The sequence below is a fragment of the Saccoglossus kowalevskii genome, chromosome 7, assembly GCF_978046115.1.
Source record: "Saccoglossus kowalevskii chromosome 7, keSacKowa6.1, whole genome shotgun sequence".
In the NCBI taxonomy this organism is placed as follows: domain Eukaryota; kingdom Metazoa; phylum Hemichordata; class Enteropneusta; family Harrimaniidae; genus Saccoglossus; species Saccoglossus kowalevskii.
The window spans coordinates 23,498,039-23,561,228 of NC_140647.1; the positions used below are offsets into that span (position 1 = coordinate 23,498,039).

Genomic DNA, 63,190 nt, shown 5'->3' on the forward strand with positions numbered 1-63,190 from the left:
ACTACTCCATGAATCGGATATTAAAAAGGATAAAGTTCAAAGGTTATTTCACATTATTTTCTTGATATATTAAATATAAAAAGGCCGCGTGGGAAAACAGTGCATCTATCGGTGGCGCAGATAAAATGTTGGCGCACCGTGACTGAATCGCTTATATCATTCTAGCACAGTTAAAGCATGGTCGCTAAAGGGCAAATGGTCCTTGATGCATCCCGTAAAGAAGCCGAATCATTATCCCGTACTATAGGAAGAAACCGATATGGATGAAATGAAAATTCGTTGGACGAAATCTATTCAAAGAAACTAGTACAATCAATGAAAAGCGTAAAAAAAAAATACCATTCAACTGTGCGAGGACTCGGAGAGAGCACATCTCAGACAGTGTAAGTCTAGCCATTCGTTGTCATGGCAACAGTGAAGGTAATTCTCGTGGGTTCGTTGGTTACACAACGCTATGACAATTACCGCTTGCAGCGCACGACGACGCTAAGAAATTAGAGCGTATTTATCGCACCTCGGTAGCAAAATCAATACGACGGCAGTTAACGTGGTGTTTGAACGCGCTCATCAATCATCGACAGTCACGTGACGCAATTGATCTTCGCTGACAGGTATACGCTGTGGAAAACATTCATTGTTCCGTATGATAACTTGAATATTTAGGGGAATAATAAATTATGTCCGTTGATATTTACAGAAATACATTACACACGTAATATACTGTAAATACATGGATCGTGTCTCAGGGACGGTGTCGTTTGACTGGTTGCAGCCGTACCACCGCGTTTAAAATAACGAATACTTAAACCGTTGTACTACTATTCAGAACTGGCCGCAAATATCTCTTGCTTTGCTTGACTAACTCATTCAATCTAGCAAGCAATTATATCGAGAACAGTTCTTGAGGCCTAAATCCTAAATTGCAAACTAGCAAATGTGTCTCTGACTCGTACAAATTCTCCATTCTTTATGGACTTTACTATTATTATAATACATATACATATATTATAAATAAAATATATTCCGCTTTGACGGACTGCCACTGCCATGAGTATGACGTATGTTGCTACATATTGTGTGTATCAATGAACTTGTCATATGTCATTTTGTCCCAAATAATTCTAAAATAAATGTACAACATCATAAACATTTTCAAACCGACTAAAATGAAGCTATTGCCGTTCTAGTGAGAACGTATCGTTTGAAAAAAAACAAACAGGTAACTACTCGTATATATGATATATATTGTCATCGCCACACAGTGGAGCGAATGGTGAAGGATCTCGTCAATGCTGGAGAATATACTAAAATATTCATAGGAAAGTGAATATTTAGTTCTCCAAATATGGCGTCGCTCGACTCAGTGAAACCGTGCATTCAATTACGGTTCCTATATAATGTTATCTCGGTTTTACTGGTTAGGGGGGAGAGGAATGAAACTAACAATAGATGGTAAAGGAAGCGTGCGTGCGTAAGAGTTACCATATAATAAATTTTAAAGATGGAAGACCATTATAATAGCGGCTTTGCATCATCCGGGAAATAGAAATAAACCCGTATAAAAATAGTACATGCATATCATTTTGATGACGCAATTCGTAGTTTACAGTTACAGCAAAAATTATCGGGCAAAAGCGTAACAGTATATTTTTGAGAGAACATTTTACATATACAAAGTATGCAATCGATGTACAGGATATATTTTGTTCAATCAAACTACAATCGGTTGATGTTCGCCCAGACATGTCATGCATTATACTCAATATGTTGTACATTATACAACAGTCTGCTATTTTTTTCCCGAACAATTACCGCTATTGGGGGGTTGCTTTACTCTAAGCCGATACGAACTGTTCGTTGTGTACAGTGATTGCCGGAACTCGACTTAATTGTAGAATGTTTTAGAACTCTGTGGACATACCCAGAACATGACGTAATTACGAGTCATTTTGTAAATTGCACTTATAGCCGACCGGCATTCATGGCTTTTGATAACACTACTTTGGAATGCAGAACGCGTGCCATTACAAGTATAGCTGTATGTTTTATTATTGGCAGGGAATAGGCTATTTTGGAAGTCTATTGTTCAAATCTCATTTGGGGGGATTGCTCCTACTCCATCACTGTCGACCGCTGGCACTCTGGGCGTAAATAACAAGTCAAACAAGAATGGCTACGGCTTTGTGAAAGTCTGCGCAGAGAAACCAGTTCCGGCTCCATCTATCGAGTAATTAACATTAGACTGATGGCATGCACAGTCACACGTAAATATCACGCACATCAAATGTCACGTCTGCAATATGGATGCACAAACATTGTGATATTCCCCGATCGTTGTGAACAAGGAGTCGCTTAATTGGTCCATTTGGGTGGGTGTTGAGTAAAGGATCCAATCAAACGAGTCGACGTTGAACGAATGAATCGACATCGCTGGGTAAGCTCCAGAAAAGACGACACCCGACAGCTTTCTTTGTTAATGGTGTCATACTACAATAAATATGGAATCGGAATATCCCGTGCAGGCACCCACGACATGATACAGTGAATAATATTTATTGCCGGCGACTTTCTTTAGAATGTCACAGACAACATCTATATAGCTACGGTTCCAGCGTTTATCGATTTCAATGTAATTCCGGTTCCTTCATCAAATGACAGATTTGAAAGATAATTAAATTCTGTATCAATTTCGCTAGGTTTATTTCGTTTAATCAAGGAATTATTCTCAGTTTTAGTAGTCTCTGTTGTGTGGATTATTTTTTCTAATTAGGATACTCGTACAAGACGGCCACCGATGTTGATTCCTTTGAAATTCATCTAATAATTTTGAGGCAAGCATTTTGTCATATATTTGGGATATTTACACAGATATAAACTAAACCGACCATATAACCACGTAAAAACGGTCAAGAACGATTAACGTGCCGGAAAACCGTACTTGTCAGCGTATATTTGACTGAGAACGCGGCACCGCGGAAAAGCCAAAGGTGATAGACCTCTACTAAGAAGAATGATTAATTTTAAAATACGAGGTACGTTATGTGCACCAAAGAAGAAAAAAACGATTCGATTAAAACAGACAACAAGAGATGGACGAGCTGTCTTAGAACGAGGCGATATAATCAATGCCATGCTCAATGCTTTAAACGCTGAGGACACGTACGTGTATAAAAGCCCAGTAGGAATTTAGTCACGTGACCTGTTAATATATTACAGCGTTCGGTGCCGACTGTATAGCTGTAGTCTGTCGGGCTTCATTAGATATCCAATCTAGGGTACATTTGAAAAAGGCATTGTAACGCGTTTATCCTGCCAGCACGGCGACTCAAGTCAGGTAAATATCACTGTCCTAACAGTCTTCTTTTCAATGTCGTTTTTTCTTTGTTTTTCCCGTGCTGCAAAGGAGTAAATCGAGTTGCCGATTTAGGGGCTCTTCGTGCTTGACTGCCGCGTATTCGCATTCAATCCAAGATGGCTTCCACGGCCTGCTCGCACTGCGACTCTAACTGATAGGCACTTAAAATCGATCAAATTAGGGCATTGTTTTACGTAGCGCAGCCATTGTTTTTATTGTTTTTGTAGCGTGTGATCTGTAGTTCCCATTTGTGACGTGTTTTTGGAGTGGTATCCGCCATGTAGGGAGAAATTTGACAGAAAGTACGGCATACGTAGCAAGTAAAAGGTCATCGAAATGGAGTTGTCGTTTTCATTGTGCACACGGAGGCGCCCTGACAGCTCATAAACGGTTCAGACTGTCAACGTTTCTAGCTCCGTTTCAAGTGGGAATACGAGATAGTGATTTACCAAGCGTACCAAGAAAAAGCGCAGACTCTACACTATCCTTCCATCATAACGTTTCCAGTCGTTTAATTCAAGTTTTTTAACATTAAAATAAAACGTTCATGTAAGTTAGGTGAGAAGCCCGTTATTCGAAAAGTGAATGCTTTATACCGAAATGTTGTCGTTTATTTAGAGCAAACATTTTTATAATGTCGTGAATTTTATTTATCAGCTGTGGAGCGAATATATCATTGTATCATTTTGCGCCAATTTCGGAGTATTTAGGGATACGGTTATTTTTTTATGTACTTGAAATGGAAACCGACTTTTATGTCTTGATTGATTTCAGACTTCATTTGACTCCGTCAGTTCTGGTCTGATTCTCCTACCACGTCGACACACGTAACACGCGCTGCTTATGTATTGTACATAAGAGTACATAGTTCGAATTATGGATTTGTATTAGATAAATATATATATAAATATATAATACATTTCTTAAAGAAAACCATTTTTTCCCGGGCGCTAGTCGGGTGAAGTGCATCTAAATCAATGAGGCGGGTATTTGGCCGGCGATGTACGTAAGTACGGACTATCGAAAACACGGCTAATGAAACCCATATGTGAACGAAATTCGTTCATTTTAGTGTTTTTCACTCAAACATAAGCATTTCATCACTACGTTGTATTATCGACTATCTCGCGTGTTGCGAAAACGTGTGGGTTGTCGACAACTCAGCGACCAAAGAAACCATGAATACTGGTTCGCTATAAATAACTGCTTACGTCTAACTTATATGCTTGCCATACGTGCTTTCCTGGTGTTCGAAGCAGCCTAGCTAGGCAGATGCTGAAATAGCGCCCGGGGTTACTCGCTAACTTCGTTGTTTGAAATCTGAAACAAATTTAAACGGAGTCCGTGTATCGACGACTATTAGTGCCAACGTCTCATCGTTAAACGTCTCAATTGCGAATGTGCCGTATATATCGGACGACCATGACACAAATGTTGGCTGTTTTTCAGGTCTTAGAATCCGGGTGTAGCCATACCGTTTTTAAAGCTGGATAGTAGTACCACACAGCGTGTAACCGCGTGATTTCCGCGTTGCCATCGCTCTTGGATAGTATTCAACGGCTTATCACACCGGAGTTCACGTGTATGTAATTCATGATTTGCCAAGTGCCTCTAAGCGGCTACATCCTGGAACGAATTCGATGTGATTTGTAGACTTGTGGTGATTGAGTTTTGTTGTAAATGGTAACTCCGGTAACATAGTAACCCGCCAAGACCACCCATCTCCAGCGAGCACGACGCTTTATATATAATTACTGGTCTGTTCACATTCGTCGACGTTGAACAACACCAACAATATGTTTTAGGGACTAAAATAGTCGTGCGATGGCCGATGTTTTGAGTAATTACGCTGCAAGTTAAAATAACCCGGTGAGTTGACAATTCACGACGATTGTGCGGCCTGGACGATTTATTGTCAAGGTAATGCCACGTTGGGTACCTCGTCTCTGTTTCCTTCCAGTTCGTTTTGCAATGACAATGTGCTTCCTGTTAACCGCCTCCGTTGGTTAGTTAATAGGGGAAAGTTTTCAGTCACCGCAGCGGTTCGGGTCTGACGACACAGAATGGAACTTATATAAGAACTGAAATAATACTAAAGTTCGCGCACACATGTTAATGCGTATCTGGTAAACCTTTCCACGGTTTAAACGGTGTTTATAGTTTTTTGTCAGCGAAACCGTGACGTAAATCAATATTCGCGTACGTGATATATGTTTCGTTGGTAAGCCGATAGTCGTACTTGCATCATTCCAGGAGCGAGTTATAAATATTAAAGGGCGGTGGTCAGCGCGCAGCGCTTGTTCAAATTTCAAATAAATAAATAAACAATGTATTTTACACGCGTTGTATACGTCGCTATGAGTCCCACATCGAACATGACGTGACTGACGACTGTCTTCTTTTAAGTTCCGCAAACAACGCCTTAATTTTCAAACGGAATCTAGAACCGCATCAACTCGGGGCAGTGATGATATCCGTAACCACTGTACATAGGTACCTTTATTTGTACATTTGAAATGACCCGTCACTACATTCACTAATACAAGAACCTGTCTTTATAACTGTGTGTTATCCTTGCTTGAAATCGACTCGCCAATCGATTTTGTCAGTGCCGCCTATATGTTTCACTTCTCTAAAGCGCCCATACACTATTTTTTCAGAGAATTATATTTCACACCACAGGCACAAGTAACGACTTATATAAAATCTAACTGTAATGCACACTCGCCCTCGTTCTATGTAGCGAAGTATTGTATATTACATGTATACTAATGACAGAAATATTAGTCGCAATTCGTCTCAGATGAGATCCGACTCGCATATGGTTCAAGCCGTGGACGACTCGGACAACAGGTTAGAAATACACTAATATTGGCGGGATCTATAAGTACCCGATTCGAGTATATTTTAAATATACACAAGTCAACGGGTCGTATTGTTTGATATATCTGGCTATGAAAACATTTTTTTATTTAGTAGTTAGCGTGTTTATCTAAATCTGATTAAAATAATAGACTATACTAAACGTAGGCACAATACGCTGTCAACAGCTGTAGTAGTTATTCACGCGTATTTACTAAACAGCTCGTTATGTGACACAACTACATCGCCATTATGACAGCAAGAAGACGGAATAGAGCGTCCAGTAAAAATGTAGTATATTAATTTAATTGGTATTTAGACGCAGTCATTCGTTTTGATAGCATAACGGTGTACGGTGGAATTCACATAAAACGATATTTGGGTCTTGTTTCTTGGGTTATTGTACTCACTGTGACCGCTAGGTGAACTCTCAGGCAATTATATTTAGCTCCGAGGTGAACTTGAAATTCTCCAGTCTGTTGGAAGTTTTCAGTCAAGGTAGTCGAGCTATTCAAAAGCATTATCTGGCGTGACATCGGTAGCGATGACACGGCTTGCTGTGCCCTTCCGTATGAGCGTGATATAATCGGGGAGGGGGACTGTATGTACGGCACACATATTCGACCGGACCTGGTAGGCGTCCCGACAGCAACATTAACACTCGGGAGTTGATGCCTGGAATAAACAAACCGTAAAATGTCGGTGCCAATTTAGCTCACAGACTGAAAAACACAAAATCGGAACTCTTCTTCAATGCCTACTTGTATTTATTATTCTAGATTGAATATAATCATATTGAAAGAATGCAGTACTAAACATTTGTATTTATTTTAATGATTTTCGGCACGATCGAACATTTCAACTATGTTTCATCGCCATGTACTAGTATTCATTTGTTTTATTGTGTTGTCTTATTGATTGGTTGATTAAGAATTTCGCTCACGTGGTCAATTAGCAATGTTTGTCTGAGCAGGAACTGTGGTCTGAATCACATTTTCAATTCGCTTGCCAATTATCCGTATCCCGTAGTGTTAAATTCAAATGACTACACATGGGACCATTAGAACCCACGGGGAACGCCAGTGCATTTGAATAAAAGCACAACTTAAAACACTTAGTGGTGAATGATGAAACGAGCTTGATATCAGTTAGCCATCGCATCTGATATATGTCGATTTATTTGAGTTCGCAATAGTTGCGCGGGCGGTGACTGACTAAAGGCTGTTCGTCTAGTACCAGGAATCGGTTTTCTAATTTGCAAAGTGATTTTACCACACCTGGTATCTGACACGAATAGTAATGATGAAATTTAATTCATACAAACCACATGATGAATAATTAAACTTGCAAATATGTTTCTTTTTACAAAACTCATAGTCTCGTTTTTTTTGTGTTACTATCTCCGTTGCAGAATGAATCGAACCACGAAGCTGAAAATGACGGAATTGAATCCGCACTTGATGTGTGTGTTATGCGGTGGTTATTTTATTGATGCTACGACAATTATAGAATGTCTTCACTCGTGTAAGTCTACCATAAATCTACTTTCATTTGCCGAGATATATTAATAATAAAACCCTTAGCCCCAAAATTCCTTTATTCAGTTTGAATCCGACAGCGGCTTGTTTGATCGTCATGCATTATGCTAAATCAGCAATATATCATGAAACTACTCAATAACACATATTGTCGATATTATGGTTTATAGTTGTACTATGAACGTGTTGCAACACAGAGTACTTTAACGAATTACAAGACATTGCCCACAAACAGATATAATTCAAATACAAGCGCATTGTAAAGTAATACTGTATATGATGTAATATCAAAAAATGATTTAGTATCATGCTCCCGCTACCCGCTCTAATAATTGTTATTTGTTATCCATTAGTTTGCCGTACTTGTATTATACGTTACCTTGAAAGCAGTAAATATTGTCCCGTTTGCGATACGCAAGTACACAAGACTAGACCATTACAATACATAAGGTATGTGCACGAATTTGCTTTTATGCGTGATTTAAAATACATGTTCAATTGTGATAAAACTACCGTATGTATGTTATTTCAGCATCGGCCCATGCTTTCCACATTGATCAATTTATTCTTATTCCCATATCACGTAATACAACAATGGTAGAATGATTTAACGATATTGCCATGGTAATTTTCGTTTGATTATAGGGTTTATATGATGTACGTGAAATGAAACCAGTGATTTGAATATTTTAAACATTTAAACCAATTTCCCGATCGCTATATACGTGGTCTGAAAGTTGCTTGCGCATAATTTTTTCGAACGCCGATAGTCATCAAATCAGTGACTATCTATTTACATCGGACGTAATAATTTGAGGTTATTGCGCGTTATATTTGGAATTCGCATTTCCTTATATGGTAGGATGAAAATACCCCGTAAAATACCGCAAAATTACGGCACGCTGTAACTTACGGGGCGTTACGGGGACAGATGTATAATAACAAGTATTATTTATAATCCTTTAACATTCAGTCTAGTACATTATACGATAGTACCACGCACTACTAGTATATTGTCACGTACTGAAATATACCGTATTAATCGGCCTTACAACCTTACTGATCTGGTGATCTTCTTATGTTTAATATAGGCCAGACAGAACGCTCCAAAACATTGTTTATAAATTGGTGCCAGGTTTATTTCGAGGTAAGTGGCTACTACACTACACTACATTACGCTACGCTAAACTACGCTACGCTACGCCACGCCACGCCACGCCACGCCACGCCACGCCACGCCACACCACACCACACTGCAATGCACTGCGCTGCGCTACGCTACGCTACGCTACGCTACGCTACGCTACGCTACACTACACTACACTACACATATTTTTCTTTGCTCTGTGTTTTAGATTAGTCCGTTCAAATGTCAACACATTGCAACTGAATGTTACTCTATGAATTTCACGATACAACTTTCACAATCTTGCCGAGAAAAAAAAAATCGTCAAGTGGTGCCGAGTGTATACTGGTGAGTGTATCCCCGGGGTTATCCCAATTATTGAAGTCAGCTTGTTGCCCGCGTTTCCCATGATATTATACCAATTCATTTTTTCAGTTTACCGTTTTTGAGGCATAGTCTCGTGTTTATTGATTGTATGACCTTCAGACATTCTGCTAATATATGTTGATTGCATAATAGTGGCGAGATGCGGCGGATATCGAGATTCGAGTTTATGCAGCTGAAGCCTTCCATTTGCTGCACTTTCCGACATCGTTTAGGTCTATGTGATCATCATTGATACCAATTCAGCATTAATCAATTTAGAAGCAGTAATTAATTTAGATTTTTTTTTACAAAAATATTGCTTTATGATGACCCCCCCATCCTCCCACAAAAAAACCCACAAACATTTCGCTCGCCGTTTATTAATTGTTTCTTGAAAAATTGCAATTCACAATTTACGGATGTAGAGGCGGGTGAAAAAGCTGTTCTCTAAAAACAGGAGCCGTAATCCGCCGAAGGGAAAAAAACGAAACAATATTGTAATACCATTTATTTTCACTATTTTGATTCTTTTACTGGGTTTTAAAGGAAATATATTTTTTTCGCATTAATTTTGTTTTGCGGATTTTACGTATCAGAAAAAAAATATCCGATTAAAAAAACAGCGAATAATGAATGCGTCAAGGAATAAGTAATGTTGATTCTGTAAAGTCAATTTTGAATCGTCGATCGAAATATACCGCGCGCGCTTGAGTGACTTGATGACGCCCTAGGGTGCTGAAAACTCACGATTAAACGAATTCGTGCTCATGCTCGGTAATTGTCAGGTAGTGTCAAGAATTCATAGACCCTGATGCTTTTTCGGGCTACATTTCAACAAAATGGCTAAGAGTTAAACGGCGATCCCGCAATCCGCGAGATTTTACCAAAGTGCGTAGCGGGGGAAATTGTTTACTACGGTACAAACGTTCCCGGATGTGTGTGATATCATCTTACGTGTACCAGTCTACCTTCAAAGCGCTAACAGTTTTGATTAACATTTTGATTTGAATAAACATTTAATTGACAAGCATCTTGAAGACTCACTGATGTTTAAAACATGCTTTCTCGTCAACTTTTAGACGAGAATTACGCCTAAAACTTGTCTAACTAGTAAACTAACTTCGAAATCGTATTCTGTAATTATTCATGATTGTATGTAACCTAACAATGCAATACCCCGTCTACATGTATTCCGATTATCGGAAGGAACGATTTCACGTAACACACAGAACACTACAATAATATGAATAGTGCGAGTTTCATATGAAATCTGGTGCCATCTTACCCTTTATACACCAGTTCTGGAGCCGCAGTTTGTATATTCAAACTGTAAATTACAATTTGAATAACGCAAACCGCCTTGTAGAAATGAAAAAAAAAACATATTTGCATCATATACACGAAATAAAGACTGCCAATTTTATTATTTTTTGAAGCGTCCCAGTTATGGGACACCACATTCGAATGTTACACAAGTTGTATACGTCGCGTGGGACTCACATCGTACACGACGCGGCACGTCGACTGTGACGTTTTAAAACACGCCTCTTGGCATTGTGCTATTCAGTGTAAACTATTTTATTTTATAAAACGGCAATACATATAACATATTCTCTATTCTTGCAGATGAAATGAAGCGAAGACGCGAATACTACGCCGCGAACCCATCAGCAAAAAGTAAGTAGCTTGCTATTGACTGATTAGCCACGATACTTGTTTTTGCAAAAGAGAATTTAATAATTTTTGGAGGGCAAAAAACATTCTCCTTCTCAGAGATGCGTTCGGCCAGATCACCGATAGTATCTCTGCCACCACACACCGCCATTCTGTAGTGAAACGCCATAAGACTTACGCGTGTTCTTATTTTTGTTATTACTAGAGGGATCTCGTGTTGATTTATTTCTACTGGTAAACAAGTTTTAGAATATGTTATCGATAGCTGATAATGCCAGTCGAAGAAATATATTTATTGACATTTATTGATATATTTATTCGTGATATTGGCAACTAACTAACCATATTAAGTAAAAAATAAAGAGCTTCTCACTTTGAAAACGTCGGGTTCGAAAATCAAACACCTGCATGGCAATATTTTGGTAGGTGTCTTTGAAAGTACCGTAGTATAACTGTGGTGCGTCGACCAATCAATGACAAGCATAAGATCGCGTGATGGCAGAGATATATTCGTAGAAATACAACTCTACCTGGGAGATTGGGCAAAAACAAGTATCATGGATTTCTCGCCCCCAACGAGATCTCGTCGGCCATTTGTTTTTAATGTTTATTATGATATGATAATTCCGCCATGATTACCACTTGCGTTACGAATTATGTTGTAATTTCTTTCAGGCAAGCCCACTCACAGATTCTCCCGACAGAACGCAGAAGAACGAGGCGAAGTGAACGAAATGTTTATGTACAAAGACGATGAAAAAATGAGTCTATCTTTACAGTATTATCTTTCCGAAGACAATGGACGTTCAAAGTCCTCAAGTTCCGTAACCAATAGCAACACTGATCATCAAAGTGACAGTGACGGCAAAGACGAGGTAAAATCCTTGATAATTATAAATACTAATAACCCAGGATTAAAATCAGTACCTAATCCTCAGACTTATAAAGGTTGTGTACGGTATAAGCCGACTACTGGCTTCGGGCAGTAACTGGCGGTGGTCATACGATATAAGTGGGTGGTACGGCTATGGTGATTTATGGTGTGTGTAATATTAGTAAAGATGTAGGTGATATAATACTGTATGACGTAATCAATCAGCGTATGAACAACTCTTGTATATACTACATGGACCCGGCGGCGGATAAAGTAGTCCAGCCTGAGAACTGCCCCCATGTCGAACGCCCATGGTATAATTAAGTATACATTATAATGTATCTCCCTTCTGTTGACAAAGTATACTGTTATAATAAAAATGATATAGCCATGTTGGTAAGTCGTTTCTCCATTAACTTTGTCATTTAAAGGTTGATTTTTTTTATTAGCATAATCTTTGGAATATATGAATATTTCACTGACGCCACATTAGTTTGTGTATGCTATTTTGAAAAAAAACACGTATGGTGTTCTCGTTATCAATAAAATAAATATGGGTGTCACTGGATAACTATCGTTGCCGGTCACGATCTACTAGTGCCGTCTAACTGACCCGAGCTAACAATCCGTATTTATAAAAATATATTGTTGTCTACCAAGCTGTACAAACGAAACTTGTGATAATATACCGACTTGTCTAATACTGTATTTAGTAACCCATATATACGCATTTTATTTTGATCAAATATGGACATATAGCTGCGTGCGCGTGACTCTCAGGGTACGTCAACAAAATGCTCACGTAACAACATGCGTAGATTATACTCCTGTCAACAATGATTTTTCGTGCTGGGGCGAGGTTTTGTTACTGTAATTCCAACTGTTTTTCTAATCGTTTATTTTTTATTTGCGTCTTGGATTAGGGTGATATTCGCTATCTTAGATGCCCTGCTGCAGTAACAGTACATCACATCAAGAAATTCATTCGAAATAAGTTCGAACTTCCGGTTTCGTACGAGGTAGGTGTTTATAGACTGGGCGCACACATCCGGGGACCCGTCATGACATCATGGTTTTGTCATTGAATGATCATCCAATCAGATCATGATTCAGATCGGCACATTTGTAATACCAAACACTTTTATTTCGGAGTTGTCATAATTATAGAACAGGTCTCTAACGGTCCTTAACAAACCCACTTACATTTTGCCGCCGCCAGGCGTATTGCTATTCTTCTACGGCTGGTTTCAAATCATGTTTGAGTTATTTACATAATTGGATCTTGATTTACCGCAGTTTGCGATGTGAATATACATGTTCAAAATATGCCAAATTTGTAAACCAATCATAGCCATGATAATATGCTGTAGAGTGTAATGACCTTGAACCTAGTAGAGCGCAACATTGGCTTTGTCAGAAAGGAAATATTACTATTATGTTATTGTTCTCAAATAGCGAACTACTTGTTTTCTTTATTTACGCTTCAACTTCATTGTTCTCAAACCCTCAGATCGATATTATGTATCGTTATCGGAAAAGTATTGACTCATTGATCGATCATTATACGTTGATGGACATCGCCTATCTTTACGACTGGAGGAGAGTAAGTACTAACATACAACCCAAATTAATCATACAATGTATATTTCGTCTACATTACAACCCCAGTGTAGAATACATCTTGTAAATTCAATTCTCGCCTACTCATTTGGTATGCAAGGGCAGCTGTCCAGCTCCACTGTAGCATCAGTCGTCGTTCCGCCTCCGGTTCGAAATAGATCCCGTGTATACAACACGTATACTACACAGTCATCTATAGAGGGACTGTGACGTATACAATATTATGAAATTCGACCGCGTATGACGACTATGTCGCTTTGAAAGTTGAATACTACTTCATATTTTATTCCAGAAAAAACAGAAGCTTTTGAACATTATGCAAACCTCACACAGAGCTCGTAATTGTATGCTGTCAGTTTATTAACTCTAAGGGTATAATTTGAATGGCACTTCAATTTGTAAACTTATGCATTTATACTCAACGGACAGATAAGGTCCTGATTGTATTATCGATGCAGAGTGGCTGTTACTGCAAATTATTGTTCCATTTAACAATAATGTGACTTGTAGTACATACTAGAACAAAAGTGCTCTAGGCTTTTTGAATATACGTGTCCGGCTCTTTTCAGTGCTGAATTCAGTCGTTATATTTTGACTAGTTACGTTCTCACTTTGCAAATATGTGAAACATTACGACTAGAACATGTAAAAATGATGTTGTTTTTGCACAGTATGTTTTTCTAAAGATATACATGATATTAAAAACATATATGCTGTCTTGACCTTTCCATTCTTTTCATTTTGAAAGTACTGAAGGTATAATTATCCTTTTTCACAAACATGCGTACAACGTAGAAATTCAAGGTCACACCAAGCCTCCGAGTGGTCGAGTGAGTGAGGCAGTTAATTTCTCATTTTCCATCCACAATCGAAACATTTTCTGGTGCATATATTAGCTTCGGATGGTACCCCACAGATCTGCAATGTATAAATGCAACGTTCAATCTCACACAATTGATACTTACTCTTTTACAGAAAAGTCCCCTGGCGCTGATGTACCGGGTGAGACAACCATCTATAAACCGACTGAAAAAAAACCTCCACCGTACCCTCAGCTCGGCGGACGTTCGCACTGATTGTAAAATTCGAAAAAAGATCCACACAGAACCAACCCAGCATCAGCCGAAGTTACCAACAACAGTGACGTGTGACACTTAAAACTTGATCTAAATTTATTTTAAAATTGAAATAATTATCAATTAAATGTGTAATAATGTGCATTTCGTATTGCCACGCGAGATTTGTCTAATTTCATGTCCAGTGCGTGTTTTATCTCAGTCTTTGAAGAATTTCAAGTTCAAATTGTTTTACATACAGGGTAACCACATTAGTATATTATATATATATATATATATATATATATATATTTTTTTTGCTGCCATTGTTATACATTTATACTATCTTGCATGCAAACTCGCAAGTGGACGTATAACCTCGGCCAGAAATCGATACACTACTAGTATCATCTATAAATGATAGATCTATAAATGAGACTATCGTTCAAAAAATGTGCAGATAGTCAACCTTGAGTTTCTATTGCAACATGATCGATTACATCGTTCATTGTTTATAATCTCTGAAATAAACGATCGAAGCATCGATTGTCGAATCCCTTCCTTCGAAGGTAGCGCTAGATAAAAGTCACCCACGTCGCCGAACTTCACTTGGTTATGTAGTCAGTCGTCATTTCGAATAAAACAATAATGTTGTTTTTATTATTATTGACGGACTACCACAAATCGAAACATTATCGACGCTGTGAACGTTATCAAATATTCCCACTTACGTCACAGAAGCACTTCACCAATAGAGGGCGCGACCTATTTATACAAATGTATATCACGGATTTTGTGCGATACCCATTAAATGTTTCGATATTATTTACCCACCACGTGACCGTGTTTCATGTTTTTCTACTAGTTCTTCACAATAATTCATATTCCATCGAAGATTACATTCTTAAATCTTCGCTTTTTCATTTTATAAGCCACCGTGTAAATATCGCTTAATGGTTTAGTGGCAACCGTGTTCATGTCGCATACATTGTATTACTTTAATAGCAATGACTATTATATGTGAATTAAGAAACGTGTTATTTTGAAAGTCGTATATCTGGAGGTCTATCGACGAGCGAGAGTAATGCGTAATCATGACTATGTTTTATCTTATACCAATGTATTCTGTAATCATTAATGTGTAATTCTCCGAGTTAAGAATAAATAAAAAGTATATTTGTATAAAGATAACATTTCTACCAGTATTCCTAGTAGTCATTGTGCGGAGTATTGTGTGAGGTAGGAGAGAGAAAGTGCAGAGAAAATGCGGAAATATAAAGGATACATCAAAGTAAACACGAAGACAGTACAGCGGCATTATCGACCAACGCGCAGCGGGGGTCGATGCGACGGCGTACTATCTGAGTGGATACTTTGAGGTATCCTCGTAATAACCTTATTATTATACATCTTTCCTTCCAAGGATACATCATGAGAATGCGTAATATATTTGGAATTCGCATTTCCTAATATGCTAGAATGAAAATACCCCGTAAAATACCGCAAAATTACAGCACGCTGTAACTTATGGCGTTACGGTGACAGATGTATAATAACTGTTGCTGTCATTGAGTAATTTTCAGATACATGGAACACAATACCTTGGTATCAATCGCGGTTGTGGCTACAAGCGTGATTCGAAAACTGAGAAACTCCATCGATCACAAACTGAACATGAATTTTATCGTAAACTTGCTACAGTATCTAGTTCTATATTCATTTCTGCTCAAGGGGAAAGGAATGTTACGTCATAATTATGTCCGTTGTACTTGTCTATAGTTGGTTGTAATAATAATATAATAATTCAAGTATTTGATATAACACTAAGTGTTTGCATATAAACGTTTGACTTATTCTATTATGAACTCCTTGAAATGTACAATTGCTTTTTTTACATAGTTTGGGAAACCAACCAACGGGGTTAACGGTGTACTTCACGTACAAACTTCAAACAAGCCCGCAACGTAATGAGCAAAATCAACGTGATTGAAACCTGCAAATCGTTTATTGTGAGTGTGCCGTTTACTTTAGTACTCTAGTTTATTACTTTGTACCCCTGCTTTGCAACATTCCATGAAAAAGACCATTTTCCGGTCACTGCGAGATCCCGCGTTATGTGTAAAATTGAACGTAAAAATAACAAAGGTCATAGCGTCGTAGTCGCGTCAAACATCGCGTGGGATTCGACAAACGCGAAAGTATTTTTGGGGATATTTCCATGCTTAATAATGTGCTGTCCACATTTGATGAGAGGCAATTTCGATGAGGTAAGGGTATTCAAACGGAATATCCCTTTGTCAAAGATCGGCCTTTCGATGTGAGCTACGAAATAAAGAAATTCGAGTTCAAAATCAAATCGTTCGATTTTTGCAACAGACATTCGGCGCAGCGTATTTCACGCAATTCGCGAGATCTCGCAGTTGTACAAACAATCACCTATTATCTTTATACGTTTGTTAAAGCGCCACACACACCGCGCCGCGTTGTGTTTCATACACACAACTCACAAAATCTTTAAATACAATCATTTAATTATGATACTGGTGATAACAATACTGTTAGTCTTTGAGGGAAGCCGACAAGATAACTGGCAGCTAACATGTACATTTATCTGTTTTATTCATTGAACAAGAAGCATAATTATTTCTCCAGCAAAACGTCAAAATATTCAGATGTAGTTCCATGGCTCTTTTTGTGTTTGTACTCTGTCTTTGTGGTTGTACTTTAGTAATTTCTTGGAATTCATTATTTTCGGATAATATATTTATATCATTATTCAGTACTATAGGCCATGGGTTTACAAGTACAATAATGAATATTCTTGAAAATAAATAAATAAATAATCCCCCAGTCATAAGTTTTCGGCGTTTCTGTAATGAAAAGAAAATAAACTTGCCTAGATTTACTAATGTTTTTGAATTACTTGAATTAATTAATGAAATAAATTTCCATTCTGTTGCTGGAGAAAAATAAAAGTGTGGAATAAATTTTAGCCTAAGATTGGCATATTGTGGGCAAATTAGAAGCATGTGATGTTCATCTTCAATTTGATTACAACAAAATGAACAAAACCTCTGTTCCAGTGAAACCCCTCTCCCAGTCTCAATATTTAGGTCATGTGCCAAATTCGAAAACAAGACAGTGCCCTTCTATAAGTAACATTTGAAATACATTCTAAATACTTTTCAAAAGTCATATTGCATTTAAATTTACAGTTTGTACGCATTTTGGGATACCCTGCAACCCTAGTAAACCATTCTTGCACAGAAATATCAATACTTCGCTGTTAAAATTCATATAGAAAGAGGTCATAGTTTGCCACCTGTTGTTTTACCCCTACTTCACCAAAACCACATTTATTTAACAAGTTTTTGACATACAGTGACCAGCAATTTAATTCATGGTTTGCCCGAGTATACTGGTATTGATAACAATCTTTAACAGTTTCTGGGGAGTCTACTTTAATACATTTCAACCAAAAACGAATTATTTCAATGTTAATAAATGTATGTATTTGGTGTCTACCCAGCCCCCACCCCCGACAGCACAATTTGTGGCTTTCAAATTGACTCCCAGCATAAATCTACAAATTTATAGTGAATTTTGTCAATATCATCACATTTATGGACTCCCCAAATTGCGCTGCCATACAAATTTACAATTAACAATTTTAATAATACTTGGTTGTATTCCCCCAAATGTATAAAGCATACTTTGTAGGGAATATAGCAACACAGACGAGAAATTGCTCCTCCCATAGACTCCAGTTTAGACTTGCGTCCATAAACGTTGGGACGCAAAATTGGGACGCCAAGGTGCCAATTAACACTAAACTTGGCTACCGGCAGGCGACCAAGTCGAGGTACCGAGTCCACGGTTATATACGGTTCCCGCTCGACAGTAGTTCAATATCTGTAGTTCGATATTACAAGTGAAAACACAGTTTACATTGATCATTAAATTTACACATTGTATTATTTAAAGCGGGAGGGTCGTCACCTGCGCACGCGCGGGAATTGAGCCCCAGGCGGCGATAACAACACACGCTAAAAACGCAAAGACTCACGGGTAGACGCTTGTTTGTAAACAGTGACACACTACAGCCATCTGACGCATGCGCGGGTGACAACTCTCCCGCTTTAATTTGTTTGTTGTCAGTCAAAACGCTTGTGGTCATATTCTATTTTAGCAAATGACTCTCACAGGAGCTACGTACGGCAGTGTGCACTATAAGCCGACAGGACGCGCCACTGACGCACAGAGATTTGTCGTGACGCAACTGGCTGTGCTAATTCTAGCGCATTATTGACGCAACAGAAAATCATTACATTGTTATTAGTGATCAGTACAGTCACGTACAATTTATTTCTTATTAAAGATCGACCTCCTAGTCAACAAGCTGACTCAACTTGATTTTTGGGGATTCCATTTTGATTCAGGATTCCAAAAAAATCGGCCTAGCGATCTAAAACCCTGTAATAGAAATTACATCAGACCGATCGTCAAGCTTTTCGCTCTGGTGAGTGGTAATTAAACACACTGTCGAAATTAACATTGATCGATCATATAATATGAGAAAACCGTGTGCTTTTACTGCCTTTTATCTGAGATTTCACTTTCCGAGAGTCAATGGGAGGGACAACATTTCTCCTGTGTTGATAAAATCATACTATCCGATACTAAATTTAAAGACACCAATATACCAGAAAACATCACCACAAAAACTAAATTGCAACACAACCTATTCAGCTATGCAAAGAACCCGGAAATGCTGAACACCATGTATGTTCTCAGACGGCATGACAGATCTCCACAGTATCCCGTGTACTATTAACATTTGTCATAGTATTATCAACCAACATCATGTTCTCTGATTGGCCCGAATGTTAGGAGTTAGGGCTGGGTAGCCAATCAGGTGCATTATATTATTAGTTTCGCATTGACTCAAATCGACGCCTGAATACATGATATGCACAGGCTGAGACACCTCAACAGCTTTACCAAATCTATCATACAATCTCAAACACAGGTACATACGTTTTGAGTATCGTTTGAGTTTCAAACTTTCGTTACTTGGCTGAACTATTGAACGCAATATCATGTTATTGACGGTGCGTTTATTTAACCTATTTGAGCCTTATGATCCAATGTTGACACCAGGAATTCTACAGTTAAGAATTAAGTGCTCCATCAAACTTATTTTCGGATTACATTGACGACACGAAACCGAAAATAAAGCTCAATAAAACGGTTAGTTTTCTTATCGAAAGAGGAAGGGGAATTTAAAAGAGAGAGAAAGAGAGAAAGAGAGAGAAAGAGAGAGGGTGAAGAAGAAGAGAGAGATGGGTCTTCTCCGAGCCCTAAGACGTATGGTCTATGTTAGGCTATGCTGTCAGTGTCAAGTTTATACTTTCACTTTGAGTGGTTCAGAGTTGTCACGACCATTCATATGTACTTCTTATGTTAACCTGTCCACCCACTACTGAATGTTACTCTTGACTAATGACCGTGTATTCTCAGAATGAAGTACACTAGATTTATATGTGAATAACTTTATGTGTATTATTCATTCGCGGCCGTTCGATTCCATAATCCCATTTACGATCCCGAATACGATTTTGAAATGTATTCTAAACCTGATTTAAAATCCACCAAAACGTTTTAGTAGACAAGATAGATGCATGTTTTTTTTTCCACTGTGATATCGAAAATAATAAAACATAAATAGGAGTGAATGAGTGAGTAGAAATCAGATACACTTACCTGTCTCTAAGGTTCCTACAGTTAGACAATTTGCAGTCAAAACAGTAAAAATTCTAAAAAAAAATCTTCCCAGTAAAATTAATGGAAATTCCAATAGTATAACCATTAAATAAAAAGTGATAAAAAGCTACTTTTAAATAGGGCTTTAAAAAGATGCGAGTTTCGCCCCCCCCATAAAAACGCTCTCTACAGTTCAGTTTTATATGCCACAATTCTTTGCAAAATCCAATATGGAGTTAATGCATTTCTTCCCCATATGCTCCACAATTATTGGTTGTTTGTTACCATTGATCATGCGGAAAGGTCAAATAGAGTACATTAACTGCTCAGCTCCATAGGTCGCAGAGCTAGGCATATAATAATATGAGGTTATTACGAGGATACCTCAAAGTATTCACGAAGACAGTACAGCGGAGTATCGACCGACGCTCCATATCCCATATTTGGAATTCGCATTTCCTAATATGGTAGGATGAAAATACCCCGTAAAATCCGGCAAAATTACGGCACGCTGTAACTTATGGCGTTACGGTGACAGATGTATAATAATGGTCGACGTTTGATGATATGATTATTATCTTTTGTTTCCATGACGCTGATGAGATGTTCTATATCGGTTTTATTTGTTTATTCGTTTCAATAATTTGGCGAAATTCCATTCTGAAATTATTCAAGTTGTAAAGACCACAACTTACTAGTAGTATAAAATGAAATGTATTCTCGATTTCCTTGTCCTTACAGTAGATACATTTTGTTCCAGCTTCTGACCAATGTATCTGCATGCTTGACTGTGAGCACTGATTTTCAATTTACTTTGAGCAGCTCCATGTAAATATATGGTCGCAATTTTGAGGACTCAGTCGGTGGCCGCATTCATATTATGTCAACAGCATCCACTGAAAAAATATATACAAAGTAAAAGTATATACTATACTCAGATATGGCCAGAAATAATTACACAGCGATGATATTTACCCGCAATTGTAATACATACAGTGTTGACGCGGTACTGGTGACCCGATGTCATGACCCGTGTTGTTGATATAGCTGGACGTGTCGTACTGTGCCGAGCCATATTGGAGTACAACCCTGGGACCGCAAGATACTATATATAGGTAAGTTAGACTGACTACAGGGGGAATTATTTGTTTACGTTTGTCATGAATATAATCAATGAACCGAATGTAATCTTGCTCGATTCGAGCAATTGACCCCGTTCGAATACTGAATACTAAAAAAAAAACGGTTGCCCCTTTCAGTTCATGAAGCATGCATTTAGCTGGTGGGTGCGGCGTTATTTTGACCGCACGTCCGATGCTGAGCAGATTGGATCATATTCCTCCAGGTTGAACCCAAAACCCCCAACCTATTCCTAGTTCTAGTCACGTACCAGCCATTAGCACTCAGTGACACTCGGAAGCGGGTGACCTTGCCTATCTTGCTTTACCCATGGAGCTAAGAATAGATCTATTCTTAGCTCTATGGTTGCTCTTTGGTCGGCTTTCATCAAGCCAGCAAAATGTCAGGAAATGGAATTTGAATGAAAAAAAACAACAAAAAACAGGAATTAGCTTTTCTCGCCACGATGGCAAACACTATTTCATTTTTTGCATTTTAACCTCCGGCGATTCAACGGTGAATGTGTTCACGGGAGTCAATAGAGGGCGCCAATTCGCTCAAATTAGAGCCGAGCATTCAATGTCAACACCGACACGGAAATTGGAGCATAATATTTTTTGACCTGATAATAAAGTGATGATGTCTATGGTTTTGGTGTACGGAGAGGTAACATGGCCTTGAACAAAAAAATGTACATTAGTTTAATGGAAAAGAATTATTTCATAATAAAGAGGTACGAATTTTCGTTTTATTGAAAAAATAAATAACAGCTATCTCGTTATAACGAGGCACAAAATAGCACACGGAACGTCACATAATAATACAGAACTGGTGGGTAGCCGGCGCAGAGAAACAAAATGTTCTTTAAATCAAAATATCTAGACATTGGCCGATTGTATCTTTGTTTCATATTATTCTAACAAAGTTTAAAGTGTATCTCAATACAACTTGCAAAGCATTGGTTGTCATGGAAGGCGATAAAATGCAAGAAGCTGCAGTTTTTGTTGAGAAGTGTTATGCACCGGGACTGAGTTCTGACGAGCTAAAGAATGTCTACAACGAATACAGTACAAGGTATGATAAGGTATGTTTCTTATGTCGGGAATATAAATATTATGATCTGGTATACTGTAAACCAATTAAGGCATTGAATATAGTTTGCCATGAATGATCTCCCAATTAAATTACTCTCACTTAATGTGAGGGGTATTAGAAACAATATAGAGAACCAAATTATTTGCATGGTTGAAACGCAAAAAATGCGACATTATTTTGCTGCAAGAGACTTACAGTTCTCAAGAGGTTGAAGAGCAGTGGACAAAACAATGGAATGGCAAAATATTTTTCTCACATGGTACTAATCACAGTAGGGGTGTATGTATTTTATTTAGACAATTAGCCAATATTACAATTCATGATAACATCAATGATGATGAAGGGAGATTTGTGTATCTGGATGTTACCATCCAAAATTTACGAATGGTATTGGGAAGCATCTACGCACCCAGTATCTCCAGTGAACAACTTCTGTTTTATGATTTGTGGGGCTCTAGTTTTAATAACATGTTAGGTGAGGGTAAGCAATTAATTTTGGGAGGAGATTTTAATGTATGCCTTAACCCTACACTGGATAAACAAGGAGGGAATCTAAAATACAAAAAACGATTAATAGATAAAGTGAATGATAAACTGTCTAATTTTGATCTGGTGGACATTTGGCGGATAAAAAATCCAAACAGCAAACGCTTCACATGGAGACAAAAATCTCCTGTCATACAATGTCGTCTTGATTATTGGTTCATTTCTGATACCCTACAAGATCTTGTGAAGTCAGTAGAAATCAAACCATCCATCTGCTCAGATCACTCAGCTATTACTCTCTGTATTCAAAGTGAATCATGGGGCAGACATGGTCGGTCCTACTGGAAATTTAATAATTCTTTGTGTAAAGATAGAAATTATTTCCTAAAGCTATCAAATCAAATCAAGCAGTGGGAGTCTGAGCTTTCAGGCAAAGACCCAATGATTTCCTGGGAGTATCTAAAGTATAAAATAAGACGTTTTACAATGACCTATTCAAAATCAAAAGCTCAAGAAAAAAACAAAAAACTTCATGAACTAGAATCATTGATTGAGGACTTGGAAAATAATCTTGATAATGAAATTAAAACAGAACAATATCATGAGACAAAATTGAAAATAGAAAAAATCTGGAATAATAAAGTTCAGGGTTCCATTATACGATCTAGATGTAATCATTACGAGCTGGGAGAAAAAAGTAATAATTTTTTTCTGCATCTGGAGAGATCAAACAAAACTAAAACAACTGTGAAACGCCTACAAATTAACAATACTGAGGAAACAAATACTGATCACATCATGTCCTATATTAAAGAGTTCTACTCAAATTTGTATGCGAAAAATCATTTAACAGAATCAGAACTGGGCGCTCAACAATTTTTATACAGTACTAACATCCCTTGCCTAGGTGAGAAAGCAAAGCAGTCTTGTGAGGGAGCACTAACTTTGAATGAATGTTTTAGAGCCTTAACTTTATTACCAAAAGATAAAACACCTGGTAATGATGGCTTGTCAGCTGAATTTTATCTAACATTTTGGAACATTATTAGTTCACATTTACTCAATAGCTTAAATTACTCTCATAGAAAGGGACAGTTAACAGAGTCGCAAAGACAAGGGGTCATAATCCCGATTGCTAAAAAAGGCAAAGATAAAACATTCCTTGAAAACTATAGACCAATCTCCCTCATTAATACAGATGTCAAGATAGCCTCTAAAGCAATTGCAAAACGCATTTATGCCATCCTGCCAACTATCATTCACCCAGACCAATGTGCGTTTGTGAAGGACAGATTTATAGGTGATGCAATTCGCACAGTTTTTGATGTAATGTGGCTAACTAGACATCAAAATACACATGGCGTGTTAATATCATTGGATTTCAAAAAAGCTTTTGATTCTGTTGATCACAATTTTCTGATAAAAACATTGGAGGTATTTAATTTTGGTAATTCCTTTATAAATTGGGTAAAAACATTTTACAGTAGCATCTCTTCCTGCGTGATGAATCATGGAAAGTCAACTGGTTACTTTCCCATTGCAAAAGGTGTGCGGCAGGGAGACCCCTTATCCCCTTATCTGTTTATAACAGTAGTGGAATTACTTGCAATCAGTATTCGAAATAATTCAACTATAAATGGTATTGGTACCTTTAAAAAATTTATTAAGTTAGTAATGTATGCAGACGACATAACCTGTACAATTAAGCCCACCTCAATGATACCGCTCTTCAATACAGTTTACAAATTTGGAAAATGTTCAGGATTAAATCTAAATAAGGATAAAACTGAGGCTCTTTTGTTGGGGTATGGTCACAGACCAAAAGAGAAAATAAATATTAAATGGTCAAATGGAATAACAATTTTGGGAGTTTTTTTCACATATGCATCTGACATGTCTATTGAAGAAAATTTTTCAAAGAAAATTAACAGTCTGAAGTCAGTATGCTCATTATGGTCTAGAAGAAAACTCTCAATAATTGGTAAAATACAGATCCTTAAAACCTTTGGCCTTTCCCAATTCATATATTTAGCATCAATGATTTCTGTGCCAAAATCTATTATAAAAAAAATCAATAGTATTATTTACAATTTTATTTGGAATGGAAAGGATAAAATTAAAAGAAACATCCTTATTTCAGATATTGAAAGAGGTGGATTGAATATGATTGAGGTGGACTCCTTTTTTAAAGCACAACAGATTATGTGGGTGAAACGGTTTGTTTCTGATAGCCAAGCCGGATGGAAGGATATATTGAAGGGACTATTGAAAAAGTTTGGGGACCTTGTGTTTTTTTGCAACTATGATGAATCAGAATTTGAAAATCAAATCCCACCCTTTTATTATGATATCATCCGGGAATGGTCATCTCTGACATCATACACTCCAAAAACAACATCTGAAATTGATAAACAAATATTATGGAACAATAGATTTTTAAAAATTGGCTTTCATACAGTCTATCTGAAAAGTTTGGCAAGGAAAAATGTATTAAGAATAATAGATCTAATCGATTTCTATGGAAACTTTCATGACTGGCAATATTGGAAGGTAAAAGGTATCACTTTGACAGAATACCATACTATACAAGGCCTAATCTCTGCAATACCAGATGAATGGAGAGAGAACATGCATGCTAATACCTATGAGTGGTGTGATTTTCAAAACAAAGTATGTTGCAATTAATACACTGACGAGCAAAAAGGTGTACAAGTCTTTGTGTGAAAACATTATTGAAGAGCCAAATATTGCCATAGACTTCCAACATTTGTATGGGATGAAACAAAATGTAATTTTCAAACTACCTTTCAAGACAACAATCTCCACAGATCTTAGAGCATTCCAATACAAAATTCTACACAGAGTTTTAACAACTAACGTAAAACTGTATAAATGGAAAATAATCAATTCCCCCCACTGTTCTTTTTGTGAAAAAGAAGAAGAAACATTAGAACACCTATTTGTTAACTGTATTGTTGTAAAGAGACTGTGGAGACTGTTGCAAAGTGATTGCAAACTTATTGCCAATTTGGTTTGTAATGTCAAAAATATTATTATAGGTCTATGTGAACCGGAAAATATACTGTTAAATCATTTTATTTTATTATTTAAAAAATATGTATATACATGTTGGGTTCAAAAGGTTCATCCAACAAAATACGCATATAAAAGTTGAATCAGGGAAAATAGAAATATTGAACTACAAATCACAATAAACAAAAACAAAGAGCTTATCCATTATCAGAAATGGGAACCATTAACTAATTGGTTAGATAATGGGTAAATTTAGATGTTATACCAGATCTTCTTTTTTTTTTCTTAGTTTTTTTTTTCTTTATTTTTCCATTATGTGATGTAATATTTTGTGTTGTATGTCCATTATTGAAACAAAATAAAAATATTGTTTAAATAAAAAAATATATATATATATAAATATCACAACATAGCATACAATGTAGTCATGGTGCTTAAAGCGGGGGAGTTGTCACCTGCGCATGTGACAGATGGCCATATATAGCATGTCATTGTTTACAATCAAGCGTCGGCACCCATAGAAATTACAGTTATTTCATAATATGAGATAAATAAAAACAAAAACAAGTGTGCTATGTCATTATTGGAGATCACTGTCAAAATTCGTCGACATTACCGCTGTACTGTCTTCGTGCATACTTTGCGATATTCTCGTGATAACCTCATATTATTGTCACCTTTTTCACCATTATTTAATTGTTTCGTTATTTTTTAATCATTATTTTTCCATTATTTCATCATTATTTCCACCATTATTGGATTATTTCGTTGCTATTGTCAAATTATCTAACCATTCTTTGATTATTTAGTCATTATTGTTACAATATCTCACCATTATTTTCATATTATTTCACCTTGATTTGATCATTATATTTATACTGTACATTTGCTACGAATGGTACTTTTAGTACGAGTGACATTTGCTTGCCATTGTTCTTGATCATGCAATTATGTGACACACGTGACATTATTATCCTCATTCTTGTAATTCAGGGTTTGGGTCCACATCCCAGTATGTTGCGCGTTATTAGCCCCGTGATTCACAGTGGGGTACTACATTTTGATCGGAGAAAAGTGTGAACTATCTGTTTTTCCGTGTTTGTCATGAAAGAATCGCTGACTCGGACCTGTCTTACATCTATTATGAACGCGTTCGAGCAGTTGGAGGGGCCATGGAACTATATACCACTGGTTTATAGTTCCATGGAGAGGCCGAGTTCACGCAGTCATGTGCGCAGGGGAAGTAGCCTAGTAAACACCTTCCTAGTCATCCTTATTCATAACATTATGGAAAGGAACGACCAGGCAATATGTCAATATGTTTTTGTCATTCGATGGAATTCTTTTTAACTGAAAAGGGAGATATATATATATACATTGCAGCTATTGCTTTATTTTCGGCATATTTCACAGATTTGCTTTTATGGGTCTGCTGAATACGGAACACAGTAAATGGGATGTTGGTAAACCATATTTCGACGTGAACCCAGTTTACCTTTTAACAATTGTAAATCACCAGTTTTTAGATAAAAAATCTCCGTTGTTTTCGTCGAAATCAGTGGTAACAGATTGTATTTTAACATCGTGGAAATTTACTTCCGTATTGCGTTAAAACAAATGCCGAAAACTTTAGTCAGTACGACACAGCATTTTGATTTTGACATGTTAGGTCAAGGTCAAATCGTGCCGAAAAAAACCCATCATGGCAGAAATTGCGTAGTTTGTGCACGATCGAAAACACTCCACAACAAAGATAATGATGAAGATTTTGTCTTAGATTGTTTCCCCAAAGACGCTAATTATTTCAGACATAAATTCAGGCATATGGAAAGCGTAATAATAAGCGTAATTGTAATAAAATTTGTGTATTTTTGTAAACATGTTTGTTTCATTATTGTTAAAGTGTCGTGGAAATCAATGACTACAGAAGTCATTTCCCATTGTTTTTCTCTAAACAGACGGTATGGTGAACGAAAGATGTAATTTGAGTAATTTTTCAACCACCCCAAAAAAAAAACTCTTTGCTGAGGTGGTCGTCGTGTATAAGCCCACCTGTTACTTTTCCCGATTTCTCCCCCGGGCCTATGACCGGGGGGGGGGGTACGATATATTGACTACTAAACTTGTAGTTACATAGATGTCATTAACCTGTTATTCAACTTGTGATCACTATCAACAGTTAATGGATAAACTATACAGTGGACCGGGCCAGATTGCCGAATGTATGTCAAAGGTTGTCACAGACAAAACATCAAGAATTCTTGACTGTGGCGCTGGTACAGGACTTGTAGGAGAAGAGGTGAGTTGCTAACAAAGGAAAAAGATGCAATGTCATATTTAGAATATCAGAGGCGGTGGCACGAAATTTTGCTTGGAGGGTCTGCTTCGGCGCGACCTTACAAGGGGAGTCCGGGAGTATGCTCCCCGGAAAAAAAATGAAATCTTGACCGGTCCCTCTGAAACGCCATTTCCTGCATTTTGAGGGGCAAATTTTACATAGTTGGATTTAAGTGAAAAATACACAACGGGTTTTAGCTTGATTGGGGGGGGGGGGGCATTTGTCGGGGGCCCGACCACCCGACTCCCACCTCTCCTAGAGTGACGCACCAGTGCGCCATCATCGTCGTGTACTAGGAGTCATAGACCAGCGTGACACATTGCTGCTAAAGTTTATTGATTGTTTTAGTATAAATACCAGTTTTTAGTAAAAAATACCAGTTTTTAGTATAAATAACAATTTGGACGCTGACAGCGTTAAATTACAGTAATTTTACTATTTTTTCTACAAGATCACATTTTGAACGTGGTTCTGAGATTTTGCGATGAAATGTTTTTTTTTTCTTGCGCTTCTATTTCATTGTACGAGAAATATATGCCAACAATTATGATAGCGGTGGCGGGCCATTTTACCAACATTTTGTCAAGCGTTTTTCTCTATAAACCCAGCTCCAGTTTTATCACGGCATAAGTAAGGAGTTTCGTTTCCTAAAAAAAAACATATCATGTCATCGACAAATGCCGAATATTTTATAACCCACTCAATACAACCTTAATAACCGAGCTTATTACGTGCAGAGAACATGAAACCCGTGATAAAGGCGTCTTTTACTGATATATATCGATCGATTGAGTTGGGAGTTTGCACAGAAGTACTATACTCATTTGTTGTGTTATTTTGACAAATTTATCGAATTGACGGTCGTTTTGTCACCTGTTATTGTGTCCATTGACGGTCGTTTTGTCACCTGTTATTGTGTCCATTGACGGTCGTTTTGTCACCTGTAATTGTGTCCATTGACGGTCGTTTTGTCACCTGTTATTGTGTCCATTGACGGTCGTTTTGTCACCTGTTATTGTGTCCATTGACGGTCGTTTTGTCACCTGTTATTGTTTCCAGAATCATTTCTCACAGAGCTTTGTACTATAATCATACATACGGTGTTACAGATTGCTTCTGACAAATTCTACAAATTTGATTATGTAACACAAAATAACAAAATCTATAGTATTATAGATTTTTTTTTCTTTTTTTGTCAATTTATCCCAATGTAGGACATAAATTTAAACTAAATTATTTTTCTAAATCACCAATGATTTTTGACATAATTACATAAATGAATAAAGTTGACATTTTGTGTTGTCTGTGTACACCCATAGTTACATCGCCATGGTTACAACAATGTGGACGGTATAGACATATCTGAAGGAAGCCTAAAGGTAGCACGTGATAAAGGCGTCTATAATAAACTGATTTGTTCTGGATTATCCGCTGAACCGATTGATGGCGTTCAGAAAGGTATGGGGCGACATTAATAAGGAACCAGGAAAGGGGTACTGATCTACCATGACATACGTCTAAAGGAGGACGCATGTGGTCTCACAAGCCACATATAACGAAACGTCCGCTAGTAAGCAGTATTGCCGGAATCTGTACATTGTGTTAAAGGTAGCAACAGAGGCAAAACATGTTAACAATTTACCTGTAGTTCATATATACAAAGCTTGCTATTGTTACAAGCTATACCACACCTGGATGATTCGATCTAAGCGAATACGACAGTATGTATATGCCGTACCAATGTTTGTCTAAGGCACTATCTGACGGCCAATGTCTCTATTACGACTATTGAAAAAAAATGTTTTTATACACATTCATGAGTTGTTAAAAAAACAATATGGACGAAAACATCAATTGTTTAATATTATTGTTTGATACTCCATACTGCAGATCAAATTAGACTATGATTTATCAAATTAAAACAAAAGAAAATTAGATGTGCTAAAAGAACAACATTTCATATCACGATAATTTAAATTATAGTCGTCTGTATTCATCGCTAAACAACAATATTACACATTACATATTTGCGTCCATATTGCATCTTTAATTACGCCACTCGAGGAACACCAGGAAAGGAAAAACAGTTGAAGTTATCACAATACAGTAGTACAACATACTTACTAATACATTTCTACAACAATGTAAACTATCCCATAATATTTTTCACTTTGTTAGATTCATACGACGCGGCAGTCAGTAGTGGGTGCTTCATAGAAACTCATCTTGACGACCGAATTTTCACTGAGTTGACTAGGATTATTAAACCAGGTAACAAACATTACCGTATCAGTATTTTCATTATCTGCAATTCAATCTCAAATTCATTGCTATCAGCACTAGATTATCTGAGATGACAACGCTGTCCCTGGGTCGTTTTTATTCCGGCTGCGAACCGGATCCTCCTTGCCAACCAACCAGTCGCTGCGCGCGCGCACTCACACCCACACAACATAGATAGGTGCGTCGGCCTATACCAAATGATACAACAAAATAATGTACGATGTACATTCTGTGTCGTCTTAAAGCGGGAGGGTCGTCACCTGCGCACGCGCGGGAATTGAGTCCCAAGCGATGATAACAACACACGCTAAGAACACAAAGGCTCATGGGTAGGCGCTTGTTTGTGAACAATGACACGCTGTGGCCCCCTGGCGCATGCGTAGGTGACGACATTCCCGCTTTAATAATTTCAAATTTCCCGAAGACTTTCAATTCGGTCAAACAACCAAAAATAGCTACGTAATAATAAATGTTGTGGCGTTGAAATAATTTATCAATGACATTACTCAGGCAATAAATCTCCCTGGCTCCCACAACGAAGTGAATGTTAGTAACATGTTCAACCCAAACAATTCTTTATCGTCTGCACATGTTGCCCCGTGAACTCTTTCACGCGCTGTATGGCATTTCATGGTTACGTCAGTTTATTTTTAGTAACATCTTGCAATCGACACAAGCGATATTCTTTGTATAATAACGATTTATTCTGTTTGAGTAGGACTGTAGAAACATTATACAATTCTGATGACGAGGGCTCTAACGATCAATATTTCCGACGTGACTTGAAGCATGTATACGCCACCGGACGAATCGATCGATGTAAACATTTTTTTAACTGCTTCCAAGTACTGTGTAATTCAGTCACCGCACATGATTCGAAAACAAACAATTTTACATATAACGGCTTTACCCTCTGAGTTTCCTCAAATCAATACGCCCTCATCGTGCATTTTACGCATAATTCTAACAGTTAAGAATGTTCTGGATTTAAGTGAAATGTTTGATACTGACACGGTAATTTATCCTTCAGCATTGCTTGTCGCATAATTGTCCTGACATGATTTATGCATATATAATAGTTCTACATTATGGATATATGAACATTTGCGTGGTTATTCAAGCTATTTTCCCATCATATCGTATCAGTCACACTGTCAAGTGATTTATTCTTATTCGGCTGCCTGATCCGTATTTGGATTGTATGTACATTAATTATTCATAACAGATGAAGGCCACCCATTTTTATATCCAATTCACCATACGTTTTTAGACGACAAAATAACGTATAGGGGCGACGGCAATCTCGTTCAAATCTATAATTATGTGTGGTTGTGTGGGCATTTGAAATAACAGTACAAACATAATTGTTATCAATGGACGACTACAGATCAAAACGATAACGAGGCTTTGAATGGCGTTAAAGTCAACAATTAACGTCACTGAAGCGCTGTGTCGCTAGAGAGCGCGATTTTTTTGGAAAAGTGTAAAAAGGCGCGCATTGATCCTGTACTTTACTAAATTTGACGAGAATATGTGAGGCGATATTTGATATTGACTATTCTCACATTTCAAGCGACGGATTCGATTCGTCACTGAATTTATCTCACTGACCTTAACACCCTAAGTAGTAATTTTAATTTAATAAATATATTTATCTGCAGGTGGATTTATATGCGTGTTGGTGCATGAAAAAAACCTGGACACTGTGGAGGGGGACACCTTTAAATATTTAATCGAGAAGAAAGCTCTGGAAGTTATTGACAAATACTATGTGAAGAATTATGTTTATGGGAATATAGGTGCATACTTCTACGCCATGAAGGTTCTTTGTTGAGTCACTGTGGAATCAAAACACAGGTTCGAGTTCAGAGACATTACAACCATGGACAGAATAGCGTGTCTAATGCATCTACGTTACGAGTCTGAACATGCGTGTGTTTTGTTATTTACCACCATGTTCCATCTCGATGGCAGAGCTTCTCAAATCTATGAACTTCATCTAGAATATATACATGCCACCACAGTTGACGCAAACACAGAAAACAATGCAGCTCTGTTCGTGCGCGTGCACGTCAAGCGTTCTTACTATACACACAATAAATAGTCACGATTTTCTGCCCGGCTGTATATAATAGAGACAAATCAAAAAGCTTGTATCCAGAAGTAAATATATTTGTTGAGTAGATTTATAACATAGCAATTGTAATCACGATATATAAACCTAACTGTCGTCACCACGTGACAATACATAACAAAGGAAATAACCTCATACCCAATCGGGTAAATCCCAAATAATGGACACCAACAATAACGACAAAGAGGGTTTCGACAAATCACAATACTGAACTGCAGGGATTTTAATATACAGCAATTACCCTAATATGGCTAAAGCTAGGTGAAGTTAGAAAAAAAGATGAATATTCATAGTTTGTCATTGTATGCAAATGTTTTTGATAATACTGACAATGCAAAGCATTCCGAAACACCCACGACTCGTACACAAGTACTATGTTCACCTTTATTAGGACCATGCCATAACCAAATGGTGAAATATAAAAATGATATTTCAGAAGGAAATTATTATTACCAGTGTATATACCAGTACCAGTCTTGTAAGTAATTGATGCTAATTCTATCAAAATGTAATATTATTTCCGTGGATGTATAGTCAAGCTTAAAATGTTCGTTCTTTGATTTGTATACCAGATAAAAAGGTTTTTTTTTTGCACATTTATACTAACAGTATGATTAATCTGAAAAACGAAGAATTTATTAAGTTGTTGGGATTTTATGTTGCATTTGACTTGAATGTGTTGTGGTGGAATGATCTATTGTGTGACTGCGTGTACAATTGATATTAAAATCTAGGATCAGATGAAAATTTTGATTGGAAATTTAGAACATTTAGATTCCAAATAAAACGTCAACTATAATCACAATATGTTTGTAAATATACACGTATTGCTTTGTAAGGCATATATTATTGTAACGTTATGAATCTTTTAGATATAGCATTATCACTGGTTTTGCATATATATATTTAGAGAAACAATATTCTAACTTGTTTTGTGCTCATTTACTGTGATTTGTCAAGCTATTAAGATAATCCTATCTACCTGTTCTGTCCTTATTTTAAACTTGAACTGTTTCATTGCAGTATTATAGCAAACTTGCCAGTAATCACTTTAATGTTTTTTAGTCAATGTACAAAAAACGACGCCATTTTGGGGAGTTATTAAGAACTAAGAACACCGGATTCAAATGTTCTCAATCATCTTAATGTAGGAAAAAACGGTCGTTTCATAACCGTAGACGGAATGAGAGTTATATACAAATAAATAAATAAATAAATAAATAACATATTCATAAATAAGTTTGTGTAGATTTCCAATTTCCGACACCTTTTCTGTTTTTCTTTCCGTTCGCATTGCTACCGTGTATGTTTTCATGATTGTGAATCAATAAATGGAAAAAAATCTTCCAAAAATAAATTTACCATGTTTAACAAATCAGAGTAATAGATTGTGAATCGATCTGATTGGTAGAAACGACCCTGTCATGTTAGAAGCATAATTTTGTGCTTGTTCAAGTTGTTCATCATAGCCCCCAACAACACAGAAGGAGTATAAAAGAAAAACGTAGCGGCATAGTCAATCCTATTGGATTCACTGTTTTCAAGTGTGTATATATAATCTATGTCATGACATTGAAACAAGTGACACATACTGTGTTGTCGGGAATATTAGTTGACTGGTTCGCCCGTATGATGCAGTGCAATATCAAGACATTGCACCAAAACCAGTGCAATATCTATATTGCATCCGAACGAGTGAAATGTCTAAATATTGCACTGGTGCCCATGAGCCATTTAAATACAAAATCGCGACTCTTTTAAAAAGAGTGAACAACATTTATTTTATAACGTGACTACATGGCACTAGGTTTTCATCTCTGTTGACATTAGTAGCTTATGAGTAGAATAATTGAGGGTTTCTTATTATCTCCAATGCTAGAATCAATGTTGAAACTTGGAACGTAGTTGAACTCGGAACAAGCCAGGTGATACATAGTTCATGGCACTTCAAGTAACACTGAGTCAATATAGTATATGACAACCATTTCAGCTCCACCGAAGTAAAACCGTAATGTCTCTAAGCCCGGAGATAAACGGACATAAGGCGACAGTCGGGTAACAGACGCATTCACAGCCTGGAGACGTCTTTATTCTTTAGTCCGATGCAACTTCATTCGTTGCCGTATGCTATATTTTACTTGTTACTTCCACAGTTGTGAACTATATTTTCAGTTAGCTTTGGGCGAGGAAGACGCGACATTGTACCTTTTAATACAGTTACTCTATCATTACTCTAGAGGGACTGTACTTTACCATTATCGGATAATAGTATCGTATGTTTTATCGATAATATTTATATATTGTATGGGACCTCCGTTGATAAATCTAACAATTTCTATTAGATGTAATATATTAGATTTAATAGACATTACTATTCGATGGAGTGACAAAGTTGCCGGATAAATGGATTCTATTAGATCTGACAGAGAATGTTATTGGCGCCATCTTCCAAGTCCCCCAGGGCCGATAATTTCCGATAATATCAGATAAAATGTCGATGTTGAGTCGTCTATTGTTAAATATGCCATCGGAAGTGTGTAGATATTGAAAACACACTTTTCCAAATGTGCCATAAATCCAGTAGAAAAGGAAACTCAATAACTCAGTAGTACCATCACAGAATACGTTATCATCCGGGTATTTAGCATTTTAAAAATGTAAGATGACCGATTGAAGAGAAATACCGTGCCGCGGAGGGATTACATCGTGACATTGATAGAATATCCATAATTATTTTGCGAAACACGTACTTTGGCGCTTGTTTTAGCTATTCAAACCTTGGTGGGTGTACTTTTGATCTACAATTTACCAGAGGCGACGGCACGAAATTATGCATGAGAGGGCTAGATCTGAAATCTAGACCCCCTAAAACGCCGTTTTCTGCATTCATTTTAAGGGGCAAATTTAGCTGACACAAAAGGTTTCAGCTGGATTTTCAGGGGACGCCCTTCAACATTTTTTGCGGTACCCTCGTAATAACCTCATATTATCACTATGGCTCAGAACAAAGAGCTAAGGTATTCATTTATTTCCTTGCGCTAAACAGTTTTCTGAACTACACGCTACGTATTTTGCTGACATTCCTTCCCGTAGACTGCTGTGTTCTACTTCTAATGACAACCACCACCAACATATGCGTCCTTTTATCCATGTCCAATAAAGTGATAAATTACATACTACCAGTTGAACGTTTTAAATCCGCAAATTAATTTCTATTGCCTTAGTCACATCTGCAAGATAAACAAATTTCACAAATAATGATAATGTACACATGTATGGCACGTATTTATATTGCCTACAGATGTTATAAAAACGTGTACTGGTAATTAGTACAACTATAAACACAACAAATACACGTATCAACATCAAATGCTAACTCTTCATAGAACTCAGAAGTGCTTATAAAGACTTTTTGAATTGTAAAGGGTAATTTCATTTTGAAGACATTATCTGTTTATAATACATTTACAGTAAATTAATTAACCATTACTCCAGACGTACAGCCGCAGTATAAATGTGGTTTAAAGCGCGGTAGTCGTCACGCTGCGCATGTGTGACACTTGTGTTGATAAACATTGATTTTTCCAGAATCCAATGCGCTCTTCTAATGGAAATCACAAGTATGAGATTTTCTCTGGGCGTGACTTGCAATAATTACCGGTGACTCTTTCGATACCTTCCAATCACCCAAAAATAGCTGATTAAAGCTTGGTAACGTCTCAGTTTGTTTCTGCCTGCGCAACATCCAAAGTCGCCATATTTGTTTATATGAGACCCATATATCTCGCGCATGCGTGGCGCGACGACTACCACCCTTTAATGATACATAAATCGAAATTCATATTTTCAACTTAAATTTACATACCAAAACAGGAGGGCACATCATCACATTTGTAACATGTTCACAATAATCAACACCAGAAATTTACATGGTTTAAATCACATATACAACTGACTTACTTTTTTTCCTTCACTTTCCAGCTTTCTCCAAACTCAACAGCATCGCGTACAACAGCGCCATCCGGTGTTTGGAAGTCATTACGAGTATCACCATCAGCATTTCCCAGCAGCCCACACAGTTTGTTTTTGTAGGCAGACCCAGTGAAGGAAACACTCAAGATGTGCTTCTTGACCGTCCAATTCAGAGTAAACTTGGTATCCATGGAGATAAAGCTCAGCTTGTTTTTTTTATCTTCATGCTGAACATAGATTGCTTGTGCTGCGGTCCCATGTCCTTCGGCTTTTCCCTGTTTATTAGACAATAACCTTAAAGCGGGAGGGTCGTCACCTGCGCACGCGCGAGAATCGAGTCCCAAGCAACAATAATAACACACGCTAAAACCGCAAAGGCTCATGGGTAGCCGCTTGTATGTAAACAATGACACGCTATGGTCATCTGATGCATGAGCAGGTGACGATTCCCCCGCTTTAATTAAAAGCTTGTCCACTGATTTAGTTTTAATTAGACAACAGGTACGGAGAATGTTGTGACGAAATCATGTAGAAAGACAATTCGAATCGGTAAGTCTCGCACATGTCACACGCGATTGTAACGTGAGTTCAGACACGTGTGATTAAAGATCTCTTTTTTCTAGGCGGTTCTTTCTTACAAGCCTCAAAGTGACATTGGTAGTAAAATAGTTATTACGTATCAATTTTGAAATGTTAACAGAAGTCGAAAGGTATCCCAAGGATAGTATGTCCCATGGCGTCAAGACCGTCATTTGACCATGGGTTTGAAAGGCTTATTTCCAAGACATTGGAATCACTTGCGTGATAATTGACATTGTTTTTTTCTTCAAAACTGAGTCTTTGTTGCGCAGTCTCAAAACCTTTCGTCTCGTCACTGTCGCAATTCAAAGCTAACTACTAGTATATCCCTTTTCAAATTGGACAGTTCGTTGGTGCCCGCCATCCACGACCCAAATAGGTTCGAGGAGCTCAGGGAAGATTTAAGATACATAACACAGAAACAACGAGCACTGACATGCTGAACACTTCTGACAAATTTACATTCCTGTGACGCTTCAGGCCGGCCTAAGTAATGACGTTTTTACTGTGTGAAAGCACGAACCAAATTTTAAAATTGTTCATTTAACAAACAAACAAAAATGGGCCGGCCTTAGGCAAGCTAAATAGGAAACAGACTATAATAGAAGGAAATTGAAAGTTTATATATACATTGTATTTCAATTCTTCACTAAAATTAACAAGTTAGTCCCTGTAGAAAAAGGTCTAACAAGTAAACGTTGAGGGCACATTAACAATAGCTGATAGTGTGTCGTTTCACACTGTTGACAATATAACTAAACCATTTTGTACCTAAATCGTAATATCTGCTATCAACTTACGGTAATAACGTCAAGTCCATTGACGATGGCATATTCGTTTCCAACAGTAATGTTAATAGACACGGTTCTCGTCTTGACATGTTCAGCACTACTATCATCTCTGGGCTCAAACATAGTTGTAACTTCAAAATCAGGATTAGGATGTAAACAGTCCTTGAATAGAGTATACCAGCATAGCCCCTGAAAACTATATTTTCTTCCATCAAATGTCGTCATGTGAGGATCACCAGATACACCAGTGTCTACATAATTACAAGACGTGCATTAATTTGAATACACGCTTAAATATATTTATACTGAATGCGTGTGGATATATAGTATTATTTGAAATTCATGAACAATTCATTGAATTACGAATACCATATCGTATTGTTGGGAAAATATTACAACCACGGCCAAAAGTAACAAAGAAGCTGATATGAATAGAAATATATTATAGTTTCATTATTTATGAATATATAAGTTCAATATTGAATGAATCTCAGTCACTCTACTAAGAGAGTGACTGTGAATGAATGGTCTGTATAAGAACGTTATTACGTTTGTGTAACTATTTTAAATTGTCTCTATATCTTTATATTCCACGTAATGTAACTTAAAATTTAACGCTGAAATGAATCAAGGGGTTATAATAAAACAGTTTATGTGTCGGAACACAGCTTGCAACTGTCATGAATTTGTTTTTGCGTATCTGTTGACCGACTTAATTAGCTGATTATTTGCTGAATTGCTGTGTTATGTCTGTCATCGTTTAGACCTATTTGAAGTTTTGGACGGAACTTGGCTCAGTGATTTGGAACTAATTACGAGATAACCGTCGCGATTCTGACAGTTGGTATTCATAGTTATTAATGTAGTGAACGATTAATCAAAAGATATGACGTATTCAATGCTTAGTGTGATTGGCTTTATGATTGAAGGTTACGCCCTAGAGTCTTTTACTGCTTTGTAATTGGTTAGAGTTTTGAAAATGAATAAAGAGAGTTTTGAGTTGGTCTTGAAGAGTACTCCACGATAGACGCAGTCCTGGGCAGTCGAGTCAAGTCCTGGAGAGTCTTGGGGCGAGCCTTGATGCAGTCTAAGAGAGACTTGGTTCAGCCTTGCGATAGTCTTGGGGATTTTTCCCCAGGGCGCCGTGTCTTATAGAGCGCTCGATTGACCGACTAAGACGAGAGCTGAAACGTATTTCGTTGTGTGTGCCTTATTTGACTGTAAAGTATAAGTGACTTCCCCGATCCCGTACCTCAAGGGGACGAGATATAGAGACGAGACGAGTTCCCCCCCCCCGACAAGTGTGGAGAACCCCGAGAGTACAAGAATTTTCCCTTGATACAACTTTAATTTACTAGGTATGTATTTCAGGGAGTTTTCATTCAATCTGAGCTTATTGATTTAATTTAATCAATTGTTCAACTTGCCTGTACAATCCACAGGTTTGCCATCGACATAGAAATCAGCATTACATCCACCACAAAAGTTGGAAATACATTGTGCGTTTGGAAACAATGGACACTTTGTGACTGAGCAAGGATCGGCAAAACACGCAACAATAGGAACACCAGGAGGACATTCAACGTCTGTTTAAAAAAATAATATCATCGCATAATGAGAACTATAGAGTATTAAACGTGCGGAGTTATGTCATACCTACCCAAAATAGAATCGAGATTTTGATACAATACAGACTATTTTATAATTGTGTGTATAATCGTAATACATCGCCTAAACTACCTGGAATAGGTTCCATACAAACGCGACCACATCCATTACTGCAACATTTCTCAGTTGCATCACATTCTCCATCGACAGAGCAAAGTAGATCACAGGTTCCAATAGCAGTCGGAGTGGGACATGTACCGGGTGTTGGAGCTATAAAATGAAACCGGTTTTATTCTCTGGCGGTTAACCTTTGTTTAGTAAATCGATAACTCGCTCGTTCAAAGTTTTCAACACGTACCCCTTTAAATCTGCATTGTTTAGTAACAAAGAAAAATATCGGGTCTAACTGTAATCTCAATGACAGAGTTCAAAAATCACATAAAGAGGTATATCTATACACGATGAAATACTCACAACACGATAACAGAGTACATGTCTCGATTCCATCTTTGCAGTAGCTAAAAAGAATAGAAAATATCGGTGAAAGAAACATATTGCTTAGGAAGAATCAACAACCAGGATAATATCGCCGATTGCAAAACATGAATACAAAAATAAAGTGGCAATGTTGCTCTTATTTATATATGTATATCGTTATTTAATTTCCAAGCTTAAAGTTGTCTTATCAGCACATAGTTACTTAAATTTAGATATAATGGCAAAAATTATCGTTCGAATGTCGGCTGCTTGGTATGTACAATGTATTACTGCCTAGCAGTGACTGCTTTGATGCGATCAACCAGGTTATGTTATTCTTAGTGGCGAACACCCTGAAGACAGGGAAATATCACTCGGATATCTGTTCCTAATTAAAACAGGAAGGTTGTCACCTGCGCACGCGCGGGAATTGAGTCCCAATCATCGACGATAACAAAATACGCTAAAACACAAAGGCTCATGGGTAGACGCTTGTTTGTAAACAATGACACAATATGGCCATCTGACGCATGCGCAGGTGACGACTCCCCCGCTTTAAACATTTTGCGCATTCGTCATTCATTTTGGCTGCATGTTGTTTCTTATCAACGAAAAGATCTTATATGCGAATACCAGCGAGATCACGATGGCCGCGAGACAACCAACGAGACTTGTTTTTCGCCCTTCAACTAGTGCTTCTCCTCAACTCTCGCCGCCTTCTTGTTCTCGACGAGATCTATAATCAAGTAGAGGACAGCTTGCACATCGGTTAATTGCATATATCAGATGTTAACTCGCTTACCTCATCGATATTAATAACTCAAACCTAACATTGAAATAACAAAGACGTATAGACTTCAACGCACATTGAGAACAGATGTTACTGCTAAATTACACAAACGCCACAATAAATGCAAGATCACATCTCGGTTTCAAGTTCCATAAAAACGTATTCTGACCTATCATTCGAATCGCGCCGTTTCACGAGCTCGATGTAAACAAACTCTCCAATGAACCCGTGCGGGATTGCACTTATAAGTCGCGTATTTTACCTCGGTAAATCCATAGATCTGATTGGAGGAGCCTCTAAAGCATGCGACCAATCACGGTTGGCGTAACATGTGGTTATAAATATAATGTAGCTTTGTGTTGCCGTCGCGAACTTGAAGAATTGGCGGCCTTTCCAAAGTTCCCACTTACCAGGATTGTCTTCGGTATGTGGTCTAGTCGAATAAAGGTCGGTCTGTGCAAAATATTAAAGTCATTCCCAAAGTCTAATCAGTTCGTAGTTCTTACCACGGAGACATACAGTTGCTATGTTTTCTGACGAGCGACGGTTGAAAATCTATGTTCATATATAAGCAGAGCATATAGCTTGCATCATACACACGAATATTACCGTGCATTTCAAGATGGTCGTATGCCGTAGCTGTGTTTCTTTAGTGTAGTGTCAAATGGGGAAACAAATTAATAAAAAAAAAGATCTAATCAGTTGGATTTTTAGCCCTCATGTAACAGATATGTCAGCTCAATCTCTAGCCTGTAAACTTGTGTACGTGATGCAGCTGTAACGAGCAATTTGACTGGACAATGTGTTGAAGGAAATGTCTCAAGTATTGCCAGAGAGGGCGCACTTGAATACACGTTTGCTATATACGGTCTGCCAAGGTGTACTGGTGAGGCAATGGCTGGATAAATGAACCTTGTCTGTCGAAGATGATTCTGACCAGCCACATCGATGTTCCCGGACATAAGCAGTCGTCGCACCGCGTCGTTGTCGATATGAGCCCCATAGCGACGTAAACTACGCGTGTAAAAATATTAGTTTACATGAAATGCAAACACGCGACGATCGACTGTGGCGCTTTAATAATATACTAGTATTACATATGATAATGTGCTCACCAAGTGTTGCATCCATCACTTGCCGGATATGACGAACCATCAGGGTGTCCGTTACAGTCTCCGCCTGTAAACACACAAATATAGTAATTGAGAATTGTTTCTATCAAATACATACCAGATGAACTGGATCCTTAATATGTGACATTTAAAGAGGGAGGGTCGTCACCTGCGCACGCGAGGGAATTGAGTTCCAAGCGACGATAACAACACACGCTAAAAACGCAAAGGCTCATGTGTAGACGCTTGTTTATAAACAATGACACACAACGGCCATCTGACGCTTTAACATTTTGTAAATTTTCCCGTCAATTAAGAACGAAAGAATTATATCGACCGAAATTTCCAAATCTAAATCCGTGCGAATAATGTGCTAGTCCAAAAGAAATAAACAAGTGATCGATAAACATATCATACACCTCGTCAAACCGGTGAGTTTAATTGTACGAGGCATGAAGCTAATTGTTTTTAAGCATACATTTTAGGATACTGTGATATTTGCCAATAAGCTAGATGTTTCCCCAAGTAAAAACATAAATACGTCTATAAAAAAAGTACACGTATATCGCTTTAACAATGCAGCGGCAAACTACTTTTAATTGGGATGATTATTTTCCTTTTTATTATAAATAATTAAGAGAAAAACCTTTTCCAAACATGGTGACGTAATTGCGAAATGTAATGCATGCAGAAACAATTATTGGCCAAAATCAAGAAAAATAAAAAATCGCGACAAAAATATTGCCCTGGTCACACTGGTCTCTTTCAGTCACCACCATATTTCAAATAGTTAACCCGTTATAGAAAAATAAAAAAATAATCAACGTGACTGAAACTAGTCTGATATCACTGGATACGAGAGCATGCTGAATACGATTATACGAAAAAATAGAATGTCCACTTTCATAGATATCTATAGTCGACTACATGCGCTCGAAATTCATATTTTACACGCAATGTATACATCCAATAAGGGCGCATGTCGAACACAACGCGTCGTGACGATTGCGTCAATTTTAACTTTTATAGTTTTAAAATGTGTGCTGTGTGACATACTTACCACAGTGCAGAATCGTACATTTCTCTATCCCATTATGGCAAAAACTAAACAAACAGAAAATATTTGCAATAACTATTCGAGAATCATCCCCACTTTATTAAACCTTGAGCAATAGACTAATCGCTTCTTGAATAAGTTAACATTGCCGCTCTACACGGCCAAGAGTTTGATAAAACGCAAAAGGTACGACTCAAAATTGAAAATTGAACGCTAAACTGTTGGTAACGTGTGCTATTAATAATATCACCAACAGCCTGGAGACGTGTCATTTCTACCCCAGTCATTTATATCATACTTTTTAAAGCAATACTATTGTGATGACTGCGCATGTCTCACACAAATATAAATATATATAGCAACTATTTTTTTCTTAGTACTGATACAAGGCCGGTGACAATTTACAACCAAACTATTATATACAAATGCACAGTTACGGATCGTGATCTGCGTTTATTTTATAGCAGCATTGCGTTTCAATGAACTGCATATAATAGACAATTAAAAAACAGAAAAACGAATCAGTCTGTGTTGCATGTACGTCGCGAACCTGAAAACGCGTTTGTTTGTTTTTTATTTATGACTATGCCTTAGCCCGATGGCAGCATTATTCACAGGCGCCACGGGAGTTAATACACAAGACGTCAACCACTGTCGATGCTAAACACCAAAAAAAAAACAACAAAAAAACACAACGCCCATAGTGCGCATAAGCGGTTCCATGTTGAAAACAGGTTAGACTACTAGTATTTTGTCCTCGGTTGTGAGTTTTTAATGAAGGCATTCTCCTCCGTGTACTCGACTTTGTCAGTATATATTATATCAACGAAACTTTTTTCTCTGCCGTATTCTCGACGCTGCAACCAAATTAACACGAAAAATAATGTGTTACAACAATATCATTCCTACCACGTGTTACAGTTGTCGCCTGCTGGATATGATGTACCTTCAGCATGACCGTTACAATCACTGCCTGTGAAAAATATTAATATTTAATATTTGCAGTTGATTTGATATTACATTACAGAATATAATAAGTGACAAGTGAGTACCAAACCATAGTCAAATCAATGAGAAATGAGACCTCAAAGACATAACATATTTATCAACATTTCGTATTAGCTCAACAATTAAATCTGATCATAAATTATGTTTAAAAATGTGAAAAAAGTGAGTTTATTTTCATATTTAATGGTCATAATCGCAGCCATGTGCATATTAAGCGACGTTCATTACCCACACAACAATGACAGCTCATTATATTAGAGATTGCTCGACCCATGTAAAAATCGACACCTTCGCTTGGTTACTAAAACTCCTTTTACATTTTCACACTGGATATCTACTACCCTGGGCTTATTCGTGTTGTCAAATATACACAGCTGAATGAAAAGTCAAATTCACTCACTGATTCATGTATATAATCATTTAAGCTATTTACATCAGAACTGGAAGTAATAGGGTCAAATTCAACTAATTTCCAATACATAACCGATTAAAGAAAACAGAAAAGCAACTGAAAACATAATACAACACACTGTCAGTTCTATGAGTATATTGAACACGACACATGCATTCAAATTGCGTTTTTCTTAAGCAATGGTGTTTACGAATAAGCAATCGTTTTTTTGTATGAAAACAACAACAACAACAACAACAACAACAGCAACAACAACAACAACAACAACAACAACAACAACAACAACAACAACAAGTAGTTAGTCAATAAGAAAGAATACAAAGTATTAGAAATATCTAAATGCTCCGACTAGGTGAATGGTCTGGAAATATCTACCCTATACCCAATAGAATAATGCTGAGCGTTGTGGGGTTTGGACTTTGCCGAAATATGGCCAAATCTATTGAAAGACCTTCTCCAGCAGAAGTTGCGCATATATACCAGGTGTAATAAAACACCACAGTCGCATCGAGATACTTACCACACGCCAACAACGTGCATGTCTCTGTCCCACTATAACAAAAACTAAAAACAAAAACAAAATATTCTGGAATTACCATACGATATAATCACCATCACTATTCACGTATAACCGATAAGTATTTCGAGCTTTACCGAAATGAAATGTACACCTATGTTTACCATTATGTTAAGTGTCACATACTGTATAAACGTGATTCAAATCGGGTGTTATAGTTCTAGTGATCTGTTGGCCATTGTCATTTATTTCTTTCATGTTATTAATCGGTTGACGAATTGCACCACGAAATTCACATTAATTACGTCCGAGATCATTTAGTAAAATATGACATAATTTCAATTTCAATAAAAGTTCCTACGCTGACTTATTCTCCGCTAAATCATAATCTAACTAGATAGCAGTGTCCTATTGTATGTAATATACATCTTACCAAGTATTGCATCCATCATCTGCTGGATATGTTGTACCATCAGCGTGACCATTACAACCACTGCCTGTGAAATGTGCATTAACATTTTTTTGTTTTCCTTTTCTGCAACTGATTCGATATGATATAACGAATGGCAAGCATACATACGTCCATACATACACAATACATCGCTAAATCACATTATTATCAATCGTTTGTTTAGAACGAATCGAAATCTACACTTAGAGCGAATCGAAATCTACACTTGGAGCGAATGGAAATCTATACATAGAGCGAATTGAAATCTACACTTAGAGCGAATGAAAATCTACACATAGAGCGCATGGAAATCTACACTTAGAGCGAATGGAAATCTACACTTAGAGCGCGTGGAAATCTACACTTAGGGCGAATGGAAATCTACACCTTGAGCGAATGGAAATCTACACATAGAGCGAGTGGAAATCTACACTTAGAGCGAATTGAAATCTACACTTAGAGCGAATTGAAATCTACACTTAGAGCGAATGAAAATCTACACATAGAGCGCATGGAAATCTACACTTAGAGCGAATGGAAATCTACACATAGAGCGAGTGGAAATCTACACTTAGAGCGAATGGAAATCTACACTTAGAGCGCGTGGAAATCTACACTTAGGGCGAATGGAAATCTACACCTTGAGCGAATGGAAATCTACACTTAGAGCGAGTGGAAATCTACACTTAGAGCGAGTGGAAATCTACACTTAGAGCGCATGGAAATCTACACTTAGAGCGAATGGAAATCTACACATAGAGCGAATGGAAATCTACACATAGAGCGCATGGAAATCTACACTTAGAGCGAATGGAAATCTACACATAGAGCGCATGGAAATCTACACTTAGAGCGAATTGAAATCTACACTTAGAGCGAATGAAAATCTACACATAGAGCGCATGGAAATCTACACTTAGAGCGAATGGAAATCTACACATAGAGCGCATGGAAATCTACACTTAGAGCGAATGGAAATCTACACATAGAGCGAGTGGAAATCTACACTTAGAGCGAATGGAAATCTACACTTAGAGCGCGTGGAAATCTACACTTTAGGGCGAATGGAAATCTACACCTTGAGCGAATGGAAATCTACACTTAGAGCGAGTGGAAATCTACACTTAGAGCGAATTGAAATCTACACTTAGAGCGGATGGAAATCTACACATAGAGCGAATGGAAATCTACACATAGAGCGAATCGAAATCTGCACTTTTATCTGAACAATTAATTCCGGGCTTGAACCTATGTTTGGAAAGTGAAAATAGTACACATATTTGTTTTTTTAATTTAAATGTTATTGCTAGGAACATAAGGAAGCCAACTAAAATTAACAAAACTGTTTTATATATTCATAAAATAAAAAAAAGTTTTGGCAAAAATCAATTTGATATGATTAAGCAAACACTAATTAATTGATAATGACAAACATTGCTACATTTGTAGTTCGACCAATAATGCTCAGTCCAATGGGTATGTATCATTGTATACATACCACAAACAAAGAATGTACATTGTTCGATCCCATCGTTGCACATGCTGAAAATAATAATAAAAAAAACATTTTGCACTGAATATAATCACCGTTTTTGTGTAAGTCTTTCTCGAGGTATCAGGTAACGAGCGATAGTTTGGTTTATAATGTTGATTGTATTCATATTGTATTTCTATATTATTTTGATCACAATTACCAACGCCTAGGTTTCTATTGGTGGATAATAGAATAATAATAACAAATAACATATAAGTTGAAATCCATATGCTGTGGACGTCACTTTTGACATAATTGATATAGTTATTATTGCAGATTACTTATTTTGCCGTCACGGGTACTAGAGATAGACATGTCGGATTAATACGCATATCCAAGCTCCACTGATTGGAAATGGGAAGCGTGTCGATGTCTAAGCTACTTTATTAGTCCCCGTTCTGACACAGTCCGAAATTGAGGACTTATGGTGTAACCTCTGTGCGTCCGTGCGTCCGGACCTATACCTTAGACACGCCTGGACTGATTAAACTTCACACATACATCCGTCATACATAATATTATACAAATGTACATCAATTTGTTTCACGATCTGATTCAAGATGGCTGAATGGCGACCATTTTTGTGCTGAAAAGGTATCAAAATCAAGCATTTCGTTCAATTTTGGTGCATACATTAGACATCAGATCAATTTCAAAATGGTCGACTGACGGCCGTTTTGTTTTAATGAATGCAGTTCTAGTGCCATATCTGTGACATGCTTTGACTGATTATTTTCAAACTTTATATATTGATCATAGATCATGTCATAGATGTACAGATATATTTGTTTGACTATCTGATTCAAAATGGTCAAGTGACGGCTATTTTTGTGCTAAAAAAATGTGGAACCGAATCTTGGTTGTTTATGAATGGATTTCGTCAAACTTGATGCACGTCATTTTATTTTTCAAATCTGATTCAAAATGGCTGACTGGTGGTCATTTTGTTTTAATGAATGTGGTTCTAGATCTCTGGCATGTTTTGACTTGACAATTTTATATATTCATATATTATATATATATAGATGTATTCAAAATGAACGACTAGTGGCTATTTTGTTTTAAATAATGCTATTCCACAGCAATATCTCTTAATATGCGCATAAAATAGGAGAACATAGATACAACACAAACATGGAAAAAGATTCATACTACATTAACCACGAAATCACGAAACTTGTTTTTAACCCTCAAATAGTACTTCCCTTTTCTCTGCTTCTCGTGTTTGCAAATATCATGGTTTGATATTTCGCAGCAAGAGTGGACGCGATGACGGAGAGAATGTAACGTTATTTGAGATGCAAACAACATACCGTCATGAAGTTTCCAATAACGCATCGTGTCAAAAATAACTCCTTAACAGATTTTATATTTGACAAATACTCGAAAATGTCTAAACTGATTTTTCAGATAAATCCAATTCACAAGTCTGTATTGTTTATTATGCCATGCTTACCAAGTGTTACAGTCATCGCCTTGTGGATATTTTGAACCGCTCGGGTGACCATTGCAATCCATTCCGACTGAAACTAAACAATCCATAAAGAAATTGCAATCAAAATTTAAACACGAATAAATGATATAATGCATAATCAAATCAACCTAAGGTATTTGATCTCAACAGATGCAGCCTTGAAGTCATTGAAATAGTGAAAGGTTAACTTGTCTCAGTTTTTACATGTCGCAAAACAAGCAAAGGCTATCAACAAAACAGTGGTCAGAAAAAGTCTCATTTAGTCTATAATAGAGAATTCTAAGTTACTTTCAAAACCATTGCATATCTACTAAATGTCCCGTTATAGCGTACGAGGCTGGGAAAATATATTCCCATAGGCTTGGAAAAAATAATTAATATTCTTGCTGTAAAGAGTGGACAATTAGTGTTGACGAAATTATGTAAACTATGCTTCAACAATTACTACATCATTTGTCACAATCTTCATAGCTATTTGAAAAAAAATCCTGCTTAAAAAGTAACCTGACATGAACTATAAAGGAATACTGCTATACTTACCACATTCTAATTGTGTACACGTTTCTGCTCCATTATAGCAATAGCTGAAGTGAAACAAAAACAGATGAAGGCTGTAATGATCATATTGACTAAACAACCTTGTGTGGGTACCCGTAAAGTAACCTTCGTGCAATATCAGAAAAAAGTGACAATAAATAAATATTAATATTACATAATATAAATGAATGTTTCAATATTTCAAAATCTAAACGTGTCATACTTGTATACAGAAGCAGTGTACTTGTTCATTATGACGCAAAAAAAATGTTTAAAAAAAACTAGTATTAACACACAAAGTTGTAAAGAACAGTTGTTTGCATTTCCTTGCAAAATGTTCCAGGTGGTGAAATCAGTCAGTTAAGAGTAGAATATTTTAATCTAAATGAATAGTAAACCCAAATGGAGGTAACACATAGACTCAATACGTCAAGGTCATGTTATAAACAAAATATTTGATTTGCCAATGCAAGTGAGACACGTTGTTTTCGAGAGTAACCTTGACATATGGATTGAATTACTTCTCACTTACAACAAGAAACAATTCGTAACATATTTGTTGTACTAAACTCACCAAGTGTTACACTCATCACCCGCTGAATATACTGAACCACTAGCATGACCATCACAGTCAGTTCCACCTCCTGAATATACAATCACATTTAGATGTACTTAAGAAGCAGATAATATCGAATTCGTCTTCAAGACAGCACAGTCGTTGCGCTCCACTAAGATCGATATAGACACACGCAACGGTACCAACGAATGTATAGCTTAATTAAATGTTAAAGATATATTTCAAGCGCCAAAAGGTACAAATGAAATATATTCATTAATACAAATTTAAGTCGAGCCTGGTAACGTTGTTGTCATAACAGATATCCGATGGAGATTGTCGTATACAGCTGTACTCACGTTTGGTTTCTGTCTTCGACAGTTTCAAAAAGTGACTAAGAAATTGCGTCCCGGGATGCATAAAACCTGCAAAACAGTGTAAAACGGATAGTACAGAGTTCGTTGTTCAACTGGGAGGGCACACTACACTACAAAACCTTTTTAATATTTCACTATTCTTAAAAGAAAACAGTAACATTATCAATAACATTCCACTGGTTTCATTGAGTTGATGAGAATCACGTTGAAAGTTGTACTTGTCATTGTAAGTAATTGCACTTAAATGAAAAAAAGTCATTAGATGTGATAAAGTAATGTTAATAGTTTAATCAACTACACCTCAACTATACTACAACTTGACACATAAATTCCTATAAATTCTGACCGCACAGCACGTTAAATAGTATACTCGCATATTTACGTAGATGCTATTTGCCATAATTCATCTGTCGTTTTTTATCCTGACAGATAATTATAGTCTCATCCGTTGTCTGATATGTAAACGCATCTATTTATTTATGTGTAATACTATAATGCTGTTGCAGTGAAGCATAAAGATATGTACTAATCAGGTAATATATTGAGAAACACAAAGAAGAGACGTGTGAAAGACAATAACGTATACTCCATAGACTGTTGTGTCATATGGAACACACAGGGATTAAAATGCTGGCATAAGAATGACGGACAGGTGGATGGAAGCTGCATTAAGCCCCAACTTTGGATTTGGGGCGAACGTAGCCAAACTATTTTTGTTTCACTATTTTTGTTGATTGATCAATGATCCTTTTTGAAATATAACGATACATAGTACTTTTAATGATATTGTCAAGCAACATCTCCATGGAAAACAACACTTCAGAGAACATAAAAATACTCGCACTATACTGAACATGAAAATATATTTTAACATTTAGTAACCCACTGCAGTCAGTTCAAACAATATTCGAGATTATATGAGTATCACTGCCACTGGATATTTTAATTATTAGTAGTATGAAATAATAATACGTTGCCAGTCATCATAAGTATATCACTTGTATATGAGAAATGAAGGACCAATATAGAAAACAATTAACAAAACCTAATGTCTTACTATATAACATTTCTTCACTGGTTAAAAACTCTGATAATGATTGATCTATCTATTCTTCAGCGGGCTTAAGACTGACTGTAGTTGACGGAGGAGAGGTTTCACGCTAGCTACAAGTTTCGTATTTCACATGTACACATTTTATAATGTTATTCTATATATGAATAATTTGTTTGCATACTTGCACACAGTTGACAATAGGTGGGCTTCTTTATACAAGCAATTATTCACCGGATGAATATTGAGGACAGCAATTAATCAATGATTTGTCTATGGCTGTGGTGTTCGTTAAAGACACTTCATATATGACTTTAATCTACACATATACTTTTTTGTCTCTGTGATATATACATTGGAATACACTGTTGTTCCATCTAACGAGTATAAAGTATCGTCTTCGCAAATAACTTCCCATTAACGACAATGAATATAAATGAATTAAAGGCATCCATACTAATTCCGATTACATCTGAATCTGCAAGGCAATGCAAGTTAATTCATGTGTGTAATTTTGATTTTGTCCAATAATTCATGTGATCAATATTATAACTCGTTCAAAATTAAACAAAAAAGTCACCCATCTATGTATGCACGTCACTGAAATATGTGTTGCGGTGGGCATGATGATATAGAATAGGTAACACGTTGTGACAAAGGAGAGATGAGTGAATTACAATAACGCAGAATTCACACCTTTCAAGCGTTCATCCCTTGTGATTTATGTTAAAGACACGCAAAGTACAATACTTGTCTGTCATCTAATCCGTCCATTTGTACAGTATCCGTAATTTTACAGTCAATTTGTTTGTAACGTTGTTTAAATATTATGTGACAAAACGACGCACATTAGAAATGTATAAGATTGACGTTCAAAATATGAACAAACATTTACAATTAACTTTAGAATTGATAGTGCAAATGAGTGTCAGCAATTATTTCAAAAAAATCACTGTAATGTATCTGAATAACACAATCTTTTTTTATCATAAAATGTGTCAATAACAGCCTATATAAATGTAAATAATATACGTCTGATAAATGCATATACACTTATATTCGTACCAATATATTAAAACAATAAATACAATTGTTAAATAAACTGTAATTGAGCATAAACTCTGAATGATTCGTTGCTAGTCAATTAAGAAAAAAATACCAACCTTGTATCTTTCTTTTATGATTGTCTACTTGACGTGCCTGTAGATAATATTATTTCTAAAGTGAACATTCATTGTTGTATTACGACGTATAGAATAAAAAATGGCCCATATTATACACTAAGCATTTAATACTGTTTCGGATCACACTAAATAAAAAAAAAAAAACAATCACAAATAACAAATAGAAGATAATTGTTGAGTAATATTTACGACAAGATAAAAATCAGCACTTACTGTTATAAGCGTAACAATGCATAGCAATGTTAACACAAGTCGTAGGTGGTCGGACATACACATGATTCGTCTGGTTAATATGATGACGCAGGCAGTCTGGACTGTCTTTATATAAGTAATGTCCCACGTGACCAAAGCGTGAGATGATAATTATTACACATTATTATTTGTCTATGCATAATGTAGGCATGTTTCTGATTTGATATTTGCATAAAAATATATACACACATAAGGGTTATCAAGATTTCCACTAATTATACCAAACACTTAATTTGATAAATATCTATGCCCGCGACGGCATCAAACCTTTTTATGATATAAGTTCCTGCATTGCAAATTGATTGATCACGATTTCGCGACGTTGCATATTAGCGTGTGAATACGGAGGATCGCAACGTGATCACGTTCACACGTAAACTACAACGTCTTGGAATGTCGATTCATAAATATTATAAATTGTGAATATACTTTGAATACATTATGACTGATATGTACACAAATGTAGACAATATTGATTATCAGTATACTAAATTAGGTATACCAAGTCCATTGACATTCAATAAATTGTTACAGTTACGAGGACCAACTCTGTAATGTGTACCTTGCTATTGCAATTTTGGTTTGCTTATCTATATCTATATCTTTATCTATATCTATATCTATATCTATGCACTCCGAGTTTCTGTCACTGCGATATGCAATTTGTAAGAAGATGGTTGTTCATGTTATTGAGAGTGATAGGTTAAGGCGTTTTATTTGTAAAACAACATTTGTACTACACCAGCCAAAATAGATGATTATAAGTGTTCCACTTCGCGTTGATGAATGTTTTAATACCTTTGTATCCCTCATAACTTGATGGTATATAAGACATACAGTGGTGGGCGAATAGATCTGTAGAAACTATATCAACACATGATCCCTTATTGTCACACATTACGTTTTATATATATTTAGTGAGATCAAAACGGAAACATGCTGTCAAAACAAAGAGCTTCAACAGTAGGATAAATATACGATATTCATCCCTGTATATAAAGCACAGACAGGACGTGTATAACACAATTACTGGTAACAAATAATCAGCACACTGTACATATGTCGCACTGTTGATGTCTATGTTTCTAACCTCTGTAGAATGTTACCTATTCACCCATGCACATGGCAAGGACAAAGTATCATATAGAATGCAGACAAAATGGAAAAGTCTGTGTGTGATCGTTCATTAAAACCAATGAAAGAAGGAAGCATTGAGGAACATACTAAGCTGAGAATGATGATACAGAAGCATCACAAATTAAATATGTAATGTGAATATTTGAGTAGTTTTTCACAAAGTATGCGTCATGTGTAAACATAATTTGCGATAGGCTGATCGAGTCAATATGAAACTATGTCTATGCCAGCAACCACACATGTGACAACTACAGTGGTGATAATAACCATTTAATACATTACAATTTTTCGTCAGGTTGCTGGAATGAGAAAGAGGGAGCATGTTAAATATTCAGAATGTATATTGCATATATGTTATTTCCGCCTTGATATTTCACTTGTTGGTCAGCCATCTCGAATTTCAAAATGGCACCAACTATAATATATTGCCTTCCATATTCGCCAGCCAAGGTTCATTAATTCGGCCATCGCATGACCAGATGCTACATTTCCAAAAGATATTTGAATGTGCCTCTCCAATAATACTAGAGATATTGTCCAGTCATATTGCTCGTTATAGCTGCATCACAGACAAATTTGTATAGATCTTTTTCCCAGCCAGAGATTGAGCTGACATTTTACCATCTGTTACTTGAGAGCTAAAAATCAATTAAATCAGTCAGTAATTAAACCAATTCAATCAATTAATTTGTTCTCTCATTTTTCAGCTTACAAAAATATGGCCATCGTGAAATGCGCGGACATATTTGTGTGCATGATGCAAGCCATATGCTCTTAGTATAATATCAATGTTCAATCGTCTGCATAGGTTCGTAGAAAGATAAGCTGTCAAAAATGAAGAATCCTATTTCAAAGGCAACTATTCATGAACATAATGTCATTGAGTGTGCTCATGACAGAGATAAATATATAATGATGGTTGTATTCAATTATAACACTTTTAGACCGACCAAAAGTTAATAAACATCTAATGCCTGATTCTAATTAACCAATGGACTGTTTGCTTTAACGAATCAATACATTTACATAGGTTCACTGATGATGTTGATACTTTAATTTGCAGTGTAAAATCACGTCATAGCAACAAAAGAAGAATACCAATTAAAGTGTTAAAGTAAATGACAGTAAAGTATGGCAATAGAGGATCGATTGGCGAGCAAGAAATGTCATGATCGACTTTCAAAGAGGTACTGCCAGAGGTAACATATATTCATTGAAATCAGTATGGGAATACTATTCTAAAATGCTGATATTTACAGGAGAAATAATTTCAAGAAAAAAGATAGTACAGTTTCTTTATGAGAAAGTCATACCACTCAAATCCAGATAACGCCAGCTGATTGTCCCGTCTGTGTGTACTGACGTTTCATCGGAGTCTTTTTTAAAGAACATGAAAGAACATACATCAGATTAGGAAAGTTAATATTTAAAAAGGATGCTTCAAACAGTAACAGTGCACAATCCAACATTATAAGTATCAGCAAACTCACACAGAAATACATCGGTTTCTCTGTACACTATTCAACCCATTCAAAGAATCTGGTTCCGTTACTCACAAAATGAGCTGATCTGGGAGAGAACCACAATAGTACATTTGTAGTAAATATGAAACCTGTTGATCACAGCCGGAGATCGCAACACACCGTACAAGCAATGTGTTTGTGAATCTTCTTTACTCACAACATACACATAACGCTTACATGCTTCATATGGAACAAATATGGTAACATACTGTATTTTACAAATCAAATAGTGTTTTAAAACAATGCATATAGATCATATAATATCTTCAGTCAACATCATTTTCCTAGTTTGAATGACTTTGGTGAACTGGAGGTGCAATTTTATTGAAAATTCATTATCACAACAGAAGATGCCATAAGTAACCCCCATAAGTGAATTAACTGCTGACTTTGATTGTATATCTGCTAAGTCATGTATTCAGTATCGACGAAGCCAAGTAATTTTGATTTTCTGATTGCATCTAAATAGACCACTCTAAATATATGCAATATATATATGAACTAGGACATAAAGACATGACACAACAGTGATCATAGCGTCATGGTGGCATAAAAACATTGCTGGTGTGATTTTAGGGATTTTCAATAATGTTCTTTACACATTTGATTAACCTTTTAAACAACGTAGAATCTAACAATAGACATTTAAAAAAAATATTCACTCACACTGGACAAGGGGTTATTTCACTGCTAGAATAGGGTAGACAAGACAATAGTACTAGAAATGAAATTGCTGGACTGATCGGACTAATGAAATCCATAGCTATCGCTTAATGGTACTTGGCTAACCCGACCTTTAGGATTGCTTTTCTGACATATGTCACATGACCTAATAACATCATCATGCATCCCAGGCCAATAAAACTGAATCCATCTGTTGTCTTCTTATCAGCCAGATGACCTGCCATAACTGACTCATGAGCAAGTGCTAGTACTTGATCATAGTAATATGATATCACTAACCGGGAACACACACGTCATCTATCAACATGAGGTGACTGAAACTCCTTATACATCAGTCCCTTGTTCATTAAAAACCGATTGTTACGACCTGTGACCAACTTCTCACCTGTACTCACTAACTTTTCAGCACGCTGTAATGTGGAATTAGACTGATGTGCCTCTTGTACTGCATCAACAGTAATAGGTTACCTACCACCATTAATATCTTACTATGCAACTCCCTAAACTCAGGAACTATGAGACTATGTAAGGGCTTTTTCTCAGATAACTTTTGAGCCCTAGTCTTTACCACCTGTACAACATCAACAGTATCATCCTGACTGGAATCAATGGAGAGTTCATAGCCACTCCCATTAAATGAAGGCTCTTTTATCTCAACACCTGGAGAACGACTTTCATTCATATAGGGCACACTAGTCTGACTACTAGTAGATGTACAACCTTCATTCCATAAGGGAACACTAATACCCAAAAGACAACAACCTTCACCACCAGAGGGCATACTAGTCCCATGTACTTGAAGGAGTGTTCACCACCTGAGGGCGAACTGACCTCACCAAGCCCTACCTCATGGTTAAACCTAGCTTCCAACCAATATCAAGATACTTGGACTCCCGAGCTCCACTAATATTACCAATAATAAGATCCTACATAGGGGTCTTAATACACAGTGCCTCGACCTCACCAACATAGAAGGGTGTATCTATATAAAGCTACTGGGCTTTCCGACATGTACCATCCATCACAGGCACAACTCTCCCCTGTCAATTGACACTATCCTCTACAAACTCTCTACGTACTACAACTGAACTACACCCACTGTCATGAAAGACCCCTGCCTTAGTACTGCCAATAAAGCCTTGAACAACAGGCATACCACTCACTATACTATTAACTGATGCACACTGGCAACACTAATAATTGGCAGCTCATGGCCACATTTCAACTCAACTCCATCCCTGTAAACATGGATGCCTACTTGCATCTGTAACTTCACATGTAGCACTGATTTCCTGTGAATCATTACTATTCTGATCACATGTCAACATCGCAGCTGACTTAACCCGAGCCTTGGAACTTTTATAATGCTTAGGACAACTGACAGCAGAGTGATTTGGATCACCACAAATATAATTTTGGCTTAGACTGGCCAAATCGACCTTGTCCTTTTCCTTTCTGACCTGTGCTCCAGAACTGACTTTCCTGACTACACTTTGAAACTGGTTATTTTTACTGTCTACGTGCATCTCTAAACTTATCAGCTAAGTAAGCCATTTCTTTAACTGACTTGGGTGACCTTTCACTTATGAAAATAGACAACTCATTACCAAAAGTACTCATCATCTGATCTCTCATCACTAAGTCCTTAGCACCTTCAAAGCTCCTATCAATTTTGACAGCTCTACCCATCGGTCTAAATAACTACTTATTCTAGCTGCAAATTGCAAAATGCTTACTTCACTTTCTGCCTTACACTAGTAAATCTTTTTCTATAACCTTCTTCATTCATATCATAACGCTTCAACAAAGCTGCCTTTACAACATTGTAATAAATGGACTCTGCTGCAGACAATGCAGAAAACACATACAAAGCTTTGCCTGTCAATAATGCACTAAGATTCATAACCCAACTGCCACGCAGCCATTTCTGAGTTGCAGCAAATCGCCCAAACCTTAAAATAAATGCATCAATCTCATCTCTAGTCTCATCAAACAATGGTAGCTTTGGACCTTTAGAACTAACAATGGACTGAGCCAACTGTTCTATGCCTCCATTTTGACCATTAGCTTCTGCACGCAACCTCAACATTTTTTTCTTTCTCTTCACAATATCGTTCTCTCTATATTGCCTCACGTTCTCTGTCCTTTTTCTCGTGTTAATTTTTCAACCTTTCAGCCTCATGTTCAATTCTTAACCTTTCAGCCTCACGCGTGTCTGCCCTCTCATCCCTCTCCTCACGCTCTCTCTTCTCACACTCTAATCTCATAAACTGAGTCAACTTTTCCCCCTCATACCCCAATCCTCTACCTAACTTTTTAAGTTCAATAACAATATCCATGCTGAAAAGGTGTAAATCAAGTTCTAGTAGTATTAAATAAAGCGATTTAATGTCTACCATGCAGTACAAGCTGGTCTGACAACACCGTGTTCTCTAGACCTAAGGCAGTTACGAAACAGTCAATTTAGTCCGGGGATTATTGACAATAGAATCCAAATTGATAGGGAATCAAAATAAGAATCAATACTGAATCAGAATCCCAAACCGAATCAGAATCACAATCTGAGTCCGGATCACAATCTCACTTCTGACACCAAAATGTGACAGTGTAAGGCCTGCTTATTGCTATTGAGAGGGTCACACTGGACAGGGGGTTCTTTCACTGCTAGAATGGGTTAGACAAGACAATAGTACTGGAAATGAAATACACATACAACAAAATATCAAGTTAAAGCTTTAATACGTCTCAAAATAATTACAAGAAACAAAGTACAGCAAAATACAATGAACACATTCACTAAAATAGGGAATTGTCTAGGGAATGGTGTGTATTGGTGATAACCCACAATTCCACGATGTACCAATGGGTGCCAGTCAATGGCTTCTGCAACACAACTATGAAGAAATAAAGGAGTCTTGCTTGCAGAGACACACTGTTATTCTGGAGAGCACCGTTGAAAGCACAAGATCGCAGAACAGTTCATACAAGTCTCACAAAATGATGATTGAAGCTTGTATCACTTGTCCCACAATATCGCAGCAGGAACACACAGAGTACTCAGTAGAAATGCTGGACCCAACTGTCCTCAGTCTATCCAATTTATAGCCGTAAATGACCCTGATTCAGGGACACCACCTGATTTCCACATGAGCCAATCAGAATGTGACCTTGCTAGCAGCTCTCTAACATAGGCAAGTCATTAGATCGTAAACATCCTTTGTTATGTAAATCACTAGCACACCTGGTAGTAGACTGACAAAGTCGGGACTTCTTTTTTGTTTTACAAAAAGAAATAATTAATTGTTTTTAGTCTCTTTAGCGTGATCGCGAAAACTAAGCTGACCATTAGAGAAATCCCGACTGGACGCATCTGCGGGCATTTGACTGATATTAATTATTCATGATGTCAATGATTATTCATGAGTGGGTGTGTGAAAGTAAACGTGACCTTTTAAAGGTTGATTCGATTTGATCGCAGAGATGGATACTTTAACCCTTTTAAGTGCAACTGCGAAATTTTCATCCATGTTTACTGAAAACAAGTCGATTTAAATGTCCAATGTATATAAGTAGTCTTTCAAAATCGCCGGGACCTGAGAAGTGAAAGGTCACGTATATTAACACAGATAAGAGATTACGTATACAGCTGAACTTTGATTCGTTGTTAATGTTAGTCAACATCTTTTAATTAGCATAATCACCGGAGTGATTCCGCTTCGGTTTTCACTTCAACGCAGGGGGTCGCCTGCAGATGCGTCTAGTCGGGATTTCACGTTAGTTTTCGCGATCACGTTAAAAAGACTAAATTGACAATTAATTATATATTTTTTTTGTAAACCAAAAAAGAAGTCCCGACTTTGCCAGTCTAACCTGGTAGATTAAAATTGTCCTTCCAGACAGTTATCACACGGCAATGCACACATTTTCTTCACATGATTCCATGCACACTTCTATTTGCAGGGTTTGAGGTAATATGACAAAACATAAAATAAAGGATGCTGACACATACAAGAAATTACAGCTTCATTACCAAACAGTTATGCCAAATAAACATTGAGCTGATCTACAAGGATTTATTGCTAGTCTCTTTACAGTGTATACACAGAGAAAGAATTCTTAACAATATCAATTGACAAAGAATGGGACAATGTCTGTATAAAATGTGATAGTGAGGTTAGCTGTTAATCCATCAGCCCTTTGTCGTTGTACAGTAGTCACGCAAGAAGTATCAAGTGTGATTGGTAAAATTGAGAATACCCGCTGCCAATCTGGTAGGAAGATTTACATGCCTTTTTACAATGCATGTTTTACATGGTTTATTTATAACACAGAATATGCAGTAAAGATGTATGTTCGCTAGTAACAGTGTTCGAGGAGTTAAGAAATTTTCAGAGAGTTAGATGCTTAGTTCTTGTATGGAATAGATATTCAGTAGAAAGCCTAAAGAGTACAGCGAAGGCAAAACATAGTCACGTTCTCATTTTACCATAAAACTTGCAGAACTTTTTGCATGTAGGTTAAAATATACTGTTTAGTTACATTGCACAGGTCACCATTGAATCAATTCATGAGCATGGCAAGGAACTGGTATAGACAGATATGATGAGAACGTCATTTGCCAATCACTGCAAGATGACATCAACTTTCTGATGTTAGGATACACTATCAGAACAAGTTGAACTTGGTACCGAGAGAAATTGTCGCTACCTGACAATCACATGTCCTCCCAATACACCATACACATACATTGTGTGTCAAGCTTTCTAGGGCATGGATAGAAATATATACCTGAGCAACGGGGAACACATGTACAGGTGATTGGAATATGCGTGAAAGAACAAGTGCCTGCACTGATATTGACATTATCAGAAAGACGTAATTTGCAAAGAGAAATTCAGTACAAGAAATTCCAACCTTTACAACACAAGATCGTCATTTAAAGAGGGCAGTGTATCATGATGACTATGTTTCTGCTTGGAACTCGACATCTCTAGAAGCATACAAATCTTGCTATAAACTGATATGATATGGATGAAAGAAAAGTTTTTATATAAGTGCAAAAAGGCGATATACAACCTTTTGTTTGTTTGAAGGGAAATGTTCTAATATTTTCGTTTGAAAAAAATTAGAAGGAATTTTGTAATGTTTTGATCTTGATTTAGACACTTAAAATTAACACTGTGATTTGTAAATGTAGCAGACCTATTGGTGGATATCGTGGACTACTTCTGCTATTTTTGATGATTTCATATCTCAAAATGTTTGCAAGGTACATGTGAAAAATGGTGCTTTTATTTGAACAAACCTTATGATAGAATAATCGAATCGTGAAACGGATGGACGTACATATATATGCCAATATATATGTGTAAAATTGAAATTTGATCAGTTCTAGAATGTTCTAGATACAATTACAAGTGAACAGACGCACAGGCGGACGCATACAAGTAGTCAATTCATAAGTACCCGTTCAAATAGGGATTAAAAATTTTAAGAATATGTTTTGTTTTATTTGACAGTGTTAAAACTATTCTTCAACTATTCTTACTGAGTAAACTGTAAGGTGATATATGTGTGTGCAACAATTCTAGCACAATCAGTGATTGTCTGACTATAATAAGTTGTAGTTTTAATTACAGCGGGCACAAGATAATCCATTGACAATACACAAAAATACAATACACAAAAATAACACTACTTTTTATAGTACATCTACATATACATCTTTCCCCTGGCACAGAGAAGGCTGCCTCAGCCGTAACACCACATACAAATGTGTGACCATTGGATAACAATACAAATAGTTCATCAAAACAGTACCACACTTACATGCGTCACCTTCGCTGTGGGGTAAAACTAGTACCTCACAGTTCCAATTCACATGAAATATTGTGTCACATTAAGCCCTGACCCAGCAGCTACATCACTTGCACCAAAGCGGGATGCTAGCGACTGTTGCCACATAGATGCCAAGTTACAGTAGACAGTCTTGTCCAGTATGAGTTCACAACAAGGCAGCTCATGTAGTATCTCCTGCAACAATAAGAAGAAAAGAAGGGAACGACAACTGTGCCCGTTCATTCAAATCCCATTTCATAACATACGTCTGTCAAGGTTGAGAAAGGTGTTCTGAACCCTAAATACTTAGTCATGTGTAGTTTATTGAAAAACAAGATCATATATTCTAGTCATCTGTCACCAATTCAACACTGGAAAGAAGGTACAAATATTCACTTCCACAAGATAAGCAATGTGTTTCTAATCAATGTTAGCTTAGTAATCAGGGTTGCGCAATTAATGCCTAAGTTCCCGCAGTTTTCTCCAATTTCATCTGGATACAGTATAGAGGGTAATGGGTGAGCTGCACAAGTTATGCATTGCAGCTAATCTTGTTCATTTTCTCTTCATTCTTATTCCTGATTAAGGTTATGATCTCACTTGATATCTCCTGGTCTCTATGCAGTGAAACCTTCTTCGTAAAACAGTATTGATCATACCCATAATGGAGTGGGGGTCTCCGAGTTCGTGTTGATCGTCTTGGCATATCAGTTTCTTCACTTGATCACTTTCTATCAGGTTTTCTTCTGTAATTTCATCCTCATTCACTTCCAAATTTCTACTGAAGTTTTCCGGTGTGTACATCTCCTTCTGATGCTTCAGTGTCCTTCTGCTGATTTGGAGACACTGACTCATCTATGGCCAAGGGGGAATCAAGGCTCAAGGTTTCCCCCCTAGCAGGAACGTCAGACGAGTCGTCTATAACAGGACTAGAAGTTTCCAATAATGAATTCCTGTTCCCGTGGGCTTTTTCAGAAGATTATATACTCAATACGTCTTCCACCTGTAGAGGTTCAGAATGGGTTACCGTCACAGGATGAGTTCCATGTACGATCGGTTCTGCAACAAATATCCCATCATCTTCTTCATCAGAGTCAGAGACTGAATGTGAGTCATCCTCAACCTCATCAACAGTGTCTGGCATTGTTACCCTTTGTGGATTCTGTACACGAGGAATTTCTCTTTGATGGGCCAGATATGGAATTGGCAGTGTACTACATGGCAACAATAAGTTGCGGTGAAGTGTCCTCCTGCCACGTCCTTCTGATACAACCACATATACAGGTACATCGGGATTGAGTCTCCTCTCTACCAGGTAACGTTGAGGATCCCAGCGATCCGCGATTTTATGTTTTCCATGCACACTAACATTCTTAACCAACACTCTGTCACCAGCATCCTTAGCTCTGCGATCACATCTTTTCTTGTTCTGTGCAGCCTTTCGTGTGGACTTAGTGCTAGCTAACTCGTATGCTGTGGCTAATCTTTCTCTCAATTTGTCAGCTTATTCACTGTAGCTACTTTTAATTGTTTTTTCTGGTTTTAAAC

The 63,190-nt window shown here is 36.9% G+C and overlaps 3 protein-coding genes across 3 annotated transcripts; 2 read left to right on the forward strand and 1 right to left on the reverse strand.

Annotated features, from left to right (window-relative positions):
* Positions 1–3,243: 3,243 nt before the first annotated feature.
* Positions 3,244–14,992, forward strand: LOC100376114 (polycomb complex protein BMI-1-A-like). The gene is made up of 9 exons (XM_006817023.3): positions 3,244–3,334; positions 7,629–7,741; positions 8,109–8,205; positions 8,847–8,902; positions 10,874–10,924; positions 11,597–11,796; positions 12,719–12,814; positions 13,306–13,398; positions 14,391–14,992. The coding sequence occupies exons 2-9, from the start codon at positions 7,630–7,632 to the stop codon at positions 14,571–14,573; spliced, it is 888 nt and encodes a 295-aa protein (XP_006817086.1). The 5' UTR covers positions 3,244–3,334; position 7,629; the 3' UTR covers positions 14,574–14,992.
* A 7,338-nt stretch (positions 14,993–22,330) lies between these two features.
* LOC102800818 (methyltransferase-like protein 27) lies at positions 22,331–32,640 on the forward strand. Its single transcript, XM_006817028.2, has 5 exons — positions 22,331–22,436; positions 28,146–28,265; positions 29,624–29,762; positions 30,483–30,575; positions 32,249–32,640. The coding sequence occupies exons 1-5, from the start codon at positions 22,335–22,337 to the stop codon at positions 32,419–32,421; spliced, it is 627 nt and encodes a 208-aa protein (XP_006817091.2). The 5' UTR covers positions 22,331–22,334; the 3' UTR covers positions 32,422–32,640.
* A 3,088-nt stretch (positions 32,641–35,728) lies between these two features.
* LOC102810134 (uncharacterized) lies at positions 35,729–52,499 on the reverse strand. The gene is made up of 18 exons (XM_085501330.1): positions 52,422–52,499; positions 52,188–52,224; positions 49,956–50,021; positions 49,615–49,684; positions 49,044–49,087; positions 48,486–48,558; positions 46,994–47,037; positions 45,478–45,541; positions 45,048–45,091; positions 44,017–44,080; positions 43,111–43,154; positions 42,054–42,117; positions 40,146–40,189; positions 39,804–39,941; positions 39,491–39,649; positions 38,073–38,314; positions 36,682–36,968; positions 35,729–35,951 (listed from the first exon to the last, which is right to left on the reverse strand). Exons 1-18 carry the CDS (start codon positions 52,482–52,484, stop codon positions 35,942–35,944), a joined length of 1,557 nt encoding a protein of 518 aa, XP_085357456.1. The 5' UTR covers positions 52,485–52,499; the 3' UTR covers positions 35,729–35,941.
* Between the last annotated feature and the right edge of the window lie 10,691 nt (positions 52,500–63,190).

What these genes read in the sequence shown, in the direction of transcription:
- LOC100376114 (XM_006817023.3), top strand. Translation starts at nt 7,630, where the DNA reads ATGAATCGAACCACGAAGCTGAAAATGACGGAATTGAATCCGCACTTG. An exon ending in GGTGCCAGGTTTATTTCGAG is followed by an intron (nt 8,903 to 10,873) that starts GTAAGTGGCTAC and finishes CTATTCTTGCAG; the next exon opens with ATGAAATGAAGCGAAGACGC. An exon ending in ATCTTTACGACTGGAGGAGA is followed by an intron (nt 13,399 to 14,390) that starts GTAAGTACTAAC and finishes ACTCTTTTACAG; the next exon opens with AAAAGTCCCCTGGCGCTGAT.
- LOC102800818 (XM_006817028.2), top strand. Translation starts at nt 22,335, where the DNA reads ATGCAAGAAGCTGCAGTTTTTGTTGAGAAGTGTTATGCACCGGGACTG. An exon ending in CAGGACTTGTAGGAGAAGAG is followed by an intron (nt 28,266 to 29,623) that starts GTGAGTTGCTAA and finishes GTACACCCATAG; the next exon opens with TTACATCGCCATGGTTACAA. An exon ending in GATTGATGGCGTTCAGAAAG is followed by an intron (nt 29,763 to 30,482) that starts GTATGGGGCGAC and finishes TCACTTTGTTAG; the next exon opens with ATTCATACGACGCGGCAGTC.
- LOC102810134 (XM_085501330.1), bottom strand. Translation starts at nt 52,484, where the DNA reads ATGTGTATGTCCGACCACCTACGACTTGTGTTAACATTGCTATGCATT. An exon ending in TCATAAAAGAAAGATACAAG is followed by an intron (nt 50,022 to 52,187) that starts GTTGGTATTTTT and finishes ACTGTTTTGCAG; the next exon opens with GTTTTATGCATCCCGGGACG. An exon ending in GATGATGGATGCAATACTTG is followed by an intron (nt 45,092 to 45,477) that starts GTAAGATGTATA and finishes TTTTGTTTTTAG; the next exon opens with TTTTTGTTATAGTGGGACAG.